The following is a 72,089-nucleotide window of genomic DNA, read 5'->3' on the forward strand; positions in this document are numbered from 1 at the left end:
TGTTTGAAGGACTAATATACAGTTTGCAGTCTGGCCCAAAATACTCAACGTAATCATTATATGGCAATTCACTGGGAACCTCACAATTGAAGGCAACTGTAGTCTTATATGTCCAATATCGAGCAACATTACAGATTGTCTATCCACCTCCCCCAAGCATCAGTATTGGCATATTGAAAGTTTTTACCACTTCTACACATTTGGCATGACCTTTGACGATCAGACTGAAGCAACCAAGTCTATTACCAAATAATGAGTCTGCACCACACTGTGACACCACAGCACTAGGTTGATATACCTCCATCACTTTCAGGATAATAGGTTTACAAAACTTCCCTGACTCATCATCCATACCATCTCTCATTGGAAAGTTGACAGCAGAATACAGACTATTCTGTACCAATATCCCTCATGTCTCCTCTTCCAGCTAAGTATTCCCTATATTTTGGAATAACAGTCATTACACGATCTGTTGCATAAAAATCTTCTTGAGCACCATCACTGTGATGAATATCAGTAATAATACATAAGACTCTCTGATGATACTTCAGTAACTCAAGGATGGCAAGTACAATATCATTAACACAACAGAATCCTAACTTTTCTGATTTCTTAGTATGATGGAATCCTCCAGCCCAGGTAACAGCCATGTTGGTTTGTTGTTGGTTTAACTTCACAGCCCCAAGCACCAACTGAGGGCTGACAAAACTTAGTCCATTGAACTCTGGACAATTATCTCCAACACTAAATTTCTGCATCTGCTTACTATAGCCAGACATGTTATCTGGTCTTATTGAATATAAACATTTGATGTATTCATCACTGTGGTATTTTGCCATTTCTTCACCAGTGGTTTTATGGGGACTGTGTATTTCCAATTTTTTATGTAGGGCATAACTTAGCAGCAAGTTACAGAGCCATGAGGATTCTGAGGTTTCATGGGCTGATCCAGTCCATAATAATAATTTCGAGTATCACCATCATAGTAGTTGACTTTCTTCTTGCCACCTCCCTAACACTAGGCCATGGATTCCCGGACCACATCCAGCTCCCAGTTCTGGCTCTTCCTGCTCCTGCTGCTGGGTCTCAACCCAACTTGCAGTTGGCAGTGCCACAGAAAAGGGCTGGCTGGTGGTTGGAGAGAAAAGAGTGATGGAAGGATGGAGAGCACCTAGTATATACAGTAAAATATTGACAGTGATTATCTCTGTAGGGTGTTTATTTATCTTGCTTTTTTCATTTTCTACTTTTTATGTTAAACACCTACTATCATTGTAATTAGAAGCAAAACATATCAACCATTATTTTTGAAAATACAAATCAAATCAAATCAAATGATTAGATAACAAGGAAAAAAAATGTGTACTGACCAATCCTAAATTATTTTTATGAACTTATGGAAAACAGTAACTGGGAGCCAACCAGCTCCTGCACAGAGGCAAGGGTATATGGGGCTCTAAATTTCAGAGGGGAAGAAAGATTAAATGGCCAAGGTCTTTTTGATGGTCCCTGGCTCTAGGAATCAGAAAATTAATAATGATTAATAGTTTACAAAAAAGAAAAGAACTTGTACATTTTGTTTTAGAAGTCTGTATTACAAAGGGGAGATCAACAAAAGTTGGCAAAAGCAAATTCCTTTGTCATCTGGTAATACATGATACCTGATTTGGATTGCCCTTCTTTGGTTTCTTTAAAAACCTGCATTGTGGGGCGCCTGGGTGGCTCAGTGGGTTAAGCCGCTGCCTTCAGCTCAGGTCATGATCTCAGGGTCCTGGGATCAAGTCCCGCGTCGGGCTCTCTGCTCGGCGGGGAGCCTGCTTCCCTCTCTCTCTCTCTCTCTCTCTGCCTGCCTGTCCATCTACTTGTGATTTCTCTCTGTCAAATAAATAAATAAAATATTTAAAAAAAAAATAAAATAAAAACCTGCATTGTACTCAATTACCAAACAACAAAATAGTTCCTGGAGGACCTATCTGATCTTACTGGTGTACATACTTAAATGGTTTCATCCAGATTTGGAGAGTTATAACAATTTGATTTGATTGACTTTCCTATCACTAGTAGATTACTGAGTTATACCATAAATTCAGCGAAGCTAAAAACTGTCCAGAATGTGCATGTGTATGACTTCTGTGGATTTATTTGTATTTGCCATGGAAAAAAGGCACAAAGTATTCTATTTACCTGAAGCTGCTATTTTTATCCAAAAAGTGTCCTGGATCAAACTTCTCTGGATTGGGAAACTCCTTGCCATTGAAAAAAACTAAAGACAGTAATGCAATACAGTAGTGCCCTGGAACCAAGAAATGGAGAGTGGAATGTTACTCTATCACACTTATCCTTGGTTTATAAAAAAAAACAAAAACAAAAACAACAAAAAAAAACCACCACCACCACCTAACACTCTTAATTATAGTGGATTGAATAGGACTGAGCACTCTTAAACTAGCCTCATGAGTGGTTTTCTAGAGTTATGGCTGTTTTACACACACTCTCATATATTACCTTTTACTGAATAATAAGATGGTTGTCAGTGGGAAGAACAATATTATGGTCAATGTGTAATAATCAATTCTTGAAAAGCTAGGGTTTGTAACCCATTTTGTCTAGACAACAAACTTTACTGGAATTGCTGCCTCAAATTAGGAGCTTACATGTCATAATATTTTTCTTTCTGAATCCAGATATGAATGGAAGAAAATGAGATATGAAATTACTGACTCAAACCCCACTTCCCTCACTTGTAAAATGGGGTGAGGCAACCAAAACAACAGGCTTTCTTCTTTTTTCACAAAAAGTTTTGAGGATTAAATTACAAAATAGTAACAATAACCACAATTTACATTGGGCCCTTCACATTTACCTGACACTGCACTTAGTTTTTTAGAGATCTCATTTAATCTTCACTTCAACCATGTCTAGTAGGCTCTCTTTGTTCATATGGTATCAACAAGGAAACTGACATTTAGAAAGAAGAAATAATTTGAGGTTAGACTTTTAGCAAGTGGCATGGTTAGAACTTGAACCAGGTTCTGATTATAAAAGCATTCCTACTACTTAAGCAAAAGCTTCCTTTTTCCATATTTACTTTATTTTGCATTTCCCCTAAACATTATTTTACAATGATTAGAGTAGGTAATACATGCACATGGTATAAAATATAAGAAAATGTACAAAAGTGTGAAAAGTGAAAATGAATCCACTTCTTCTCCTATATTCTTTTGGTTTCCTTCTTTATGAAATCACTGTTACGCACTTATGATATATCCTTTGGGAGATAGATTACAGATTAAAAAAAAAAAAGACACATATATACATCCCCCACTATTTTCACTTAAATAGCAGCATCCTAAGGTATTCTGTCACTTGCTTAGTATTCTACTTTGTTGAAATAAGGCAATTTTTAAAAAAGATTTTATTTATTTATTTGACACACACACACACACACACACACACACACACACACAGATATCACAAGTAGGCAGAAAGGCAGGCAGAGAGAGAGAAGGGGATACAGGCTCCCTGCCGAGCAGAGAGCCCAATGTGGGGCTCGATCCCAGGACCGTGGGATCATGACCCAAGCCGAAGGCAGAGGCTTTAATCCACTGAGCCACCCAAGCACCCAAAATAAGGGAATTTTAAAAACTCTTTTAAAGTGAACACTCAAGAGATCTTCCCATCTTTAAATATCACAAATATTGCTATGATGAATACTCTTATTTTGGGGGAGGTTCATGAAGGATAAATTCTCAGTAATGAAATGCTTTTTAAATTTTGTTTTGAATTTTGGTGAATACTGCCACATTGCCTTCCACAGAGGTTATTTTACAGTTTATAGATTAACATTCTCTGAATATATACTTGAGCCACCAAGAATAAATTTTCATGTAAGATGTGAGCTACGGATATATATTATTTCCAACTCCCCCGAATTTTCAGAACTCTATTGAATAATCCAGATTTTCCCTCTAGGTTACAAGGAAAAAGGCTCCTTTATCATGTACTAAGCTTCCATACGGAATTATTTTTTATACTTTAATTGACCTACTAAAGCTATAGTACTCAGGTTCAATAACTGTGATTTTAAGATTTTATTTGAGAGACAGAGTGAGCAGAGGGAGGAGCAGAGGGAGAGGGACAAGCAGATGGATGTGGGGCTTGGTCCCACGACTCTGAGATCATGACCTGAGCAGAAATCAGGAGTCGGACACTTAACCAACTGAGCCACCCAGGTGCCCCAGTAACTGTGACTTCATATTTTAACATTAGGTAGGGTTATTGTGACTATTCTTTTAAAACTTTCCCTATCAAGTTTGGGATGTTAGTTTAGTTCCAAAAACTACCTGGTTGATATTTTTACTGAAATTTCATAAACATGTAGATTGATTTTGGGATAACTGCTCTCTCTTCCTTCCCACAGAATAAGTCAATTTATTAAAAATCTTACATCCTATCTTTAACAGTTTAAAGTTTTTTCTATAGATCTTGAAATTTCTTGCTTATTCCCAAGTATTTTATCCTGGCTTTTAATTAATAAAAACTGGACTTCATTATATTTTTTAAGTTTTATTTTATATAGGGTAGCAATTGTTTGTCTTAAAATAATAAATTTGTGGGGCACCTGGGTGGCTCAGTTGTTTAAGTGTCTGACTCTTGATTTTGGCTCAGGTCATGATCTCATGGTCATGAGATCGAGCCCCGTGTTGGTTGGGCTCCTTGCTCAGCTTGGAGTCTACTTGAGATTCTCTCCTTCTCCTTTGGCCCCTTGCACTCATCCTGTCTCTAAAATAAATAATTAAATATTTAATAAATTTGTACTTAACTACTGAATTCTATTTTTGCAATCATTTTTAGAAAATTTTCTTGTACTTTACAGGTACAATTGTATCGTCTACAAATATGCCTCCTTTGGGGTGCCTGGGTGGCTCAGTGGGTTAAATGCCTTCGGCTCAGGTCATGATCCCAGGGTCCTGGGATCGAGCCCCGCATCGGGCTCTCTGCTTAGCAGGGAGCCTGCTTCCCCTCTCTCTCTGCCTGCCTCTCTGCCTACTTGTGATCTCTGTCAAATAAATAAATAAAATCTTAAAAAAAATGCCTCTTTTAAAATTTTATTTCATCCCCTTTTTCTAATTCTAGTAATGGTAGATAGACTTGTTTTATTCCTGATACAATGGTGATCCTTTTAGTCTTTCATCAATTAGCCTGATTTGAGAAATGTTTTCTCTGGCTAGGGAGGTATTCATCCATTCCCATTTTATTAAGGGTTTAAAAAGTTAAAAAATGGATGTTAATTATCAAAGCCATTTTCTATACAAACAAGACATCATGTGATTGCTCCTAAATTCTACCAACATGATGCTTTTTTATTTGTATTTTGGAGAGAGAGAGAGAGAGAGAGAGCTCGAGCATGTGAGAGCAAGGGCAGGGAGTGGCAGCGGGAGAGGGAGAACAAGAATCTTAAGCAGGCTCCATGCCCAGCGCAGAGCCCAACAGTGGGCTCTATTTCACAACCCTGAGATCATGACCAGAACCAAAATAAAGACTCAAACACTTAAGTGTAGGGATGGCTCAGGCACCCCTACATGGTTAATTTTACTAGATTTCCTAGTGTTAGACTATTCCTGTGTTACTGATTATCTTCATTTGGTAGTAATGTAGTATTTTTTTTTAATTTTTTATTTTTTATAAACATATATTTTTATCCCCAGGGGTACAGGTCTGTGAATCACCAGGTTTACACACTTCACAGCACTCACCAAAGCACATACCCTCCCCAATGTCCATAATCCCAAGCACTTCTCCCAACCCCCCTCCCCCCAGCAACCCTCAGTTTGTTTTGTGAGATTAAGAGTCACTTATGGTTTGTCTCCCTCCCAATCCCATCTTGTTTCATTTATTCTTCTCCTACCCACTTAAGCCCCCATGTTGCATCACCACTTCCATGACATGAACAGACATTTCTGCAAAGAAGACATCGATGGCCAACAGACACATGAAAAAGTGCTCCATATCACTCGGCATCACGGAAATACAAATCAAAACCACAATGAGATATCACCTCACACCGGTAATGTAGTATTTTTAATGTGATGCTAGACTGTTAGTAGACTTTTGCACTGATATTTTTAAGATTGGTAGCTATTTCTCTTTTGTGGTATTTTGGTCAGGCTTGGCACCTTTTCCTCCCCTTCTATTCTTTAGAACTGTTTAAATGTAAAACCCAACCCCTTAATCACTACAAAAAACTGACTACATCTTCAGTGAGCATGTTGATGTTTTGGTAAGTGCAAAGTGCTCTACGAATATTAACTGTTAGAAGCTCCAATATCCCAAATGTTGTGCTATGTGATGTCCTCGAGGAGAATTTGGGTTAAAGAAGGTTGACGCTTGGACTGATTACCTTAGAGCTACAATCACATTTTCTATCTCTTCTTCCTTTTAAAAATCCATCATGATAAAGATATCATGAGATCCTCATTACTGGAAATCACTGCCCCCTTTATACAGCCTCTATGAGAGTGGGACAGGGCCTTGGACGGGGTCTAGATCAGCCTCCCGCAGTTTAGGAAGACAAAAATGCACCCCAACAATCACCATGCAGAAATCATTATGCAAACTGCATAAAAATATGTTGCTGAACCCACTGAAGAGCCCTGTGAAGATGTAACCAAGTTCAGAGATGTTAGGTAACTTCCCATGGTTACAAATTAAGTCCTCACACAGATAGATACTCTACCCTAATTTCTAGGTCTTTCTTTTTTCCCCCACTATTCACTTTCCTGCATTTCACATTCATCCTTTTTTTCTTTTGTGCAACAAAACTGACACTGACCAACTGATGAGCAACAGATACCAGCCCAAGAAAGAGCAGAATCACAGTCCCTGCCCCTAGAGAGCTGAACATTTGTGAAGAAAGACATCAAACAGGTAAAGTGACGTGTGTGAAATGTTCTAAGGCAGAAATGTGAAGTGCTGACCTGAGCCAACAGTTTAGCGTGATCTGTCTGAAGAAGTGAAGACTTATCAGGAGTTAGCAAAGGAAAGTCGGAGTTACAAGGGGAAAAAATTAGCCAGGTTGATAGAACACTTTATTTAAAGGGACACAGAGAAGGTACATTCAAGGACTCAGGCTAGAGAGGTCTGTGGGGGCCAGATCACAAACAGCCTTCTATTGCACACATTTGGGACCTATCACCAAGCAACCAGAGATCACAACTTCTAATTCACAAAATTGCTCTTCCATAGCAACAGGCAGAAATCACTTAGTTCTAAATCACTTCATTTTAATACCCACCCAGACCTACTGGATAATTGGTTTGAATGAGTTAAATTTCCCTGGTCTGCAGCAGCAAACATAGAATACTATGGGGTTGGAGTCCACAGGAACCCAAGTAAAGGGCTCCTGTCGTTGAAATTCCCAAATACTAAGCCCCGCTGCCCAACATCACTGTGAAATTATTTCCCAGAAAGGAAAGGTTGAGAGGTGGGTAGACGAGGTCCAGCCCTGGCTCTTGGACTAACATTTAAATTGGTGACAGTAGTTACATCATACCACTGCCAGTTATAATTTGTACTGTTTGTCCTTCCTCTGCCTTAGTCTAACTGCCCCACTTCCTCCCTCCCTTCTTAGACAGCCTCCGAAGGGCACCATGCTCCAGCCTCCCTCTTTCCTCTTCTGCTGCTGACCACATCCCACCAAGAATCAGAACATTCCTAGTTAAATTCTGTGTCAGGAAGAGTGGAAACCCTGCTTTCAAAATTCCTATAGCTGGGAAGCAGTATTCTGAGAAGAGTGTAAGAAACACCTCTATAGTTGAGTGAAACTAGTAAATAAACTGGCTACCTAGTCAAAATGGGCAAGACAGCCTTAGGATTATGTTTGAGACAAGAGAAAATAATGGGAGACATAAGGAAAAAATACAAATCACTGATAGTAAAATAATTTTATTTGGTTTCTTTTTTTTTTTTTAAAAAAGGTAGCAATTCACATATAAATTTAGACTTCAAGATTACAGTGTATATTTGCCAAAAGGAACATCCCTGCAGGAGGGATAGACTTAGAGCCTGAGCGAGCACTGGGAAACACACTCCACGGAGAGTTTAAGTGGAAGTAGTTTCTTTATGACTTTGTAACACTAGTTCCCTGTTCCTCAACTCTGCCACCGGGGGCTTGTAAGAAAATCCCCATCCATCACTTTGGGGCAACAGCTTTCAGCTCATGGGAATAGGAAACATCTCTAGGAATGAAAGCACAAAGGTCAATGACCCAAATTTCCCACAACAATCATTATCTATCCGCAGCAACAATACATGACAGGTGAAGAGTTTATTCTTACAGTTCAAAGGTTCTTTAAAGGAGGGCTAGAGAACACAAGATCCATTCATAAAGAGAGTGCATATAATAAGCAAAAATAAAAAAGGATTCTCTCCATTATTACAAATGCCTCTCTAGTATAAGGCCCAGGGAAAAGACCCACTCAAATTCGGGATTCCTTCCCCATAGAAAGTGTTTGGCACAACCCGCAAGCTGTCATGAGACTGACAGGACTGACAGCGGAAAGATTTCTGGAAAGTGGTCCCATGACTTCTGTCTGGCTTAACCACAGTATACATGAAAGATGTCTTAATAAGCTGCACAAACTCAGGCCTAACTATGGGGCACACTGTTTCAGGAAAACTAATCCGAAGGGAATAAAGGCCCAGATGAGATAGGTCTCCCATAGCCACAGGCTTACTCATAACTCAGTCTGTCATCCTCTCATGGGAGATTAAATCCCCTGGCTGCCCAGGAAGTCAGTGGATTCCTGACTTCCTAGGGAGGGTGAAAGCTGGAGAACTTTGATTTCAGCATCTCAGAGGCGGGGGCAGGGGGGAAATAAACAAGACAAAGATGACCAAAGATGCTAAGTTACTCTGTTCCACACTATGTAGGCTCCAGAAGAACAATATTGAGGAGAAGCAGTGTGCTAGTAACCATGACAGCCCTAGGACATGGCCTTCAGGCAGAGGTACTGGGGCAAATAAATGTACCCCAAATCCAGTTTTAAAAATGAAAACTTCCTGCAGTTATGATACAATACTGTGCAGTGAACAGCTGGGAATTATATGCTGCCCTTAGTTCTGGTTAAAGCCCTGCCCTGCTCTTGGCCAGCCAGAGCTAAGAGGTGACATATAAGGAGTTTTCTGTGGCTAAAAACCAGGCACCTTAGTTATGAATGGCCTGGGGCAGTAATGCAGTCATCATCCAATGGAGGGGAATGCAGGGCCCCAGAGCTTTGGTTCAAAGCAAAGGTTTCATCTCACCCAGAACGTCAAGCCAAGCTCTTTCTATCTCTGAAGCTACTAATGCAATAACTGGTGATTAGGAATCCCTGGTTGGGTGGCAAGGTACATATATCCCAGCAGGCCAACTCAACTACAGGAAAATAAAAAGGTGCAAATAGTATCAAGTAAATGGTTGCTCAAGTGGAAGATTATTTCCTGGAGAACTTCAGCGGACTAGATGCTAATCACATGGATGAACGCTGGGACTGAACCCCACAGAGAGAGCCTGGGCCCCATGTGTGATCGGTCTTCTTCACACTTACCGCATCCGGGCCATCTTCTCTGGCCTCCTATGTCTTGAATGGCTGAGCACACGTTTGCCCGGGGACCAATGTAAACATTATTCAATAGATCTCAGCTTAGAAAAACACAGCTTGTTATATACTTAATGTCTAACATTCCAGTGCAGGCAGTATCTTAGCATCAGACTTTCCCTCATTCATGAATATCAGTTCAGAAAGGAACATACACAGGATACTTGATAAAACTGTGGCTGAAAAGACATCTGGGTGCCAGACAACTGGCTCTATCCTGCAATCGGCTGATAAACCAGGGCTACCACAGGAGAGGCAGAACAGACGGAGCACAGGTTCTCTGTGAATCAGAAGTGTTGTATAACCATTGTTCCCACTTAACCCCTTGGGCCACATTCTGATATGGGAGTACATTTCCACCCCTTGCATCAACCTGTGCTCTCCTTGTTTTGGATGGGGCTCTCTCCAGAGGGTTCAAGAGCCTCCTTAGAGAGGAGAGAACTTTTTCTTCCAGTCCTAACATCTGAATATTTCGAAGCACAAGAGGAGTCCATGAAGATGCTAGGGATGTTGCTGCCAAAGTAGATCTTACTGTTAGAAGCAATGGCCTGGTACCTTTTGAGCTCCAGATACTCCGGGGTCAATTTGTGCTGTGTGGGGGCAAACAAGAGCAAAGGAATCAGGACACTTTGGTCCAACAGTCATCTCTCTCTTTCCTTACATGCATTTTCCCCACAGCTCTCCTGCATCACTACTCAACTCTGACTCATCGCCCATGACCTTCTCTCAACTTTAACGTGTGGCTCTCACATTCACAGCCATATTTTAGACTTAAAGTTCCTTAAACAAGTTCCTGTCCTATTACAGGAAGAAGCTGTTCGTTTTTAATAATAATAAAAAAAAAAGGATGGAGGAAGTGGGTTTTGGGAACAATGATAACTACTAATATTTCTATAGTGACTTAAAGCCTATAAAATGTTTTTGTATCTACTTTCTTATTCCATCTAGCTGAGTTCAACCTGGAATCAGCCTGCAATCTCTGCAGGTTCTCTTAAGCAGTAAACAGGTCAACAGATGAGAGTGGCAGAGCTTCAAAGGGGCTGGGCTCAGAACCTTATAATCAACCATCCATGATTCTGCTTTTCTTGACCACATTCTAAAAGTGGAAAAAGACCTCAAGAAATTACCTAGTCTGGCCTCATGCCTCTACTTAGAAGCTGGTTGTTAAAACTGACTATAATGAACATGTTTGTCAATCAAACAGATCTTTCTCCCTATCACAGTTTTTAGTTCTTTAAATTTAAATCATGGTGCCATGATACATCCAACCAAAATCTCTCCGGGCTTAATCAAAACTTATTCCTAATATTCCCTGGAATATACTTTCCCCAAAGCCTCTGGGAAACTTTCCTAGTAATCTTTTCCACATCTCAAATCCCCTGCCTGTCCTATAGACCCTTCATAGACCCCCAACACCTTCCACTCCTTGGATCTACACTCTGTCTGCTGAAATACTCATCAAATCAGCACATAACCAAATTACTTTCTAATGCCTTACTACTATAGGTCATTATCTGATAGCATTTTTCAAAATGGCATAAAACTGCTGTCCTTTTCAGCATAAGGCTAATTTCACTGACAAAGTCTCAATACTTGTGTGCCTAGCCAGGTTCTCCTGTGACAGATCTGAATTGCTAGTTTTATATACAAGTTTCTCACCTTGTCTCCATCTTGACCAAATTCCATCCTGTTTCTATAAAGTTGTGTCTCCTCCGATATGTTAAATTTACTTCTAAATTTATACCAGATTTCAAAGTATTGACAACTTCCATTCTATAAATCTACCATGTCTTATCATTTCATCTGAAACCACAGTATGTTGTTCCTTTCTAAACTGAAAGAATTTAAGACCTGTCTATACTTTCAATCTTGACTCTAATCCTTTAAACCACGCCAAACACAATGGACCTCCTTCTCAACTCTTTCAATATTCTGATCTATTTTGCAATTAAAAACTTTATAAACCTTGGTCATATTCTTCCCTTCATAGAATACCACAGGGCTTCTAGCTGCCTCTTCCTAATTCCTGCCAAGTAGGTCTACGTTCTCTAAACCTAGATTAACCCAAGTACTTTTACAAAAACTGTTCACCTGTATCACGCTCCTTTCTCAAATTATCACACATCAAGTTCCTCACAACTAGATTATTTTTAAACCCAGTAAACAAGCAGTACTCAGGGGCATTTGAAAGCATATGTTGCAGGGAGTACTACTGATGCTTAGCAGGCAAGGGTCAGGGATACAAAATAGCCCGTAATACATAAGACAGTCTTAAACAATGAAAAAGTATCCCATCTCAAAATGCCAGGAAGAAACACTACACTCAATAAGCTTAGCATTTATACAAAAAAGCTACCTTACCTGGAAAGCAACTCTAAATGGACTTTACTCTTCTCCTGTTACTCCTGTCATTCCATGAGAAGACCCTCACCTTTCCTGGTTACTGATACGACACTATGGATGGATGTTTTATGGTATTTGACCTGTGTTTACATATCTGCCTTTGTCCTAGCTCTCCACTTTTACTAGGAACTATACAAAGTTCTCTCCCCAATGAGTGTGCAATATGTCTTGATAAATGATTGGCTGTTTTTAGAGAGTGTGATGGTAACTACCCTTCCTTGACACTGGACAGATCACCTCTATCACAATACAGCCTCCCCCTCCCAAACCCCAGCCCCAAGGAAAAGCAAAATCCCAAACACTCTATTATTAGGAGTGGCAGAGAGCAAGTTACCTTATTTGAGGTGGCATATTTGTGTGCAGCATAATACTCAGCATCTGCCTTCGCCTTCTCTCGGGCCAGGAATGCAGCATCTAGCAAGCAAAATAGAGTTAGGGTGTTTAAAACAAAGAAAAGTTGTAATCCATTTCCTCAGCTGGGTTAGAGGTCAGATTTTATGTTAAGGAGGGGTTTCTTTCTCTACTGCCTAATATTTGGATCACTTTATTTTTTTAAAGATTTTATTCTTTTAAGTAATTTCTACACCCAGTATGGGGCTCAAAATTACAACCCCAAAAACAAGTCACATGCTCCACTGACTAGCCAGCCAGATACTCCTTGATCACATAAAGGCATTTATCAACAAGTTTTCAAATCCCAGTCCCCAGACACACTCTTCTCAAAGCGGAATACTCTTGTCAACGTCAAAGAACTCTCAGCTCATCAGAGTCTACTTCATTTTGTTCCTTCTTTCCATTTTTTCCTCAAAAAGCCTCATATCCTACCCAGGCTCTAGGCTTCAAGTAAAATAATGAAGTCCAGATATGAAAGCTCTGCTCTATTTATTGCACCATCTGTACCCCCTCCAAATTTGATCCAGAATTAGTTAATGCAGAATGACAGGAAGTAGTAGTATATAAGAAAAGAGGTTGAATGTCTGGTCTTCAAGACGGCTCAGAACATCAACATCTCACTATAGGATATCAAGGAGTTTGAGAGCCTCTGTGAAAACTGGGGCTTATTTTTTCCTTAATTTTTTGGTTATTTTTGTTGTTGTTGTTGCCAGGTAGAAAAGAAACTGGTAGTAGTGGGGTTTCTTATCTTACATGTTCCTTACAACTGGTTATAAGTAATTCTCATACTTTGCCTGAGAACAAAGTGGTAGCTAATAAGCCACAACTTAAGGACAGAAAATGAAAGGATGAGTTATCTATAGTCACAAACCAAACCAAGAGCTGAACACGTATTGGTAATTTTTTATAAAAATCTGTCTGGGGTATGAGGGCAGACACATCCTCCAGACCAGATTATTCTGTCTCTGGCCCTCCCACCTACCACAATTAAGAGCCCGATCTCTGAGGCAGAGAAGTAGTTTGGGACAGTCAGAGCCTCTTTTCTCCCTGATGTACCTTCAATTTCAGAAATGCGCTTTTCAGTTTCTTTTTCCATCACCTTCTGCTGAAACCGAATTTTTGCCACCTGTGCAATCTTCTCTGCTTCTGTAATTATATACAAAAGAAGACACACTCAAAAATATTTCTCTAGTTCCAGAAATACTTAGAATAAGCAGCACATTGTCATAACATTTATACAATTTTTATGGGCTGTTTCATTAAGTTTTATCCCCCCAGACTATAAACTACTCAACAGAAAAAAAGGAATTTATTTCCTATTTCACTGTTCTGTTGACAGAGCTAGTTTTGTGGGAAAGGGGAGTACAAAAGGTTTCATTCCTTCATGGTATACACAGCAACAGTCCACAAGCTAATAGGAAAAATGATACTTCATGAAAGTACTCAGAACAAAAAAGAGCAACAAAAATGCAATGCAACACAGAACAATCTTATAAAATGGCAGGAGAAAGAAAGAACAAGGAAAGTAAGTTAAACCAAGAAAGGCCTTCTGGAAGAATTCCTAAAGAAAATAATGGACATGACCTAGGAGATCATGGCAGAAGGCATAAAGACAAGAAGAATGAATGAAATCACAATGAAAAGGTGATTATGGAGGCAGCCGACAAGGGAAGACAACAAATAATTAGAATGGGCCCAGCACGCTTCCGCTGCGCAACTCTGCTACAAATAATTAGAATAGAAAGAAGGCTAGATAACTCCCATCTTCAGCAATGGGCTAAAGAATTTTAATATACTCAGGATCAATTGATTGATGGTTAAGTCACAATCAGGGAAATGACAAAATGAAAATAATATCAGAGAAGTATAATTCTGACTTATGCTGAACATGAAAGAGAAAGCAGGCTAATTTTTCTGACTCTGTGAAAATAAGTGTTGGGGATGAACAAGTTAGCTGCAGCAGGAAAAAACCAAACACCCTCAAGTAAACTAGAGGCCTAACCAAAGGATCCAGGACCAGGGAGGAAAGATTCTAAATACACTTTCAATTCAATCACTGCAATTCTTGAAGAATAATTCTCAATTCTCCTTTTCAGCCAGAGGGTTAGTATTTTAACACATCTTATCTCTGGCCCTTGGGGGAAGTGCATAGCAGGAAAAAAATTTCCAAGTGGCTTCCTATTTCCAGAAGATCCAGTGTCCTTTAGCAACAACTCCAGCACATACTTCCCTATCTCCTCATTAGCTTAAAATCAACCTATATCACACCACCCTCCAAACAGACCACAATGTTCAACTGGACTAGAAACATACTTATAAGCCGAAACTCAAAATAAAACTTGAATTAACAGGTAAGGCATCTGGAGCCTACAGCTAGGACCCAGAGAATGGTGTCTCAACATAGAGAAACTGTTGCGGTTATCCCATCTAACACTGCTCTCTCACATGCAGAGATAAACCAGTAAAGAGCATGAGCAGACTTAACAGTTCTAGAAAAATGGTGGAGTAGGCTTAGAAAACCCTTTAGGTAACAACACTTTTAAGTCCTAGACAAAATATAACAATTTTGTTTTTTTAAAATGCATGGTTAAGATCACAAGAAAGGAGGAGAGATCCTCAAGAAACATAAACAAAGGGAGAGCTGAGAGCCAGTAGAGTGGTGGCCTTGGTGGTGGTTATTAGACAAGTGAGGGAGAGGGACTATTGGACTATTGCTCATGCAGGGTCAGGAGATGAGGCCTTGAGATGTTAGAAATGGAGCTCCTTTATAAAATCGAGACCACAAGAGGGCTTCAACTCCAGAGAGGCTATCTATAACTATAACTCTATCCACCAGCCCAGTGATAAGTACACTTTCTCTAGACACATCACAGTGAAATCGAAACACCCAAAGGCATAGAGAAAAATGGTAAAAGTAAAAAGAAGAGGAACCCAAACAAAAATGAAATACTACTGCCACAGTGACAAAGAAAAGTAAGTTTCATTAGGCTTAGAACTACAGGCTAGATTACCATTTAAGAAGGAAACAAAACCATTTCAGACCAAAGAAGAATGATTAAGTAACTACTCCTTAGCCTTCACTGAAAAAAACAAATAACAACAACAAACTAGCAGAAAAAAGAATGAATTGTCAAAAACAATGGAGAGGGAAAAGTTAAGTAACACCTATAAATCAAAATAGATATTTACTGTTAAGAATAGATGATAATGATAATAGTTAATGGGGGAATAAAAAGAACATAAAACCAGAATATGAGCCAACAATACGTAAAACTGGAAACAGTGGTAAGAATTAAGGCATTCTAGTTTTATTTAAGAGGACAGAAAGGATGATTAGCTTTAGACTCTGTCAAATCAGTTATGCTTATTAACATTTTACAGGTATGACCAGTTATACATTCTAGAAACAGAATACAAATCTACTAATCAAGTAAAAGGAAGAAAAGAATAAAGAAAATCCAATCAATTCAATACCTATCAGAAAAGAGAGAAAAAAGCAGCAGAGGAAAAAATATGCGTGGTAAATAGCACAAAATTAAATGATACAAAACAAATCCAAATATAGCAGTAACTACAATAAATATAAAAAGACTAAACTCACCAGTTAAAAGACAGAGTCTCACATTGGATAAGATAACAAAATCCAGCTATATGCTGTTTACAAGAGACACACCTAAAACATAATGACACAGAAAAGTTGAAAGTAAAAGGATGGGAAAAGATACATCAAGAAAATATCTAACCAAGAGAAATCTGGCATAGCTTTAATATTAGACAAAATAGATCTTAAGCCAAAAAGTGTGTCTGGAATAATGAGGGTTATTACATAATAGGACCAATTCTCCATGGAGATGTAACAATCCTGAATCTCTTAATGATATAGCCCTAAAATATATAAAGAAAAAAAATTATAAGTCAACAAATCCACAGTCATAGTGGGAGACTTTAATTTTAACACACCTCCCTCAGTAACTGACAGTTCAAGAAGGCAAAAATTAGAATACAGAAGATGTAAACAACACAATTCATAAGCCTGACCCTAATGGATAGATATAGAGAACACTGTATCCAACAAATAAAGAAAACACATTCAATGTTCTCAAGCACACACAGAACATTTACCAAAAAAGTACCATGTATTGACAGGCCACAAAGCAAATTTCAAAAAATATTTCAGAATCCAAATAACGGATCATATTTTCTGACTATCATGCAATATTAGAAATTGCATAATATTGACTATCATGCAATATTAGAAATCAATGGTAAAGTGGTAGCCTCCTGAAAACCCATCCAATAAAAAACTGAAAAAATACTTTTAATACTTCATAAATGAAAGGAGAAATCATAATGGAAATGTTTTTATAAAAACTAAAACTGAACACCAATAAACTACATTTCAAAACCTGTGAGATGTACCTAAGGCAGAACTTAGAAGAAAATTTATCATACATGTTTCCATCAGAAAAGACTGAAAACTAAAGAATTTAAGTAACTCAAGAAGTCAGAAAAGAACCAATGAGAAAAGTCCAAAAAGAAAGGAGAGAATAATAAAGTAAGCATAAATAATTTAATAAAAAAGTAAGTGATAATAGCATCAATGAAATAAAAATGCAGCTCTGTGAAAAGAAGAATGAATTATAACAGAACTCTGGCAAATCTGATCCAGGAAAAGAGAAGGCACAAAATAATACTAGGAATGAAAAGGGGGCATTCATATTTGGTAGAGGGTTTTAAAAATCAGTAGAAAATTCTGCAAGGGGCGCCTGGGTGGCTCAGTGGGTTAAGCCGCTGCCTTCGGCTCAGGTCATGATCTCAGGGTCCTGGGATCGAGTCCCGCATCGGCCTCTCTGCTCAGCAGGGAGCCTGCTTCCCTCTCTCTCTCTGCCTGCCTCTCTATCTACCTGTGATCTCTCTCTGTCGAATAAATAAATAAAATCTTTAAAAAAAAATAAAAGAAAATTCTGCAAATTTATGCTCCCAAATCTGAAGTTTCAGATGACAATTTGCTAGAAAAATATATTGACCAAACTTAAACAAATACCTGAAACTGACCTATAGTTAGTACAGAAATTAAACTGGCAGGCTAAATGCTACAACAAAAAACAAACAAGCATACAAAAAAAAGCACAAACCCCAAGAGACCAAGATGGTTTTTACAAGTGAGTTCCACCAAACCTACAAAGAGATAACATATTTTATATAAAATGTTCCGTAACACAGAAAAAGAAGAAATGCTCTCTAACTCATTTTGAGGCTAGTGTAGCCATGAAAAAACTGACAGTAAGCTGAAATTTATGAAATACAAGTAAAAATGAAAATGAATAAAAGTAAAAAATTTAAAGATATTATCAGCAAGACATAAAGAGAAGTGTATTGGGTGACTCTCCTATATCATGATCAAGTGGGTCTGTCCCAGGAAGGCAAAATAATTCAGTAACAGAGAATATATTAATATAATTCACCACACTAACAGCTTCAAAAAGAAAAGTTATATGGTCCTCTCAACAGATACAGAAAAATTTCTCAAAGATTTAATAGCCATTCATGATAAAAACTCTCAGCAAGCAAGAAACAGGAAGAAACTTCATTAACCCAATAAAAATTATTTAGAGCAAACATCACTGGGAATATTTAAAGTTAGGAACAAGACAAGACTACTTGTCGCCATCCTTCTTTTCAACACTGCACTGTAAATCATAGCTTAAACCAGTAAGTTAAGAAGAATACAAAGATGTGGGACTACAAAGAAAAAATCAGAACTGTCCTGAAGATAATCTGACTGCTCACATGGGAAACTGAAGAGATTTTCAGCAAGACTGCTAAACAAATAAAAAAAATTAACAGCGTACCTCCACAAAAGCAAAAACCTGTTAGAAAATGTACCTTCAAAAAAGAGCCTATTAAAAAAAATTAACAGCGTACCTCCACAAAAGCAAAAACCTGTTAGAAAATGTACCTTCAAAAAAGAGCCTATTTCGTACACCTGGGTAGCTCAGTCAGTTGAGCATTTCAGTCTTGGTTTTGACTCAGCTTGGCTCAGGTCATGATCTCGTGATCTCCTGATCTCAGGGTCCTGGGGTTGAACTCTGTTTGGAGATCTGCCTGTCCCTCTTCCTCCCTCTCTGCCCCTTGCTCTGCATTTGCATGTACACTTTCTCACTTTATCCTCCTCTGGAATAAATGAGTAAAATCTAAAAAAAAAAAAACCAACAACCTATTTCTAATAGTAAAAAACTTGAAAAATAAACAAGAATAAAACTCTAAGAAAGAAAGCACCAGAAATTTAAGAAGAAAATTATAACACCTTTTTGAAAGACCTTTCTCATAAATGGAGATATATAAACAGATTTATAAGATTCAGTATCATAAATATTGTAATCCTCTCATATTGACATGTACAGGTAATGTAATTCTAATCAAAATCTCAGCACAGCATTTTACAGAACTTGAGGTGGTTCTAAAATTTATATGGAGGAATAAAAAGCCTCTGATTGTCCCAGACAATTTTAGGAATAGTTAGGAATCGTTAAAAGGAATAATTAAGGAGAAACTTGCTCTCCCAGATAGCAAGACTTAACATAAAAAGTGACAGTAAGTGAAACAAGGTAATTCTGGAGAAGGACAGAGCAAGAAATTAAAACAAAACAGACCCTAGCAACAGAACAAATTATATACAGTATCTTGTTATAAGACAGATATGGCATTAGAAATAAATAGAGGAAATAATGAACTTTTCAATTGTCTAAAATAATTAGCTTGCTACATGGAAAATATAAACTGAATTCCAATTTCAAACTAAACCCTAATATAATTTATAAAATTATACTATAAATTTATAAATTCCAGATGGATTCAATATCTAAATACAAAATGCAAAACTGTATAACTTTTAGAATAAAACTATTACTTTGGGCATGGGAAAAGCACAAATCAGAATGGAAAAGTCTGATGAATATGAGTACATGAAATTTAAATATATAAGAATGTCAAAGACATCATAAAGTTCAAAGACAGGCCACAAAGTGAGAGAAGATATTTGCAATGCATAGATCTGGGGAAGGATTAATATCCAGAAGATATAAGGAACTACAAATCAGCTCAAAAAAACTAAACAGACAATGGGCTAACAGTTTAACAGACAGCTCACATACAAAAAAAGAGAAACCTGAATGACCAATAAACAATATTCAACTTTCCTAGTAATCGGAGAAATACAAACTGAGATTATATGAAATGTTTTCCACCATCACACTGACATAAATTTTAAAAGGTTTAATGACTCTAAGAATTGAGGAGGATATGCAGAAATGGGAATTCAATAAGGCAAACAAAGGAATAAATGGGGAATTCAAACCCTGCTGAAAAGAAGGTAAAATGGTAGAATCACTTCACAGAGCAATCTGGCAAGACTGAATGTTATAAATTTGAAGATGTATGTACTCTGTGACCCAGCAATTCTACTTTGAGACATGTATTCCAGAGCAATGCTTCTCAAACTACCTATGGGAAAGCAACCTCCCCCCTTATTTGTATTTCAGTCTGTTGGGAAGCAGTATTTTATTAATTAGAATAAAAATTAATTATTAGGAAAACTATTAAAAACAAAAACACAGGCTCCAGTTTTTTATTATTAGACTCAACAGACATAAAATGTGCAATACTGTAAGAACTTCTAAGCACTCATTCTCAATTCTGAAGTCACCTCATTATGGATCAGAAACAAAAAGCTGGTGAAACAGGGCACTGACCGACACTACATGCATGTTGAGTAGCACTCCCACAGAAAACTCTGAATGTGTGCACAAAAAGATATGGCTACTGCAGCACTGTTCATAAGGAAAAACTACTAACTACCTAACTCTTCAACAGTAATGCTAGAATGAACTGAGGTTCACTCTCAGAATGAATGCACAGCAGTTAAAAATTAACTACATCTACACATATCAATATGAATAAAACTCAAACAATGTTGGTAAAATAAAGGCAAGTTGTGAAATAAAAGAGTTTGATATTTTTATGGTTTAAGACAATTCTATGAGTTGTTTATTGTTATATACTTACAGTTACAGATATTGTTATATATTTATAGTATAAAAATATGGACAGAAAGAGCTGTATAAAAAATTTTAAAATAAAACCTAATTAGAGAAGGGAAGTCAAGAAATAGGACCAGGTAAGGGTACATAGGAGGTTTCAAAATGATAAATTTATTCTTAAAAAAAAAATGATCTGAAAGGATGTGGCAAATATTAAGCCTTCATTTTACTAGTCTCTGTGCATTCCTGCATACTTGAAATCGTTAAAGAAATGCTTCTTAAACTTCCAGCATCCCAAAGAACAAACAACTGAGAGTCTAAGAGGGCAGTCCAATATATAGTATCCTGGAGGTAGAGAAGTTTCACTGTGATTCAAAATAAGCTGTAAGCAATCCTGCCCTTCTGTTGAATAGGACAACATCTACCCATCCACATAAAACTCAGTGCTTGTCAAGAGCAAGGATACATATTATAATCCTGAGCTTTGGCCAAAAAACTTTCCTATTCTTAAACTATAGGAACAAAACTCTACTCCACAGAGGCTAGTGTTGCCCAAAAACCCTACCCACTTTTTTTGTCCTCAAAAAAGCAATAGCAGCCAAAGACATGGTAGAGAGCCAAAGCACTTCATTAAGTACTGACACCATCTAGTTTTAAAAGCTGCAGGACATCTGAATATACAAAAAGGAGTTTCTAGAAGTCTCCACTATGTATGATGCAATCTTATTTGATCCTATCAATATCCAGTGTCAGAATGACAAAGAACAGGACAAACTCATAAAACATGGACTTAAGACATTCATTTCAGAAAGAAATCCAAGTACCTATAACAGCCTTTTTCCTCTCTGTCTCAGCTTCTTTCTCCACAACCTTTTGTTTCTGTGCAGCTATAAGAAGCTTTGTCTTTTCAGCCTCCCTGTGAATCAAAATATTATTAAAATTAGAAATGATGTGCAGTCACAGCCAATAAATCTGACTCTATAGTGGGTCAAAGAACCATTTGCAACACGAACTTTCTGATCCATTAAGGTGCTTAGAGAGGTGTTACCCCATTTTACTTATAATAAATCTGAAGCTGAAAGGTTAAATGATTTGCCCAAAGTCACCCAGATATGGGAATCAATTTATACATTTGAATTTTAGTCTGACCTCTTCCTCTAATTGTATCATGGAAAGGCCTGTGATCTGCAAGTACCCAGAGTATATAAATGCTTCCTCTGTTGTTAGGCCTCCAGCTAGCCCATACAATACTTCTGGGCCAATGTGCAAAATGCAACACCCTCTGGGCAGATGCAGTCCCTCAGGTCCATAGGCTGATAAATAGAATGGAGCTAGATTTCAGCAGCTCCTTAGGCTTACGCAGCTACCCTATTTATAATTAGGTATTAGTTATTAAGTGGTGAACTGGGGCTCAATGAAGAAGAATTTTTTAAGAATCTGAGCTTTCTAATAATGGAAATGGCTGGCCCATCATTAAGCATGTACAAGTGGTGACCCAGGTGACCACAGAGCAGAAAAAGTATAGAAAAAGATTAATATTATGTGGGCGGTTAGACCTCAAGGCGGCTTTTAAATGTGGGATTGTAATAGTCTATAAAATTAGGAAAGATCCAGATTTATCTGAAAAGTAACTCCAACAGTTCCCCCCCAAAATTTCCCCCCAAAGAGCTCTCCTTTCCCCCTGCCAAACTGGTAAACACATAAAATGGCATTCTCGATACTAGGAGTTATCTGAGGGCAGAGAACATATAGTCTTCATGTTTCCATCACTAGAAGCTATCATACTGAAAACCTAAGACATCCTGAGCCTTCAATCAAAAAAATTTTTTAGGGCGCCTAGGTGGCTAAGTGTCTGCCTTTGGCTCAGGTAGTGATCCCAGGGTCCTCAGATCGAGTCCCACCTGGGATCAAGTTGAGTCCTGCATAGAGATCTTTGCTCAGGGGGTCTGCTGTCTGCTTCTCCCTCTCTCTCTGCCCTTCCCCCTGCCCATGCTTGCTCTGTCTCGCATGCTCTCTTTCTCTGTCAAATAAATAAATTTTAAAAGATCAAAAAAAAAAAAAAATTTTTTTTTTTTTTATACCAATGGATCGGATCCATGATCTATCCAGCCTGGCAGTCAGTGCTTTATAGCTTTAAAAGAGGGAGTTCCTTTTCTACTAATGAAAAGGGAAAATAAAATTCTACATAACAGAAGATAGAGACTTGGGAACAGTAAGGACTCAGCAGTAAATCACCTAGGAAGAAGAATTATTTCTTGAACCCTCTACACTTAAAGAGTTGTATTCCTGACTTTTGCAAAGTTACTATTCCAGCATTTCATATTTTTCCTCTTAAAATACTAGCCAAATTTCCTAAAGACTTTTGTTTCTTCTTTTCAGTACCTATCATACAAAAATAATACTGCCATTTCAACCACAGTAGGTATTTCCCTAACACGAATATTCAGAACACTAAGAAATTAATTTCATATCAAGCAAATAACTTCTTATTCCCACTCAGCCCTGGACCCAAAAAAGAGAAGACTATCAGTAGTCAATTTAGGCACAGCTTCCCAGAAGCAAATTGTAAAGATCTAGGTGTATGTTTAGAGACACAATCACATGTAATGGAAAACCAAACTTTGTAATGATAAGGTGTCTATTCTTACTATTGTAACACAGTGACACAACACGGGCACTCTCTTCAACCTTAGCAGTTAGGACTCTTTCCTAAATTCAAATTTAATTCAAGATATTCATGTCCAAATTATAACTCCTTAGGCTTTCAACAACAGTTCTAGAGCAAACTGCATCCTTAGCCACTAATGCTGCTTCTGAAATATGTTCATATATAAAGAAAAAACTAAGAATACTCTAGTGAATTAAGACACAAGAATAGATAATATTATCAGAATTAAAGTATGGGAAATAGATATACACCCCACCCCAGAGTGTAACATCTCATATAAGTTTTCTCTACACTGGTATATTAATATTAGGCAGTCCTAAATAAATGTTTTGGGATCCCAAGCATATTACTCACATTAACTCAAAATTTCTTCTTATGGCTTCTGGGATTTTGGGTTTTGTAACACGCACAGCCTAAAAAATAAAAGTGAAAAGCCACAGTATATTTGAAAAATATATCTTCAAACTGCATCTTCTACAGATGAAATGAAACTCCTCAAATGAAACTAATAAAACAATCAAGACATAGCTGCCTACTAACATGTGTGGAGATTCCACTAGAAAATCTATTCTTCATGCCATCACACCAAGAATCATAGATAACACGGCTTCCTGTTTCTTTAAAAGATGCCTGCCTATGGGGGTCAGGGGAGATATCACTCTATCCACTACAGAAACAAACTCCTTTAGGGAAAAGGTTCTCCCTTAAAAGACCTCTACAAAGCTCTTCAGCTGGATACTTTCGTTTCCTTTTCAAGTCTGCAAACCAAAGAAACAGAAGGAAGGCAAAATTACAAGATTTAAATTGTGAAGGAGGAAACAGTAAAAACAAAAATAAAACCAAACAAAGTTCAGGTCAGTATATGCAACTTAATACAGTGAACAACAAATGTATTTACTATTTCCTAAACCTGCAATCACTCAGTACCAACTATACATAAAGAGTCCAAAGTTGAAGGAAAACAAATACCAGTTAGCAGCTTATGCTCTTTCTTCCTACAATCTCACTTAGAACAAAGTCTACTTGTCTCTGTAGATACCCTTTACTAGACACTGTGTTTCCCTAACCATCCTGCACTTTGGCATTAATTAAGATTATTTACTTGGGAAGTGCAGCCTTTTGAAGGCTGAGGTTTCAACATCAGGCAACTCTCTAAGTTTCTGATTAACTAGTTAAACATACTCACCCCTGCCCCATACTGCAAACACACACAAAATACTGCTGATCTGAAGAAAGTTTTAATTTCTCTTTGAACATTGGCTAAACCTTTAAGCAACAAAGCCTTTAAGCACATAACTTTCTTTTGATTTAAATTCAATTAACATAAAGAATATTATTAGTTTCAGAGGCAGAGTTCAGCAATTCATTAGTCTGATATAATACACAGTGCTCGTGACATCACGCAATTACCCCAGCCTCCAGCCCCCTTCTCTTCAGCAACCCTCAGTTTGTTTAAGAATGGTTAAGAATCTCTTATGGTTTGTCTCCCTCTCTGGTTTCGTCTTGTTTTTCCCTCCCTGCTCATGTTCTTTCTCAAGCACATAACCTTCTTTTAAAAAGGCTTTTGAAAGAAGACTTTCAAGCAACACAGACTTTCCTACATGAAAGAGAAGAGTAAAATCTGTGAAGAATTTGAGAACTATCATAACCAAATACAAGAAGTAGTGAAATGGAATAAGCAGCTAGGGATTGTAGTGAAAAACTCATTATATGCTGAAATTGAAGCATGTGAAGACATAAGGACAACTCATGGAGATAGCTAGAAGACAAATAAAAATTTATAACCAGCATCTGTGAGATTCCAGATTTGACTATGTGACTATCAGAAATGCAGATGATTTCTAATATGTATTAATATGATTCAGAAGGAAGCACTCTCATTTTGCATTTAATTAAGAGAATAGCTATACATCCTTCTAGTCTTATTTTTTATTTATTTTTAAAAGATTTTATTTATTTGACAGAGAAAGACACAGCGAGAAAGGGAACACAAGCAGGGGGAGTGGGAGAGGGAGAAGCAGGCTCCCCACTGAACAAGGAGCCTGATGCAGGGCTGGATCCCAGGACCCTGGGATCATGACCTGAGCCAACAGCAGATGCTTAACGACTGAGCCACCCAGGGACCCCTCTAGTCTTATTTTTTTTAAAGCATAAAACATGACTGTTTTCTGAAGACATCTTGCTGTATGAGGCTAAAGAACACACTACATGCTTGCTAATCTTGGGAATCTCGGAATTCCCAAGTATGTGTAAAATAAACACCTACTGTAACAGATAATGTAAGTTACATTATAACAGATTCAAAAAATAAAATGACAAGGTGCCTGGGTGGCTAAAGGGATGCCTTCAGCTCAGGTCATGATCTCAGAGTCCTGGGACTGAGCCCCACATCAGGCTCCCTTCTCAGCAGGGAGCTTGCTTCTCCCTCTGCCTCTGCCCCCTGGTCATGCTCTTTCAAATAAATAAAATCTTCAAAATAAATAAATAAATAAATGACAACATATCCAAAAACAATGGCCAAAATACACACACAGGAGTGGAAAATGAATGTACTTCAAAGTGACTGCTGCTTATAAACATATATTTTAAATGGAAACCCAACATATAGTCACTCTCTTTAATAACATAGGGAAAAAACATCAAAGATGTATACTTTCACCACTCAAATTTGACACAGTAGTTGTTCAAGAAAAATGGAGTATAAATACAAAGAGCAAAATTAAAATACTGATTATTACAGTTAATACTTGTTTATTCAACAAGTATTAACTGGGTGCCTCTGTGCCAAGCGCTGTTTGTTCTAGGCACTAAGGATACAGCAGTGAACATGGCAAGAATGCTCTCATGGAATTGAAAATTTTAAAGGGAGAAAACACAACAGATAACAAAAAGCAAATAATGAATAAGAAACTTTCAGATAGTTATGAATTAGGTGAAGAATTTAAAGAAGGTGATTTGGATACTGGGAAATGGTTGTAGAGGGGAAAAAAAAATCAAGATTTTTTACTTTGGTATAATTATATAAATAAAAAATCTAAGGAAATTCATAAAGTTGCAAAAAGCAAGATAAATAAGCTCTAAAAGATCTATTGTATAACACTGCACCTACAGTCAATATTAATGCATTGTGCACCTAAAAATTTAAGAGGATAGATTTCATGTTAAATGTTTATACCACGTATACAACAACAAAAAATCCAAGGAAATTAACCCAAAAAATTTATTAGAAACAGCAAACTCAGCAAACCAGTAGTTACACAATTAAAATTTACCAAGAATCATTTGCAATCCTCAATGATTGTACAAAAAAAGACTACATTTAATAGCATTAAAACTTAGTAAATCCATGAGTATTAATTTAATTTGAGATATGAATTTCTCACCTGGTCAAAAATTCTAAAGAAACAAATATGATATGATTAAGTAAAGCCATAAACTATGTTCCCAATTTTAAACTTGGAACCTGACAGAGCTTGAAAATATCAATAATGAAAACTAAGCTGGAAGAATAAGCTCGCAGAAATATGAAAGGCCACTATTTTTAGAAAGATAATACCTCTTACCAGATTTTAAAAATGAATAAAAAGTTGATTATCATGAACATATAGTAATGTGTTAAAGAAGGAAGGCGACAAACAGACTGGAAATTCTAAAAATGCATTCCAGTTCCTAATAAACTTTTATGGCAAAACTAAAGCAAGCAAAACAATGGAGATCTTGATCTACCAGTTTAAAAAACATGAAGTGATACTTTTTTCATTTGGTAATTCTTTCTATAAAAACAACATAAAATTATAACTAAATTAAAAGATCCTCCTCATTGCTATGCAGAAAATGATGTGGATAAAGGTAAACGTCAAACAGGGACAACGTTGCAGGAGACAACTGTTGGAAATCCAGGCAAGAGATGGTAGCTTGGCTTAGGAAGATAGAAGTAAAGATAGAAGAACACAGTTTTACATGGATTTTGGTGGTAAAATCAGCAGGGTATGGGGTCTGATTAGATGTTAAGGGTGAGAGGGTTGTTAGAGATGCCTCCCATATATCTAGATTTGTCAGAGGGAAGGAGGGGTCATTTACTAACAAGAAGGAAAAAATAAGAGAGAAGATTTGATGGGAAAAGACTAAGGGCTCGAAAACTAATGAAGGAATAGGAAACAGATGAACAAAGTCCAAAAAAACTATACTATATAATGGGATTTAGCATACACTAGAAATGGCATTTCAAATAAGGGAGATGGGGACATAAATTATTCTATAATTCTTGTTACTACCAAGTTGGGGAAATGGGGAATTAGAGCCCTATCTCACAACTGACATCAAAATGGATTTCAGATGAATGAAAGATTCAAATCTAAAAAACACAACTATAAAGGGGTGCCTTGGTGGCACAGTCAGTTTAACATCCAACTCTTGGTTTTGGCTCAGGTCATGATCTCAGGGTCATGAGATCAAGCCCCAGGCTGGGCTCCACTCTCAGCATGCTCTGCTTAAGTTTCTTTCTCTCCTTCCCCCCACCATCCACCGCTGTGCCCATGTGCTCTTTCTTACTCTCTCTTTAAAATAAATAAAACAGAGAAAAAATGTTGTAATTTGAAAGTAGCTTAAAAAAAAAAAAGAAAGTAGCTTAAAACATGCCAACACTACAAAACACCACAATACTAAATACTAAATACTAAAATTTCTACAGAAGTTTAAAACTTCATTATTGCCAGGAGGAAAAAGATAGTAAGTAGTAAAGAAAAAACTAGGAGAAAATAATTCCCATCCATCTTAGAGTTGTAGTAATTAACATATTAAAAATAAGTTATATATTTATTTAAAAACAGTTTACTTAAATGAGAAAAAGATAAATTATTAAAAAATGAACAAACACAAGAAACAATTCACAAATGAAATACAAATGGCCATTAAATATCCTAGGGCATTCAACTTCAATAATTAATACAAAATACCAAATTAATTTCTCTCCAAGGATTAAGAAAGTCAGCATGCATCTGTAATTATCTGGGTACAATCATAAAATCAAATGTGTAGAAAACTATACCTCACCAACACTGCCAATGAGAGAATAAGATGTTAAATTTTTCTGAAAGGCCACATTTGTCAATATTTACCAAAAAGCCTCCAAACAGGGCATACATACACTTTGATTCCTCAATCCTACTTTTAAGAATGTATTTTAAGGAAAGGATTTAAAAAGATGTATATACAAGCTTGTCATTGCAACATGTGTCTAACAGTGAAAACTGGAAGCCACAGATTAAATAAAAAACATTAAAAGTGATAATGTAGTGAATCTATATTTTTGACTTGAAAAGATGCTTATATATACTGTTAGTGAAAAAAGCAGCTATGGTACAATCCCACTTTAATTTAACATTATTTATACCTATAAACAAACACATGCTCCTCTAGATTAAGAAGAGCCTGGAAAGATACAACAAACTCTTATCTGCATGGTACAATTACGGGTGAATATCATCTTCTTATTCATCTTTTTCCCAATATCTAATTTTTAAAAAAACATACAGAACACACGTGTGCATAAAAATATTCAGAATATACAAAATACTACTATAAATCAGTAAAAAAAGGCAAAACAACACAACAGAAAAGTGAGGAAAGAATATGAATAGGCAGTTGACAAAGTACAAAATGGCCAAAGAATAAAACCAAACCACCAAAAAAACCCCCTTGATGCTCAACCCCATTAATAACCAAAGAAATGTAAATCAAAGAGAGATATAACATCATTCCATATGGCAAAAATCAGCATGTCTCAGGGTCAACTGCTGGTGAGGTTTATGGAGAAACCAGTACTCACATATATTGCTGAAAAAACTACAGATTTGTGCAGGGTTTTGAAAGATAATTTGTACATACAAGGAGATGTGCCAAAAAATTCCTACCCTATTGTTAACAGCAAAAAATTGGAAACAACAGAGAAATGATTATGTAATATAAGGCAAAGAATTCCAGGCAGCTGTTAAGAATGAGCTACATTTCCCAAGTAACAACATGAGCAGTATCTAAAAATCTGTGACATTCACACTTGTTATCCTTAACATAGAAAAGCAACTCCCACCACAACTGAATGGACAACCAGGTGGATTTTATAAAGTTTGCAGTGGACTTTTCAAATGATCCCTAACTTTGGCAGCTTCCCCTCAGGCACCAGTCAGAGATGATGGCACGGCATGAGTAAGGACAGGGAAAACCCTCACCATCTCCAGTCTTGTTATGAGATCACACGAAGTCACTTACAGTGAATGCACATTCTCAACAGTGCAACACTTGAGACTCATGACACCAAAGTTTTTCTCTTTAGCTGCAGTAACCATTACCACAACTGATCTCCTAGAAACTCTAAGAAAGGGTACTACAGAAGCCATATTACCACTTCTCAGGTAATCCAGACCTATAGCCATAGATACCTTTTAAATGTTACTATGACCACTGTAAGATCTGCATTTCACATTGACACCCAATATAAACATCTACACCACACTTAGAGAAAACAAGTTTTACAGAACAATACTTAAATTTATTACATGTCATGTGTTCTGATTTCTTTTCTTACTCAATTTTATTTTATTTAAAATGCTGTCATGATCTACTAAAACTGATTTTAGAATTACTCATGGATTTCAACCCAACCTGTAAAAACACTGACCCAAAAAAGCCAGCCCACAACCCCTCCCCATTCTATCTCCCAATGCCGCTGCCACCACCACCACCATCACCACCACCAAACTTATCTGCCACCTTCCTTTTATTCAGGCCATTCTACCCATCTGAAACACCTGCCTTACTCCTTCCCCACCATATAAATCCTGCTAATTCTTCCAGACCCACCTAAAATCCCAACTCCATTATAGTTGTTTCCAGGCAGACTCTCTTGAAATGTTCTTGAATTCTAAAGACTTACAGCAATAATCATGCCACCAGTTCATCTGTCAATTAATCATATGTGACATCTGTTTTGCTAGAATTATTGTTCAAATCTTATACTTGAAATCCTTGTTCATAATCTTACTGAGTCTAAAACCTTACTCCTACAATGATTAATAACCATAACTGTATCTTAATAATGCCTCACAATTAGCAGTGAGTGGATTTCATTTCCTTGCAAAAGCCGCAGCTTATCAACAGAAAATGCCAGCCAGGACAAGCTACAGAGTATTTTATTTTGGCATAGACCTAAAGTCAAATTGAGAAAGCTATTCTACAAAATCCCATAGCATTTCAATTAAATAACTGCTGAGTAAATAATGTCCAATGAAAGAACAATTCAATTCAAAGTTCTCAAAATTCCTACAGAATTTCCCTAGGAAAAGGGCTTACCTGTATGGTGAGGCCTGGGGCCATGATGTTTAAATCTTTCTGGAGAGCTTGCTTCAGGTTTTCATCTATTTGATCTGTTTTTGAGGCCAAGAACAACATCTCTTATGATACTCAAAAAAATTTTTTTTCATTATATTAATACTGAAAGAAACCCAATCATTATTAGACTTAAAGTTTCTATGGTACTGCTCTATAGAGCTTAAACCACTTCACGTATATATGTGTACATATATGTGTATATATAATACATATATATGTGTATATATATAAAAAGCTAATTATATATTATAAATATAGAAGTTATTATATGTACACTAAAAATGCATATTTAGTTTTCCCTCTGTATGGGAGAAAGTGTGAAGAACTGTCAAACAAAGACTATATAAGGAAAAAAGATGAAAAGTAGGTTGTTCATCCAATAAATGAAGATTCTAGGTCTCTAATATTTTTAATTCAGTGTGATTACTGAATATGTGTCCTGATTCTCATAAAAACCAAATCCCCATTTTCAGTCTTTTTTTTAATGTTTATTCATTTTCTAAGATTTTATGTATTTGAGATAGAGCTAGAGAGAGCACAAGTAGGATGGAGAAGCAGACTCCCCACTCAGCATAGAGACCGATGCAGGGCTTGATCCCAGGGCCCAGAGATCATGATCTAAGCTGAAGGCAGATGCCTAACCGACTGAGCCACCTAGACGCCCCTAAAATTTATTTATTTGAAGGTGAGTGAGTGAGTGCACACACACGCGTGCACACGAGCAAATCAGTGGGGAGAGGGAGAAAGAATCCGCAAGTAGATCCCCCCCAGTTTTGGAGCCCTATCCAGAGCTTGATCCCAGGACCCAGAGATCATGAACTGAATCGAAATTAAGAGTTGGCCGCTTAACCAACTGAGACACCTGTGTGCCCCTCAGTCAGTCTTTAGCCCAAATCTCCAAATAACTAAATTTCATCTCCATGGATCTCTGCGAGTATTTTGGATTTAAGAGGTGGGTGGAGGGTACGACTGGGTGGCTAAGTCAGTTGAGCATCTGACTCTTGATTTCTGCTCAGGTCATGATCTCGGGAGTTGTGAGATCGGTCCTATGGCAGGTACTGGGCTGAGCATGGAGCCTACTTGGGATTCTTTTCCTTTCTCTCTCTCTGCCCCTCCCACCTCTCGCTCATGTACACACACACTTACTCTCTCTTTAAAAAAAATTAAAATTAAAAAAAAAGGAAGGGGGCAGGCTCATAGAAAGGTTTTTGAAGTACACAAGAATGGACGATAAAGCTATCACTTCACTTGGCCTTGTAACTCATGAATTTTCTATCCACCTCAATGTATTTTCACCATTATTAAAATGACTCGTGATGTGAGAAATGAGGACAGTTTTCTCATACACCTAGTAGTTGTCAGTCATCAATGAGGACTCAATTGGTAGATCTCCAAAAGGATCAGCTAACCCTATGCCTGCCTGTAAGAACTCACTAAGAGTTCCTGGGGGGAGAAGTAAGCAACCAAGAGCAACAACTCTATCACAGGTCATAGCTTTCACTACCACAAATGAAAAGTAATTTGTGCAGAAAAGAGTTAACATAGCAGGCCTGAAGCGCTGATCCTCAGAAAGGCCTGTTTGCAAGTTGGCCGTTAGCTGACACCCAGAATATGGATCTGGAAAGAATTCCCACTACTCCCAGAACTTGTAATGACTCACTCTGCCTAACCTGTTATACAATGTGGTTTATGCAACATGTGCCTTTCTTCTGGGATTATGGAATTTTGGTAATTGCTAAAGGCAGAGGATGCCTATATGTTAGCCCCCAATAAAAATTCTGGGCAGCAGGGCTTGTGGGTGGCTCAGTGGGTTAAGTGTCCGACTCTTGATCTTGGCTCAGTTCATGATCTCAAGGTTATAAGTTCAAGCCCCGTATCAAGCTGTGCACAGGGTGTGCTCAAGATTCTCGCTCTACTGCTCCCTCTGCCCCTCCCGCCTAAAAAAAATTCTGGGCAATCTCTAATGAGGTTCCCTAGCAGACAACATTTCACATGTGTTGTCTGTCACACTTTAATACTGAAGTAAGTGTATCCTGTATGCCTCCAATGGGAGAAGATTCTTGGAAACTTGTGTCTGGCTTCTTCCAGGTTTTACTTTGTATCCTTTTGTATCCTAGCTATAAGTAGAACATTTATTGAGTCCTGTCAGTCTTCATAGTCAGTCATCAAACATGGAGATGGGTCTTGGGAAACTGACTTCCTGTCAGTCATCAAACATGGAGATGGGTCTTGGGAAACTCCCAAGAAAAGACTTCTAAATTTCCCCAAATATTCTATTAAAATAGCAACGAGGCTAATTTTCATTAAGTTATCATGGTAAAAACAGAATATAGCCTGCAAATAATCTTTTTCCAATCTCTATTAAGTTACATATAATAGATTTCAGAAAATTATCATTTAAAAAAAAATTTTTTTTTATTGATGTGACACAGAGAGAGAGAGATCACAAGTAGGCAGAGAGGCAGGCAGAGAGAGGGGAGGGAAGCAGGCTCCCTGCTGAGCAGAGAGCCCCATATGGGGCTCGATCTCAGGACCCTGAGATCATGACCTGAGCCGAAGGCAGAGGCTTAACCCACTGAGCCACCCAGGCGCCTGAAAATTATCATTCTTAAAATATCTTTTAAGTATTCACTTAATCATAAAAAATTTTAAACTAGGGATGCCTGGGTGGCTCAGTGGGTTAAAGCCTCTGCCTTCGGCTCAGATCATGGTCCCAGGGTCCTGGGATCGAGCCCCACATCGGGCTTTCTGCTCAGCAGGGAGCCTGCTTCCTTCTCTCCCTCTGCCTGCCTCTCTGCCTCCTTGTGATTTCTGTCTGTCAAACAAATAAATAAATCTTTAAAAAAAAAAAAGAAAGAAATTTTAAACTTAGAAATATTTTAAAGACAAATGTTTTATTATAAATTTGGAAGAAATGCTTGTAGGATAATGTTTACTAATATTATAGAGTCCATAGAGTCGACTAAGATTTCCAATTGGTTATTCACATATTTAATTTATAATGAATAAGATACTCACCAAACAATTCAATGTAAACTTCTTGAAGAGTGTGGGCACTACAAAACTGGTTCAGTTCGTGGTGGATTTTATTGAAGATTAAGGTCTTGTCATAATCTGCAGTGTAGTTCCTCACAATATCAAACACTGAAAGGAAAGGTAAAATCCATTTTTATTCATGTATCCTCTAATTCAGCCAAGGTAAAAGTTACAATATACATGAGGAAAAGTGAGAAAAAAAAATAGTGGAAAAATGAAACCACTCACAAACCTTGATGCGTTCCTTGTGCTCAATTTTCCAAATATTACTGCATTTGCAATTCTAATGGGCAAATTCTGAGTTCCATACTAAGGAGAGTATACATTATCTTGGAGATAATAAGGAACCGTCAAATGTTCAAGCAAGAGTATGACAAAAACACATTTGTACTGTGGCAGCAGTGTGAAGATGAACTGTGAGGTAGGGAAAGTGTAAGGCAATTACCGCAAAGCAAAAGTTTAGCAAGGATGTAAAGAGGCCTGAATTAATTGAAGAACACTGGAAATAAAAGAAGGAAGCAGCTGCTAAAGAGCATTTTTGAAAAGGTAGTTTTTAAAGACTATAAAAAAGGATGCCTGGGTGGCTCAGTCATAAGGTCTTGTCATAATCTGCAGTGTAGTTCCTCACAATATCCTTCAACATTAATTGAAGAACACTGGAAATAAAAGAAGGAAGCAGCTGCTAAAGAGCATTTTTGAAAAAGTAGTTTTTAAAGACTATAAAAAAGGATGCCTGGGTGGCTCAGTCAGTTAAGCATCTGTCTTCCACTCAGGTCAAGATCCCAGGGTCCTGGGATGGAGTCCTTCCTCGGGGGCTCCTTGCTCAGCAGGAAGTCTGCTTCTCTCTCTGCCTGCCACTCCCCCTGCTTGTGTGCTCTTTCTCTGACAAATAAATAAAATTTGAAAATACATAAAGGCTGTAAAGACACCAATCTAGAAGGAAAAGAAGTGAACCTTTACTGGCCCAGGCTTTTTATCAGGAAATTTACATACATTAATCACTTAATTTTCACAAAAATATTTTCTAATTTTGCAAACTAGGAAACAGAAACCAAAAATTTCAGAAATGTTCCTAAGGGCCCATACTAGACCACACCGGAATCTGTGCTCTACCTACTAAAACATGTTGTTTTCTTCCTTCAGACCCAAGGACTTGTTCTACTGGCTTTCCCATGGAAGATTTCAGATGAAACTGGATTCTAGATCACAAATGATGGTCAGGCCATCAATAAATACTTGCTGACTAACTCACCTGGCCTGGTCATTTCCAAGTGAATTGGTGATCCAACAGTTTCCTTGTCTGTGGCTACAGAACCAGCAATATCTTCCTTTTGTCTATTTTCCCAATCATAATCCATTCCACTGATTTATAACCAGGGAAAGTAGATGAGAAAAAGACAAAATAATCATAGGAAAATATAATCCAAATCCACATGGCAGTAATACAACTTGCTCTCTACTCTGAAATCCTTTTGCTTTTTGTGCCTGTATCAGTGCCATGAAATTCAGCATGAACTTACATTCCCATATACAAATATATATATGTGTGTGTGTGTATATATATATACACACAAACATACATGTATATATTTTAACAATAAATACATACACTTTTTTTTTAGGTTGGCATCATGTCTTCAGACATAAAATTTAAAACCCCTTAGGGAAAAGGGTCTAATTTCACCTTTTTAAATTGGTTTTGCCAAACACAGCATCTCATACATATTAAGCATGCCAATTTTAATAGTAAGGATAGAATGGCGGCTCTTTTCAAATGAAAGTAGGATCTCAAACAGATCCACATACACCCATGTTCATAGTAGCATTATTCGTAATAGCTAAAATGTGGAAGCAACCAAAGCTTCCATCAATGGATAAATGACCAAACAAAATGTGGTATATTTATACAATGGAATATTACTCAGTCATAGAAAAAAAGGAAATTCTAACACATGCTACAACATGGATGAATCTTGAGGACATTATGCTAAGTGAAAAAGTCAGTCACAAAAAGATAAAATACCATAGTATTTTGTAATACAAATACCATAGTATTTACAAATGTATGGTATTTGGTATTTACAAATACCATAGTATTTGTAAGTATTTTCCACTTACACAAGGTAAAGAGGAGACAAAATCACAGAGACAGAAAATAGAATGGCAGTTGCTAGGGGCTGGGGAGAGAGGGAACTGCAGAGTTAATGTTTAATGGGGATAGTTTCATTCTTGCTAGATAAAAAAAGATACGGAGATGGATGGTAGTAATGGTTGTACAACAATGTCAATTTTTTTTTAAAGATTTTAAGTAAACTCTACACCCAATACAGGGCTCAAATTTACAAACTCTAGATCAAGAGTCACATGTTCTACCAACTGAGTCAGTAAGGCACCCTGTGAATGTACCTAATACCGCTGAACTGTATACTTAAAAATACTTACGGTGGCAAGTTTTAAGTTATGTGTATTTTACCACAATTTTAAAAAGGGGGAAAATTAAACATTTTAAAAAAGCAACTCTTTCTTCAGAACTTCTAGATAAATCTTTAAAAATTATTTTTTATTAACATATAATGTATTATTAGCCCCACGGGTACAAGTCTGTGAATCGTGAGGTTCTAGATAACTTTTTTATTTGAATGGAAACCATGCCATCTCTCTGGATTTTGATCTTTTAGCAAAGAAATGTTTTCCCCACACAGATTTTTCAGATCACTTTCCAAGTTATAGCAAATCTCAACCAGAAAAGAGTTTTCTATGATCATAAATCCGTCTCGCCAAGGAACTGATGAGTTATAGGTTTTTAGCATGAAAGGAACTGCTCTCTCATGAAATGCTACTTCCTACAAACTCTGGAAATCATCAATGATTGTCTCGCTCTTAGAAAAACTATGATGAGAGAAGAGTAACAAATACAGTTGCAGAAAGTCAACTCTGTTCAGGACTTGTGACCTATTTCTGTCACTATTCCCCAGAAGTATAAAAGATTCCAGTGATCATTTTTTATATATATCAGAAATGAATAAAGTCATAAAACTTTAAAATTACTTTTTTATTCCTTAAGGAATTTCTTCAGTTATAAATACTCTAACCATAAAAACAACAGAATAAGGGCTCCTGGGTAGCTCAGTCAGTTAAGCATCCAACTTTTTTTTTTAACTTAAATTTTAGTTAGTGAACATACAATGCAATATTGGTTTCTGGAGTACAATTCAGTGGTTCATCATTTACATAAACACCCAGTGCTCATCAAAAATGCCCTCCTTAATACCCATTCCCCTCAGTCTGTTCTTTATTTTTAGGAGCCTCTTATGGCTTGTTTTCCTCTCTCCTTTCTTTCTTTTCCCCCTTCCCATATGCTCATCTGTTTTCTTTCTTAAATTCCACATCTCAGTGAGATCATATGGTATTTCTCTTCCTCTGACTTACTGTACTTAGCATAATATGCTCTAGCTCCATCCATGTTACTGCATTTTTTGATGGCTGAGTAATATTCCTGTGTGTGTGTGTGTGTGTGTGTGTGTGACACACACACACATATACACCATCTCTTTATCCATTCATCAGTTGATGGATACTTTGGCTCTCTCCATAGTTTGGCTACTTTTTAAAAAGATTTTATTTATTTATATGCCACAGAGAAAGAGTATATAAGCAGGGGGAGAAGCAGACTCCCTGATGAGCAAGGAGCCTGATGTGGGATTCCATCCCAGGACTCTGGGATCATGACCTGAGCAGAAGGCAGATGCTTAACCAACTGAGCTACCCAGGTGTCCCCACAGTTTGGCTATTGTTGATAGTGCTGCTATAAACATCAGGATACATGTACCTCTCTGAATCTGTATTCTTCTATCTTTTGAGTAAACTTTCGAGTATTGCAATTGCTGGATCATAAGGTAGTTCTATTTTTAACTTTTTTTTTAATTTTTAAATTTAATTTTATTTATTTGACAGAGAGAGAGAGATCACAAGTAGGCAGAGAGGCAGGGAGAGAGGGGGAAGCAGGTTACCCCTGAGCAGAGAACCTGATGTGGGGCTTAATTCCAGGACCCTGGGATCATGAGCCAAAGGCAGAGGCTTAACCCACTGAGCCACCCAGGTGCCCCCATTTTTAACTTTTCAAAGAAACTCCACACTGTTCTTCAGAATGGCTGTACTGTTTGCATTCCCACCAACAGTGTGAGAGGGCTCCCTTTCTCGACATCCCTGCCAATACCTGTTGTTTCTTGTGTTAATTTTAGCTATTCTGACAGGTGTGAGGTGATATCTCATCATGCTTTTGATTTGTATTTCCCCAATGATGAATGATGTTAAGTATCTTTTTATCTGTCTTTAGCCATCTGGATGTCTTCTTGGAAAAATAGCTATTCATATCTTCTGCCCATTTATTAAAGTGGATTATTTGTTTTTTTGGTTTTTTTTAAAGATTTTATTTATTTATTTGACAGAGAGAGGTCACAAGCAGGCAGAGAGGCAGGCAGAGAGAGAGGAGGAAGCAGGCTCCCTGCTGAGCAGAGAGCCCGATGTGGGACTCGATCCCAGGACCCTGAGATCATGACCTGAGCCGAAGGCAGCGGCTTAACCCACTGAGCCACCCAGGCGCTCCTGGATTATTTGTTTTTTTGGTTGTTGAGTTTGATAAGTTCTTTTTTGTTTTTGGGGTGTTTTTTTTTTTAAAGATTTTATTTATTTATTTGACAGATATCACAAGTAGGCAGAGACAGGGAGAGAGAGAGGGGAAGCAGGCTCCCCGCTGAGCACAGAGACCAATGAGGGGCTCGATTCCAGGACCCTGAGACCATCACCTGAGCTGAAGGCAGAGGCTTTAACCCACCTGGCCACCTAGGTGCCCTGGGTTTGATAAGTTTTTACAAATTTTAGAGACTAACCCCTGAGCAGAGAACGGATATTTTATTTGCAAACATCTTCTCCCATTCCATAGGTTGCCTTTTAGTTCTGTTGATTTATTTCCTTCACCGTCCATAAGCTTTTTTTTTCTCTTTTCATTTCATTTTTACTTCTGGTTCCCTAAAACACTCTAATTATAAATATAAAAACCAAAGAATAGGGGCACCTGGGTAGCTCAGTCAGTTAAGCATCCAGTTCTTTATCTCAGCTCAGGTCTTTATCTCAGAGTCATGAGTTCAAGCCCCATGTGGAGCTCCAGACTGGACATGGAGCCTACTTAAAAACAAAAAACAAAACCAAAACAGAAATATATGGGTAACATACCTGCACAAGGGGCCAACATATTAACCACTTCTATTCGGTCAATATAGATCATGACCCCACCACTAAAAACAAAGAAATGGAAAAAGTGTGAGCGAAATAAAATTACAATCCCAGATTCCCACATCATCAAACATATCCCACATGACATAAATTTAGAGGAAAATCTAAGGACATAACTCACTTATCACTCAGATGTCCCTACACACAGGGCTCACCTCTGTAAGTGCTGTAATCAAAACAGCTCACATGAAGACTAAACCTATAACCTAGGGCTACTTAGCACTTTGCCTTTATTAACTAAAGCAGTGCCCTTCTCAAACTTTTCTGTCAAAGAACGAAGTAAAACGGTTCCCCAAGAGGTATGAAAAACAGCCATGGTCTGACATTTTTCTTGGTTTCCTGACTTACCTGAGTAATTCATGAAGAGTTTTAATCTACTTTTTAATCTTTATTTACTCTAATATGAAAAAAAGAATTTCCTCCTAAACCCTCAAGTAAAACTGACACTTTGGAAAGACAGGTCTTGTTAATTAATACTTTCTATACTTCCTGGCCTATCAGCACAGACCTAAGGCACATGTGAATCTCAATTTAAGATACATGAAGTTAGAGATTTTGAAACTAAACAACTAAGTCTTCCTAACAAGTTATGGTGACATTTTTCCTGATATAAAAGGCTAATAACCTGCTCACAGAAAAAAATTTGAGAAAATAAGGGAAGCATGAAGATCAAATTTACCCCAAATCCCGTAAGTTGCCAATTCTGAGTCCTCTCTAAAGGGATTCCATAGAAGAGAGTTACAGAAATACCTAGGGAGAACTTAGTATCAAATATGTAAACTTAAAACAGAGGGAGATTCTCCCTTTTTAAAACCATTCTGTCCTTTCAGAGATGTCCAAGCCTCTTTTACAGAACTGTAAATACTGATATCTTAGTGATTTAAAATAGAACATTTAAAAAAATACCTTGAATTTTACATTCTCCCTTTGCCACAATTCAACATACTGATTATATTCTGGAAATAACTTGAACTTTGCTTGCCATTCTGCCCCTAAAACTCTTCATAGCAGAGACTTTCAAAGTGCAGCAGGAGCATCACCTAGAAACTTCTGCTAGAGATGCAAATTCTTTTTGCCTTCTTTCTTTTTTTTTTTTTTTCTTTGTAGATTTTAGGATTTTACTTATTTATTTGAGAAAAAGAGAGAGAGAGAGCAATGAGGGAGAGTGAAAGGGAGAAGCAGACTCCCCACTGAGCAGGGAGACCTACGTGTGACACAATCCAGGACCCTGATATCATGACCTAAGCCAAAGGAAGACGTTTAATTGACTGAGCCATCCAGATGCCCTAGGAATGCAAATTCTTGAGCTTAATTCCAGACCTACTGAACCAGAAACTCGAATTAGATGGCACTTAGGAGATGTCTGGGTGGCTCAGTAGATTAAGTGTCTGACTTTTGGTTTCGTCTCAGGTCATGATCTCAGGGGTGTGGGACAGAACCTTGCATTGGTGTCTGCGCTCAGCATGGAGTCTGCTTGAGATTCTCTCTCCCTTTCTCTCTACTCCTCCCCTTGCTCACTCACTATCTCTGAAATAAGTAAATAAATAAAATCTTTTTTTAAAAAAAAATCTTTGTTAGGTGGCATTTAGTACTATAGATGACAAGAAGGTGAGATGGTTTCATTCAAACTGTTTGTTATTGAGTACCTATTCTTAGTCAAGTGCTGGGTTAGGCACTTTACGAATACTAATCTTAATCCTCACAGTAACTCTTCAAGACAGGTCTCATTACCTGATTTTTACAAACAAGGAAACTAAGCTTAACAAAGTCAATAAACACATGTATGGGGACAAAGAATATATGGGAACTTTGTCCTTTTGCTTAGCACGAACCTGTAAGTACTCTAAAAACTAAAGTCTTAAAAAAACAAAGTCAACAAAGCACATGTGGCACATAAAGTTAGGTCTGCCAGCTCTGAAACTACTTTTCTTAAGACCCATGTAGCTTCCAAAATGGAAAGCTCAGAGACAGAGCTTTACTCAAAGAATGCTCAGAAAGGAAATCTCCCTTGGTTACTATCATGTCTATCTGAAAGATGTTTAAGTAACCAGAGTTTATGAACAGAAACTCTACCCTGAACTAAAGGCAGGTTGGTAAGCAAGGAGAAAGCTTACCTTGTTCCACAAGGCACGTTTTTAACTTCATCAGTTTGTAGTGTTGTCTGGGAAAAAAAATACTTAATGAATACTCAGGACACATATCATCAAAGAACTACCAGTCCCAGAGGAAAACCTCCAGAGAACTGCTAAGAGGTAAGTACAGAAGAGCTCCATTACAATTTCAGTCCCCAAAGATTAGCTATCAGAGTAGTTTCTTTTTGTATCCTAGTAGATGTGAAAAACAAGACAAAATATTTTATAACTGATGTTCCAATCAAAATGCACCTGCACAACCTAGAGGAGAGAGGTTGACTGGGGGTGGGAGCTGAGGCAAAGGAAAAAAAGTACACTTGGAAATTTTCAATGTTCAATCTGAAAGTTTCAATGTTCAGTCTTTCAGAGTTCCTTATTTTCACAGAGCTGGCCTGAGACTGGAAATTACATGGCTTACCCACAAGGATACTACCATTAGGACTTATGCTCTGAGCTATTTTGGGGTCTGGCTTTTAGTTCCTTTCTGGTTTACCTTTTCGTCTCTCATTCTGATTGTATCAGGATGGATTCCACTGCATATTCTGGACACACTGAAACTTTATTAGAATACAGCAAAATCTTACTTTATGGAATATAAACAAAAAAGGAAACATGGTCCTTGTTTCTAAAAAGCTCACAATCCAACATAGGAAATAAAAACCCACATAAAACAATCTATAATGAGTATAAAATAACAAGAGTATGAGCTAAATTGTTAGGTTAAGTGATAAAGAGTAAAATAATAGTTTGGAAAGCTCTCTGCAGTGAAGTGTTTATAAGCCAGGTCTACTGGGGGAGAAATGAGAAAGATGAGGCAGAGACACATCTTAGGTTCAATGATCCTTCACGCCAGGAGCTCCTTCAGGCCTACACATATAGACTGTACATTATGAAGAATGCATAGGAAGACTTTGTGACTGTCACTTGTTTTTTTTTTCTTTTTTCAAGTATTTTATTTGAAAGAGACAGACAGAGAGAGAACACGAGCGGAGGCAGGGAGAGGGGGACAAGCAGAATTCTCCAGGGAGGCTGGTATGGGGCTCAATCCCAGGACCCTGAGATAATGACCTGAGCCAAAGACAGATGCTTAACCAACTGAGCCACAACTGCTTTTTGCTTTTTCTGCACTTTGGCAACAAGTGTTGGCAAATGAGACTTTCTCCTGGTCCCTGCCCATTGGGGACCAACTGGTTTTCCTTCCGGTCTAAACCATCCATCTTTCCCATGCCTGAGGAAGAGAGGCAGGTCAGGCAGAGGACAGAACTGGAGACAGTTCATCTAGGAAATGGCTTCATGAGGCCACACATGTAGAACATCTGGACTGTTATTCTGCAGCTTTTATTTTTGGTGTGTTTATTACACAACTGTTTGAAATGTTTAATAAAGCTTTATAAACTTAAAAAAAAAAAGGATCTATCCTAGTAAATATACAAAGTTGATGTCAAACTGCATGTACAGATGACAGGAAGTGAGCTGGCTTGCCTGGAGAAAAACAGACAATACAGAGGAGGGCAAATTCTGATAAAAGAATGTGGTATTAGACAGGGGGGCCAGGATGTTTGCTGGGGGTGCTTGGGCTCTCCCTAGTCCATCTTACACTGTGTCACAAAATGGACCCTTCAAAAAAATTTTTTCCCTTAATTCCTGCACATCCATGTGATATGGTTCTCATTATCCATCTTATCTGGAGGCAAGAAAAAAAGTTGGGACGCTAAAGTATTAATTTATTTAGATTAATTTAGTAAAAGGCCATGGAAATTGAAGGCTGTCAGTTCAGGGAAAGTAAAAGGAAGGATGCAGTTAAGTAGTTACCATAACATTCCATGAGGGAAAAGAAAAGAAGATAACTCTAGGGTTGAGAGATTAGGGGGATGGTAAACATTAATGACAGGTTCTAGACAGAGGAAGGGGAGTTGATGAAGAGATGAGTTCAATTTATTTCCTTCAAAATATTAATCAAATTCAATTTCCATATACCGTATCAGTATATTTAATATACATTCCTATTCAACCTAGAGGATGTCACTTAGCCAAGAACTAGCAAGAACTAGCGAAGAGTTCAAATGTTAAATCCTCTACTTAATATCCTATCTTCAAGTAATTTTAGAGTTCTTTTCTATCATCCCCAAAATTATCTTCCCAATATAAATATTTATTTTATTTTATTTTATTTTTTTAAAGATTTTATTTATTTATTTGAGAGAGAGACAGTGAGAGAGAGCATGAGCAAGGAGAAAGTCAGAGGGAGAAGCAGCCTCCCCATGGAGCTGAGAGCCCGATGCGGGACTCGATCCCGGGACTCCGGGATCATGACCTGAGCCGAAGGCAGTCGTCCAACCAACTGAGCCACCCAAGGGTCCCTAAATATTTATTTTAAAAGTAAGCCTTTGGTTATATAGGCTTTAAAGGGTGAAAGTTTTCATATTTCTCTAAGCATAGGTTTTTTTTAAAAATATCATATGCAGGATCTCACAATTTCCAAGATGCTACTTATATATTCCTTTCAACTGCCAAGTTTAAGCCATTTGTTTGCACAGATTGTGTAATCATGTGTTCCAAAAATTCCTAAAAATAAATTTATGTCTCATTCTTATAAGAACAATTTCTTAAGAGTTTTATTAATGTATTTCTTTCCTAGAATGTCATTGTTTTGTATAAAGAAAGAACATTCCTATTTAGCCACATTAGCTCTAGCCTTTAATATTTTGTAGATATAAAGTATATTAGTTTACACTAAAATCTTTTTACTAGTTTCATGTCTTATAAGTATGACAATTTGTTACTATTTTTAATATATATATACATATTTATACACACACACACACAGGATATGTCTATCACATGCTGTTAAGTTCTAAATCTGTTTTAATGTTTACTGTCTATATCTCTTTTATATACCTCTCCATTAGTATGACTCAATAAGCTCCAAGAAGGCAGAAACATATCTTCCTGGCTTTGAACAAGATTTTTAAAAAGCTCTTCATCTCTAAGGGTTTGAGCATGCCATTCATAACATCATTACCAACTGTTTGGACTATTGGTGAGGTCATGTAATTAAAACCTCTTCTTTCATGGAGGAATAACTTAGGTTTACAATGATTAAACGTTCTGCAAAGTCATGTAATCAGTCAGTGGCAGAGCCAGAGCCAGAACCCAAGTCTCCAGGTTTTTGGCCTCACATTCACTACACCTCATTGCTTCCTAAGAAATCAACTCAATTTAACAACTTTCACCACAAGCAGAAAGCTCAGAAATATAAATGTGTTACAACCCCTGCCTTCAAGAAGTTGGGAGACTTTGCGGAAAGAAAATACACAAAGAAACCTAGAGAATATAAACAACATTATTAAAGAAAACATGACAAGAGCCAAAATTTAACATACAGACTTTAGGAGCTATAGATTAGAAGAGGGATTTGCAATGAGACTTTAAAAGGCTGGCAAGATTGCGGTAGGAGAGCAGTAATGAAGGGAGAGATAGCGAGACAAGACGTGACAACATGAACCAAGGCAAGAGTGAAAAAATAAACGTGGGAAAACAATACGGAAATCAGTCTGACTAGGGAAATGTCTAACTACATTTCACTTTGACAGACACAATTCTTGCCCAAAGCCAACTAAAAGAGAACTGGAAGGAAATCTGGAGGATTTAAGTATTCATAAGGAAACTCTCACTAGCACGGAGCCTAGATTTAAATTACAAGAGATTAAATACACTGGATTTTCCCAAGTCCTGGAAAAACCAGCAGCAGATAGTACACAAACTTCTGAATCCAAAGATTTATGACCACACTGAGCTTGCAAAAGCAGTCAGGATCTAATCCTGTTTTGTCATCTTGTTGTATCAAAAGGTATTTACTAAGTGTCTCTCAAGGCCAAGGTACTGTTTTCAATGAACAGACGCTTATTTCGATTACTCTGGGATGCTGTCAAAATAGAATATTCACTAAGGTTCCACATAAAGTTGTACTTAATGTCCCAGACAAAAATGTGAGGCAGAAAAGCTGTGTATAAAAATTTAGATCTTCCATATTAACAGTAGTCCAGGAACCGGCTTCTGTGGAAACCAAACATCATTTTAAATGAAGTAATCAACGGTTTGTATTTCTAGTTGTGTTTCAAAGTCCTGCTTTTATTTTGACAGCAGGAACAAAACCCCCACTGTATAACACTACATAGATGGGGAAAGCCCTTAGTCCTTCCAAGTTGCCTGGCTTCTAATATACTTCAAGAGAGTGAGGTAGTTCAAAATTGTAACTTGTACTGTGACAGTTGTACTCTGAACTTTGTAACTCCTGTATTTAAGCAAATACCACTGTTTGCGTAAGCAATAAAGAAACCCAACCCTACCCACAAATGTGGTTAACTGTTCCTGTCACACCTGTCTATCCAGTGTGGGGGCTTCCCTAGGAATCACTCACCTGCACAGATCTGAACGTAGTAATGAAAGGCAACATGATATGATAGCCTGGTCCACTGGGGCTAGTTAGTAAAGCTCCTCCCCTGCAAAAAGATGTTTCAATTTGACAAGATTATAAAGACAGAAATCCTCTTTTTAAATCTAAAGTGCTATAATAAACATTCACTCTTACTCATGCTACTGACGTACTAAGGTCTTACTAATATGAGTTATTATGAACAACTACCAGTCCCTAAAGTATTTTCAAAGGTGGAAAAAAGATTAAACTGCCAATGTTACACCTTGTTTCATAAGCTCCAACAACGATACCTCTGGGTCTCCAGCACTGCCCTCACGTACAAAGGATTCTCCTTGGTCTTTAAGCTTCTGAGAACTAATTGTGAAAAAGAAAATTCTAATTCTGGCTCTCAGCTGCTGTAATTTAATTGTACACAACACAAACCAAATAAAAACTGAATACATTTAGCTACCAGGTTCAATAAAGAAGATAACACAAAGTTTCAAAGAATGAGAAAATTTCTGACAAATTTCTGACGTTCAAGACTCTTACTCTACCTGCCTATATTAAAATAGTGGAGGACTAAAGTCTCTATTAAAAATAACAAAAACTTAGCATGGAAAGATGAAGGGTTAGGGGATAAGACTAGGGGATAAATCTGGAGGATTTAAGTATTCATAATGAAACTCTCACTAGCACGGAGCCTAGATTTAAATTACAAGAGATTAAATACACTGGATTTTCCCAAGTCCTGGAAAAATCAGCAGCAGATAGTACACAAACTTCTGAAACAGTAGTATATATACTAAACAGCTGTATATAACTGTGGACTTGTTCACCAGATTCTGGAATGTGAGAAATATGAAAGTACATCTTAAAAATTCCACAAAGGAGGAATTTCGGGGGCAAGTATAAAAAAGAAGTCCTATTTTACACAGTGAATAATAAATTTATAGGACTTACTTTCTTATCTTGAAAAACATAAATAAGTCTCAAAGAATTCATAACAAATAACTAAGAAAAGATGAACTGAGGTCCATCCCTAATTCTTTTGAGAGCTTTACCTTGAAATGTTCTGTCCTCGGTTTTACTGTCAGAAAGACAACGCTGAACTAGGTGGAAATACAGACTAATCTGTCATTTGTTATGCTAGATCTCCATCTGCTAAGACCTATCACTAAAATTGTATTTGAAACTAGCACTTCACAGGGAAGACCCTTTCTAAGATTCAGGATGGATGTGAAAGTAGAAATATCAGTTTTGGAGGATAACAAAAACAAGTAGGAAGTTGAAGCTCTTTCAAATACATTATAAACGGAATTTCTCCAAAATGTCCTCTGTCTACATCAAAAGGAACTGTTTGGAACTATGCTGAAGGAAAAACTATTCCATCTCACCTAGAGAGCAACAAATCCCATATTATTCCTTCCCTCAACTTGAAAAGAAAGGGTAAGGTGGGAGAAGGGTGGCCCATCAATGCTGTATTTGTCTCTCAAGGTCCAGGAATATAACAATTGCAATGGTCATCGTGGCCTCCTAAGCCAAAACCGGTCACTACTTCCACTATTAGAGGGGGAAAAAAAAAAAGTCTAAGGAACAACCACAAACAGGACCAGAGTTTCTAAATGACATCTCTAACTACAAACTAAAAGCCTGTACAGCGGTATGGAATGGAACAATGATTTATCCTCTTCAGTTACAGTGGAGTGACTACTGCCCTTTCTTCCTTCTTCGTTTTTCCCACAAGTAATTGAGTTTGCAGTCTACTAGGAAGACTTCTCTGGAGGACGTCTTAACGTCTGCACAAAATGCACAGAGCACCAGAATCAATACCTACAGAGTGCTCGGCCCCCACATTCCTCCAGGGCTAGAACGAAAACGACTTCCTAAGACTGGAAGAGTTCCCCGATGCAGCAAGAGAGTACAACTTCGTAGACTCAGTCTAAGGGGAGTCTCCTTTCAATACCTACTTTAGACCTGAGCTGACTGCACACGCCGCTCACCTGTAGTACACAGCCAGGTGTCCTTCCTCAATCTTGTGGATGGAGGCGTAGAGAAGGACAACCACCAGACTCACCACTGCGGCCACCAGAACTCGGGCTTGAGTCATATTCATCCTTGTTCCTCCTAAATGAGGGCGGAAAGGATCCCCAAGCCCCTGAGTGACAGGCCCACCCCCTCCAGTTTCCACCCTCCCTCGGGAGAGCTGCCGTCCTTCCGCAGGCCGAGCCGGAGAGTCCTGTGGCCCTTGTCTCGCACTCTCCCCTCCTCAAACAGCCTACTTCCCCCTTAGCGAACCCCTCAGCCACAAGCGGGCCGTGGGCCGCCCCGACCAGGTGAGCGTCCTGACATCCCCCTCTCTTAACGGGCGCTCCCCCACCTTCCCACCCACCCAAACCCGGCGGAGGGAACTAACTGGGAAGGGGCCAGCCGCAGACTCCACAGGGAGGCCGACCCTAAGGCCGCGCCTCAAGGATCAGTGACGCATCGCCCCCGCCCGCACGTGCAGCCACCTCCCGGGCCGCTCCAACCGCCGCCAGCAGCCGGCCCCGCCCACTCGCCCGGCACTGCGGCTGCGCAGCCACGCACGCCGACGCAAGGCTCACCGCGCCACTAGAAGACGGGGAGCGCGCGGGACAAAATTCTTCCGGCCGCCCGCCTTCGGAGGTACGCGCGCTTATGTCTGCGCAGTGCTGTTTTCCTGCTCTGGGAGAGAAGGGAGATCGACCGCCTGGAGTAGGCCGGCATGTAGAGAAAAGGAGATGGCGCCTGGGACGAGGGACTGGTCAGTTTGTTCCTGTGCAGAAACCCACTTCTGCACTCTCAGCGTGGTAGCTGTTTGTTTATACTGTGCTTCAGGCACGGATCCTGTGCGAATTCAGGAGCAATAGATCTATTGCAAGAAAAGTATTGTGGAAGTTCAGAAGAGAAAAATGCTCAATTTGACCACGTCGCTCAGTTGTCGGGTATTTTTCTGAGCACCGATTAACGTGCCATAATGTTGATCCAGTGAGGGCTTCATAAAGGTCATCCCAAATAGGAACAGAAAGTGTGTGTGTGGGGGGGGGGGTGTTGGGACGGAGGGCCTCCAGGTAGGCTCAAAAAACATTGCAACTTCCTTGAAGCCCATGTATTGGAAAGGAACCGAATAGGCTACGCCAGGCCCAGACTCTAAAAGGCTTGCATGCATGTTTTCTGTAGAGAGAGGGAGCTGGATGACTAGAGAACAGACTTTTTAACCTGAGTCTTCAGTTAAGTTACAGATTTTGTGCATACATTACCAAGACATAAATGGACAAAGTTAAAGAGCAGAGATGGGAATGAGATAGATAAATACAAGGGAAATAAAGGCAGTGTATTTAGAGTAGGTTGGGCAGTAATCCTGTAAACCTTGAAAGGCTGGTGGAACCACAGCTGGACAAGGGAGGGCATGGCAGGACTCTGTAACCTTGAGCAGGGAAGTATGGGAAAACAGTACCTTCGCGCTGGTGAGTCTGCAAAATAGCTTAGAGTGGAAACAGGTTGGAAGCAGAGAAGCCAAGTAGTTAGGAAATGCAGGCCCAAGGTTTCTAAGGTAGTATCTGTGGAAATGGGAAGTCCTAAATAGGATTTCAGCAAGCCCTCCCAGACCACTCTGCCCTCTCCCTTCAATAAGTGCACTTACCTGTATTGTTCATAGGACTTTTATTACCTACAATTATCTGAGACCTTGTCTGTTCCAGATAAATGATATTAGCAAAACTTAGCTATCTTACTTCCAGAAAGTTAAGACGAACAAAAAACAACTTATTCCAGCTCAATTTCTGGATGGATTTTCTTCATTTTTCAAATGCTGCTGGAATTACAGAATGAAATGTATATTCACAATTGCCATTCAACTCTGAAGAGGTGTGGCCCAATAAAAAGCAAGAGTACAGAAACAAGTCTTAGGTGATCTCTCACTATAACCTGTTCTGACTCAATAGTACCTGCCCATATCACCCCAGCCACACCCTACAGCAGATCTTTCATCAGTTATTACAGTGATATTTAGAAAATATGCAGTCATCTAAACAGTAAATTCTTTAAACAATTATTTCAATGTTTGGATGGTTTATAATGTTCAGACTCCCAGATAAGCATTCATGTACTGCCTTTGTTAACTGTTTCTAATCTTGCCATCTAGCTCACTGTCTTCCAAGCAACAGGTACCCAATATGTGTTTTGTTGATTAAAACCTTCTAGAACTAGAGAAGCAAGAGACAGACTGCCTAAGCAGGAGGCCTGCTTCTCCCACTCCCCTGCTAGTGTTCCCTCTCTCGCTGTCTCTGTCAAATAAATAAAATCTTTAAAAATGAAATAGTTGACAGTCAGAGTTTCCATATTTAGAGAAACAACAGTACCAGATAACTAGAAAGTTAGGAGGAGACAGCCCCAAGATTTCAAACTGGATTTCCATGATGGAAAATGACACTACTAGCAAAATGGGGGTGGGGTGACTAAGACCTCAGTTTGTAGAGCAAGATATGAGCATGGTTTTTAGACATGGAAAGTGGAGTGCTCGCTTCGGCAGCACATATACTAGACATGGAAAGTGGTGATAGGACATCTCAAGAGAAAAGGCTATATTAAAATAAGCTGCCCAATGCTGTTTTTACTGTTAAGTCCTATTTAATTCCTAAGGAATTAAGTTATACTGTTAAGTCCTATTTAAATCCCAAGGCCCATTAAGTTATACTGTGCTCCAGTTCGGTTTCACAGAACCGTTTCCTAAACCATATTCAAACATTCTATCATAATATGATTATAATGAATAGAGATTCATTCCAAAAGTAATTTTAAAAATCATTTAATACACAAAGTGGAAAAAAGTATCTAGAATATAAAAGCATTTCACATTTTTTAAAAAAACACGTAATACCTTCTAAATTATTTAACAGATGGCAGATCCACAGTCCTTTATCTGAAACCCTTAGGGCAAGATGTTTCAGAATTATGAAATTTTCAGATTTTACAAAGGTAATTCAGTGCATATACCGTACTACATAAACACCCAGCACGGTCTGTAGCAGCCCCACCCCCCCCCCCCCCCAGTAATCAAATATGTTAATATTTCCATAGCAAAATGAATATTCACACTAAATGGGAGAAGTAGATTGTCAATTCAGGTTAGATTTGGAAGCAAATGAGTTTGTTACCAAGCTTTTGAAAGACCTTGCTTTCAGAGCTTTTTAGATTTTTGGAACTACAGATAAGGGAGTGCAGATCTTTATAAATTTGTACAAGACTTGAAAAATTCATTAAACGACCCATTTTTACAAGTGAAAAAATAACAGTCTTTAAACACATTATAAATTAATAGGCATCTTCTTGATATTATTAAATGTACATCTTAAATACATATACACATAGCACATTTAATGAGATTTGTGAGAATCAACTGGTATTAAAGTCCTTCTCTAGGAAAGGGATACTGTCAAATGTGCAGTTGGGTTAAGCCAACTCCTTACGTTGCCAGGAAGAGCATTTCTGAATGCAACACAAGGAGGTACAGTATAATCTTGAGAGGAGACTCTTTCACAGAAACGGGCAAACAACTTTTACTTAGAACACATACATTAGTTAAAGTTTTGTTTTCCACATAGATATTACTTTTGGTCTTATGGCCAAAAGTTAAATGATAAAAGTTGTTTTTAGTCAGTTAGCTGTTGTATCACGTTTAAAGACAAATGGATTGCCATGATGTGCTTAAGTAGCTACCATTTAAACAAGGTCACTGACATAAAATTCTATCTGTTCAGACCTTGGAACTTCCTAAAGTCAAAGTATTGTGCTTGTAAAACCATGCATATTTTCTGTTCACAGCCATTTCTTCAATGCTGGTGTCTGAAGAATGATTTCATGGGAGAAAAGCAAATTTCCAACACGTGCACCAACAGCTTCCATATGTTTGGGGGCAGTGAATAAGTAGCAAGTCATTCTGTTAACCAACTCCAATCAAGATTCTAAAATCAGGCATGAAAAAGTTACAGTTAGATGTTGACTATAAGCAGTAGGTTTAGGGGTGTTACTTTTTGCAAGTTTTCTATGTGTTTGGACATTTTATAATCAAAAGTTGAAAAATCGAAAGTATAAGTTACAATTAGAAAGTTTAGTTTTACCTTCTTTCCTGGTGATTAATAAAATATTTCAAAGAGTTTTCATAAATATTTGAAGTAAATAATTTGTGAAAGGAAATTCAAACAGTTGACCTTGAGACTAACTGTAGTAAAGTTAATTCAGTAAACATTTTATTGTGGTTTCTCCAAGTTTTAACAAATCAGTAATTGACAGTAACCAAATCTTAATACTTCTATTAATTACAACTGTATTAACATTCATTTTGCATACAGTAGTTACTAGATTTGAATTACAGTACAAATCCTGTCCCATCTTATTGGAAAAAATTGATTACTGAACCAAAAAAGTACAAACCATTCAATTTCAGTGGTCACACTGCAAAAAAAGTTCACCCTTCATTTAATTTGACCAAATACGCTACTGTTGAAGACTATCGATGACATAATCCCAGTATATCCGTGAGTAAGAAACGATAGGAATTTGAGGTCGAGGATATAACTCAAATGTTCTTTGTCTTTCTTGAGTTCTTCTCTTCCCCATATGCATCCCAAATGCCAGATGAGACTAGCATGGAAAGTTAAAAACCTTTGTACCCAACAAACCTAAAACACCCATACCATATACAACTTACCATTATTCTACTGCCCTGTTCCTCATTTGCTTCATGAATAATAGTGCTTAAATGGCCAAGACAGTTCAAATTTTCTTCTATCATTTGTGCTATAGTCTCCCTGTATGATGAAAAAACAAAACCTTTTCAAATGCAGCAAAGGGACAAATGAATTTACTCTTATCATCTGGTCTTCAGGGTCAGAATGATCACTGCCCTTCCCACAGCGCTGCAAGCCAGCACCCCCGTGCAGCTCATTCCTAGGGTCTTCAAGTTTCCTCTTCCCTCCCACCCAGAGGCAGAGTCCTACTTGTTACGCCAAACTATTGCCTCTACCCAGCTCAAATGATAAGAAGTCCACTGGAAGTACAAACTCACTTTCCTCTGAAATGTAAGTGGCATGTACATACATTTCCCCCTCTGAAAATGCTTGCTGGGAGGTGGGGGAAATAACTGTAGCACAGAGACATGAAAGATCTCTTTGTTTCTGGACTATTTCTCTTTCCTTCTAAGTTGTAACAACATCAGTATGTTTACTTCAGAGACAGAAATGCAGGGGTGAAGATAAAAAAGTACAATCTGGTCTGCAAAGATGAGGGAAGGTAAAAACTCTGGTTGGAAACTATAGATGATAGCCATGAAAAAGAAAACAAGCAAGCTGATTCCTAAGGACAGCAGAAGAAAATAGCATCACAGGGGAGCTGCCCAGAACCAACAAGTATCCCTGGAAGTTTATATTTGAAGGAAATCCTGATTCTGGTTTCCACCTTCCCCACTTCCCTCTGCCTTATGGCCTCTATCCTTTACCTTTTTCCAATCCTCTGTTTCTACCTCACTAGGCCATGGATGGTAGCCACTATAAGCTCAGAACTAAATTCTAATTTAGCTCACATTCAAAAGATGGAAAAATTGAGGTCAACAGATTCTAATCCTTGGTGGTTAAGTACATTATCATCGAAATCAATTTTTTACTTCATAATGTATTCCTACTGGAAAACATATTTAAAATTTCTATATGACATGCTTTTGCTAACAACCACAACCTCAAATTAGAAATGACCTGTATAGAGATGACATTTGCAACCATTAGCATCCCCTAACAAACCTAAATGCCTTTAATAAAAGCAAAAAGGTCAGTAATGTATTGAATTGTATTTGTTTCAACTCCAATTAGTGGAATATTTCCTAAAGCCAATTGAATTACAGCCTGTGCTGTATCTGTGGCTGTATTACATTGGGCCAAATCTCAAATGATCCCAAGATATACCTTACAACTTGCTTTCTTTAAAAATAAATAAATAAATAAATAAATAAAAACCCTGATATCAGCTTTCCTTCCTGCCATGTGTGTTTCTCTCATAAAAGTAGAGTATAGAATGTGCAGCCACATGACCTCCTGAGCAATGATGTACATGGCTGATGCTGCACATGCAAAATTATGGGCAGAGCTTCTAGGTAATGCTGGTGCTGCTGGAGAGGTCTCCATGAGTTGTGAAAAAAGTGACAATACACAAACTAGCACAGAGCCACTGGCTCTGGATACAGCGCATCTTATGCTGAGAAAAATAACAGAAATGGATAGTCATTCAGCTTTTAGCAGGAGAGTAGGAATTAATAAAGGAAAATATAAAGCTTCAAACTTGAGTTCTTTGCAAAACTGAATTAAGGCATTGAAAAAAGTCTGCTTTTAGAGATACTAAGTTATAAAATGAGTAGAATAAACTCAATAATTCATTAGAGGGGTGATGGTAAAGGACACTAAAATGATAAATGCAAAAGAGCATAATTTCTGAGATAAATGGTTATGGAAGAAATAGTTGAGAAAGAACTCAGAACTAGGATTAGGTGATTTAGCTAAATAAAAAACATTTGTTGATATTTACTTCCCAAGCACTTCACATACAACATCTAATTGAATTTTCACAGCCGTTCCCATTTAACAGGTGAGGAAATGTGAACATTAAAAGAATCAAGTTAATTTGCACAAGGTTATTATGAAGGGACAGTCAGGATTCAACCCTGGTCTATAAGGCACCAAAGACTATGTCTTAACCACTACGCTCTACTCTACCTCATTCCTACCACTACTCTTGAAAACAACTATCTATTGTTGCAAAGTGAACCCACCCATCTTGAGGAGTTACCACACATGACAGAGGATGTTCACGTTCTGTTGAAGCTGGGGGAAGCCATGCTGATGCCTGAGGGGTTACTGCACCTTCTAGACTAGATACTACAAGGGACCGGGCAGAACTCTGTGTCTAAAGGGGAAAAAAGTAAATAAAAAGATTACAGGCAAGCATCACCATTGATTCATACAATTCCTACAATATTCCTAAGATTTACACTTCTACTACTTCTCATATACACAACCAGAGTATTTCTATACAAAACTATCCCCATCTTTATGTAAGGATTTCTGTACAACTGTCCTCTCCTGGACCCCTTTCATGACTAAAACAAAATGTATCTGCCCTTCACATTCCACTGAACAAGGAGTTAGTTTCATTAACTCGTCAAGCACCTCTACCCCCAAATTGGGATGGGATACCACAGTGGTCTAGGGCTGGAAGGAGTGGATAAACACGAGACTAGAGAGGAGAGAAATAATGAAGGATGATCAGGAAGTCCTGCATCTGAATTGCTAGTGAAACACCAAGCAAAGAACATGAGCATCAAACTAACACAGAATGCACACATCTTTAAAAGGACCTAGGTCATGCGAATCCCTTTTCCAGGGAATACCAGCAAATCAATGTCACATTAAATAATTCATTACAAGTTGGGGCGAATGGGTGGCTCAGTCAGTTAAGCATCTGCCTTCAGCTCAGGTCGTGATCCCGGTCCTAGGATTAAGTGCTTTGTGGGGCTCCCTGCTCAGTGGGGAGCCTGCTTCTCCCTCTCCCTCTGCCACTCCCCCTGCTCATGCTCTCTTTCTCTGTCAAATAAATAAAATCTCCTAATTGAAAAAAATAGTAATTCATTAAAAGTCACTTACACAAGCAATTTTAAGGAGATGCCATATTTCTTTCTGTCTCTTTCCCTGCATAAACATGACAGTATTGTCAGCTTCTTTGATGTTACTAAGGGCCATTTCCACCTTAGGCAGTAGATCAATAATCTTCTGTTTACAGCCCAATAACTTGCTGGAGAGATGAAATCAGCGTCAGTTAATTATACACCCCCCAAGACTGTACACCATACTCCCACACCCAGCTGGAAAAATGAACCACAATCAGCACCAGATTTAGTGACTGATGTCCGCAGTGATGTACACAAATGAGACACAACTGGGGTCAAACCACCCAAAGAACTGCCAGGTATCTTCCTAGGTCTAGTATATTTACCAAAAAGGAATATTACTCTTTGAAAGGAAAATGATAAAAGTACCCTGGCTTTTCCATAGGAAATAAAAGAACTTTTCTACCTCAGGTGACCAAACAGCTCCTTGAGAACCCGGTCTTGACTCTGAACAGTATGCACAATGATCTTCACCATTTCCGTGCTGTCACTGTAGTATTGATCTACAAAAGATCTCAGTGAGTGGGTATAACTTGTCTTCTGAATAAATACATTAGCCTCTAAATAAAAAAATTCCTAAAAACCTGGAAGTAGTTTTAATTAAGCATCTCCATTTAAATTTAAAACTGGATTAAAAATTTAAGATTATATATGAACAATTATATATCTAAAAACAAATCATGTTTGTCTGTGTATAATGCATATTTAAATTTATCACTGTTATCTTCACAGAACTTAGTTGCCTGTTTTGAGAAGAATATGTTTACCCATCTTTAACCCATATTAACCCAAATCCCAGATACATATGCAGCTTTCTGGCTGAAAGATCAATTTCCCTTGGATGACTTACATCATTTATTTAAAAACAGCAGAACAGGAGTGACTGGGTGGCTCAGTCAATAAAGCATCTGCCTTCAGCTCATGCCATGATTCCAAGTCCTGGGATCAAGCCCCACACTGGGCTTCCTACTCAGCTAGGAACCTGCTTCTCCCTCTCTCTCTCTGGCACTCCTTCTACTTGTGCATGATCTCTTTCTCTCTCTCTCTGTTTCTCTGTCAAATAAATAAAATCTTTAAAAAAAAATAGGACAATTCATCAAACTTTCACTGGTTCAAAAGAAGGAGGACCTTCCCCCATCTAGGTTGCTTGGGATTTTATGTTTATCCATCTTTTTGCAGCCCATGAAAACTTTGAAAAAAAAAAAAAAAAAACCTGACAATGTAAGGCAAATCTGATGCACTAATAAAAGGACCTGCAGATGCTGAAAGTTCAGTCTGAGGACAGTATGATAATGTAAACTGGAAGATGACAAATGTCCTCAAAGAGGATGGCTGTGTGGAAACAGTGAGTGAGTTCTACAGTTTATAGGAGACGAAACTCAATTAAAAAACAAAACAAAACAAAACAACAACAACCAAAAAAACCAGGGTGCCTGGGTGGCTCAGTCGGTGATTTCGCTTAGGTCATGATCTCAGGGTCATGACACTGAGCCCTATGTCAGGCTCCACACTCTCTCTCTCCCTTTCCCTTTGTCCAGGCTGTGCTATCTCCCTCTCTCTCAAACAAACAAAAACAAAAAAGCATTGTTATATTTCAGAAAGTGGTATTCAAGTTTTTAAAACTGGAAGACTGCTCATAGATCATGTTGGTTATTTCCTTGGACAATAATTAATCTCAATGCAAAAATATTATTTGCTATTACATACTTAACACTTCTCACTGAACCCTCATAGGAGTCCTGTGAGATGGCTACTATTATTACCCACATTTTACTATGAAAGGGGAATCCCAAAAGGTTTTTAGAACGTTCAGGATCCTTTGTTATCACTGCAAAGACCTCTCCCTCATAGCCCAAATTTATTTCCTACACATGTCCCACTTTGTCTCTCCCTTACTAACACTGAATTACAGAGGTTCCAAACAGGCTCCTCTCCCAACAGCACTCCTTCCTAAATCCCACAGACCAGAAAAGCTTCCCCATATAGTTAGCTTGTTTAGATGGTCAGAGACCTCAGAACATTCACCTTCTCCAGCATACAAAAATGAAGAAAGTTGTTTTTCACCATTTTTAGCTTAACAAGAGTCTCAAGTCAACTCTAAGCTAGAAAAGACATCAGAAACCATGTATCAAATATGATTACATAAGCTCCAACCATAGATGAAACTTCTTATTACAACTAATTTGTCACTCAAGATAATGATCAGTTCAAAGAAGCTACCCAGATAGCAAATTTATTTCTAGGCTCTATGACATGCTAGTATGCTGACAGGGCTACTGCAAAGTTTTTATAAAAATAATCCAGGGGTGCCTGGCTGGCTCAGTCGGTGGAATGTGCGACTGACCTCGGTTTTATGAATTTGAGCTCCACACTGGGTGTAGAGATTACTTAAAATCCTTAAAATCCAACAATAGTAACAACAACAACAAGTCAAACAAATGCTATCACTGACTACAGGAAGTTAATATGACGGACCCAATGGATGGAATTTTCTATCTATCTGCAATACCCAATTCACTGGCCAGAAGACTAGGAGTATTACTGATTGAAGGGAAAAAAGAATTAGACTTGCTCTATTAAAATCTTAAGTTTCAATTATTTTATTCTAACCATAACTTCTATTACTTATATCACTTTCTGTCAATACCTTGAACTTTTTTGTCTTCTATGAGCAAAATCCTAAGCCTGGATCAGTCTAACCATCCGCTCCATCAGTTTCTGCAGGTAAGCCACTAACCACCACCAATAAAAAAATTACACTACCATTTCCTCTGTCATCACTACTAATTCACAGGTCTTCACTCTGCTCTGGATTCTTTTTTTTTTTTTTTTTAAAGATTTTATTTATTGGGGCACCTGGGTGGCTCAGTGGGTTAAGCCACTGCCTTCGGCTCAGGTCATGATCTCAGGGTGCTGGGATCGAGTCCCGCATCGCGCTCTCCGCTCAGCAGGGAGCCTGCTTCCTCCTCTCTCTCTCTCTGCCTGCCTCTCTGCTTACTTGTGATCTCTCTCTATCAAATAAATAAATAAAATCTTTTAAAAAAAAAGATTTTATTTATTTACTTGAGAAAGAGAATGAGAGGGAAGAGGGACTGAGAGAAAAGCAAGACTCCCCACTGAGGAGGGAGCCTGATGCAGGACTTGATCCTGGCACTCCAGGATGATGACCTGAGCTGAAGGTGGTCACTTAACCAACTGAGCCACCCAGGCACCCCTCTGCTCTGGATTCTTAATAAATGATCTGGATCAGCAACATCTTCCACTGCATACACCAGCTTTTAAAAATCTTTAGCATACTCTTTAAATCTAGGTAGTCATCACTTCCTCTGTTAATCCCGTTACCTCTTCTGTTAACAGTTAACTCCACTTCTTACTTCAGGATGGGTGGCCACAAGACAGTAAGATCCCCACCTTCCAACCCCTACACCCACAGAAGTGTCAGTATCTGTACTGCCAATCCCTGTAATATCACTGGAAGCAAGCCTAAGTGAATCAGCCTCTCAAGCTTGTTTAGGGACCTCCCTTTCCACAGGCTTTTGGGCCCAAGCACTTAAATGTGCTCAAGTCTACCTTCTGAAGACTGACCTCCCGGAATCTCTCTCTCTTGGGTCCTCACCTCTTCTTTCCTTAACAGCAAAGCTTCTGAAAAGAACAGCCTAGATAAGCAGTTCTAAAACTTACTGGTCTCAGGACCGCTGTACACTCGAAAATTCTTAAGAACCCGAAGGTGTTTTTTGGGAATTAAACTGAGAAGTTTAAAAATATTTACTTATTTACTTAAAAATAACAAAAAACTCTTTACCTGTGAAACATATTTTTATTAAAAATAACTATTTTCCAAAATCTGTTAGTGAGAAAACTAGCCTTGTATTACATTTTTTGCAAGTTTTTTAATATCACCACTGGTCTCATCAAAAATAGTTTAGGTACTGAAAAGCTGACAAATTTCAGTTGATGGATACAAGTTTTCCTAAATTTTATTTTTTTGCTTGAAATATGGAATTTTAATATTGCAACTAACGTTGTTTTTTTCCCTTAAAATGACAGTCATGCTTCATTAACTTCTGAGAAGACACCTGCCACAGTGGCTTTCCTGAGAAAAACAGTAGACTTCAGTATGGAGCAGAAGTGCTCTAGGGGCACTTCTCCTTTCATCACACAGAATACTGAAAAGACATGTACCCAAAGGTTGAGATTTAAGTAGAATTCTTACTACTTATCAAGTACATACTTAAATGAACCTTATTTTTTTTTTTAACTGTGATTGCATAATGGTGAAAAGTATGACTACTTATATAATTTGGTACTAGTGCCATGATCCATGCTAAGTGAGGTATAAGCTGTTTACCTACCAATGCTTTTCACAGCATCAGTGAAAATGTCAACATAGTGAAAAAGGCAAATGTCTTAGCGTTATGAAAGTAGTTTTGTCCTCATCGATCCTCTGGGGTGCATGAACCATGATTTGGGAATTGCTGGTCTAGACTGACTTCTCTATTTCTTCGTGTCTCATTCCTCCCTCAGCCTTCCATAATCTGAGTTCTGTTCCCAAAGGCCATATTTTGCCAAGATCAACAATGATGTCCAAACTGCTAAGTTGAATGCATGTTTACATCACATTTTTATTACCCACATCTCTGCAGCATTTCACCCCACTGATCACTTTCTTCTTGACACTCTCTCTGTCCTGTTCCTATCATATCATTCCTTCTATATATTGGTCATTTCCCAATCTTCTCGGGCAGCTCTTCTGCTTCTAGCCATTTCCTGAATGTTGGTATTCTTTGGGATTCCATCTTTGGCTTCCTTACCCAACTTACTTTTTCAAGATGGTCACTTTAGTCCTATGGTTGATCATTCTCAAATAGCTAAATATCTAGCCCCAACTTTTCTACTAATTCCATATACATATGTACATATATGTATATGAGTAGTTATGTACACATACATATATATACATATATATATATATAATACTGCTTATTAGACATCTCTACTTTAATATCCCACTAACATCAACATGTACAAAAATGAATTCATCTTCTTTTTCCATCAGGTCTGCCATCCTTTCTACACTTGCCTTTATGGTGAGTGGTCCTACTGACTATGCACCCAGCTGCCACAGCCAGAATCTTGGGAGGCATCCCTACTCCAGCTCCAGCCATCCAAATTCAATCTATCACCCAACACCATCAGTTCTACCTCCTAAGTGTCTCTCTTGCCTTTACTTTCCTCTCACCCAGTCTCCACAGTTCAGGCTCTCTGCCTTAGCTCGTGGCCCACCCTATACTGAGTTATGATTATTTCAACAGCCTCATAACCAATGCCTGTCTTCAGTCTAGCCACACTATGTGCAATGTTACCAAAGCCATACTTCTGAAATGCTCATCTGGTCATGCCATTCCCCTGCTTAAAACGTGTTCAAGTTTCTCTTTGCTATCATGATGAAATCCGAACTCTTTACCATAACAGACCAGATCCTTTATGATCCAGTCACATCTGATCCAGCCTCTCTCCTGAAAATCTACAACCCAGTCACTTCATTTCCTCAATCATGCTAAGTGTTACACATATGTGTCTTTACTCACTATACTTGTACATCCAAGAACCCAGCTCCTTTCCCTACTACTTACCCTTTAAGGCTTATCTCAGATGTCATCTCCTGCAATAACCTCCTCTGACTATCCCTGACCCCAGGAAGCACTGGGTGCCTATCTTATATATACACCTCATAAATGTCTACAGGAATAAACTGAATGAATTCCTCTCCAATAAAAACCAATGTAGAGGAGATCACATTATTTGTTAAGATGGAATTTCATATGGATGGATATTAATTTGCACGTTTGTAAATCTTAAAGTATAAAACATGTCTTTTGTTTTACTTATTTATTGGTAATTTAGGTACATATAGCAAATTAAGGCACAGGCTTAGCCTTTTATTTCTTCTATAACCCGTCAAAACAAATCGATTTGTAACAGAGGATAGTATCTCACAGATATATAATACTTTATACTTCTCAAGGCATTTTCACAAAACACCTCCCAAATACATTGCTACACACACTCACTGAATTAGGAAACCGAGGTTTCAGCCCCATTTTACAGAAGAGGAAAATTAGATACAAGAAAATTAGAGGGGTGCCTAGGTCGCTCAGTGGATTAAACCCTCTGCCTTTGGCTCAGGTCATGAGGCCAGCGTCCCGGGATCGAGCCCCACATTGGGATCTCTGCTCAGCAAGGAGCCTGCTTCCCTTCCTCTCTCTCTGCCTGTCTCTCTGCCTACTTGAGATCTCTGTCTGTCAAATAAATAAATAAATAATCTTAAAAAAAAAAGAAAAGAAAGAAAATTAGGTACTTAGTCAGTAAGCTGCCCAGTCAAGAATCTAAGCTCCAATGCTCTTGGCAACAGACCATGTTCTTTATTCCATGTTCTGTATGCAGCGCACGTTCGACAGGAATTGTTTTGCCAATGAAATAAGCAGTAACCAGATGCAGATGAAGGCATCACTTTCAAGGTATGCTGCTTTGGCCTAGAACATGGGCCTTTCCTCTAATTACTCCACACCTGAACTCATTGTACCAAATTCTTTTCAACTTCTCTAATGTTAAGCAGCACTTATTTTTTCCATCTTTCCTCACATTTTCTTGCTTCCTCTTCCCTTTCTTTGAGTTCCTTTTTTCTCTTTCATTCCTTCCTTTCACTTCCCTTTAGGAAGTTTTCTATCTCAATTTTCTTGTTACTTTGCCTTCCTAATCTCTCAAATTCTCACCAACTTAAAAGCTGTTTTACCATAAGCAGCTCAATGGCAATACCAAAACTGGAATTTATTCTGCAGCTTTTTAAAAAATCCAATCCCCTGGAATTGTTAAGTTTGTGATGGTTTCCTAAAATGCCTTTGTGTACAGTGATTAAGTGTCTTACCTGAAGGTCTGTGCTTTAACTGCTTATACAGATCAATGGCACGTTGTTCCCTACGAAAGAGAAAACATGCTTGCAAAAGTGAAGATAACTCAATGACTAATAATCAACAACTTGAAATGAACAATATTATTTGAATAGAGTATAAACCTATTTTAAAGCAAATATATATTGCCAACAAACATTTTACACAGCATTTCACTGGGTAATAAGCAAGATCTAAAAATGCAAAGTTTAGGTGCACCTGGCTGGCTCAGTCAGTAAAGCATGAGGCTCTTGATCTTGGTGTGATGAGTTCAAGTCCCACAGTGGGAGGTAGAAATTACTTAAAAGTAAAATATTTTCATAAAAATTTTAAAAACTAATAAATAATAAATAAATAATAAATTAATGAAGAGATACTTCACATCTCTCTGATCCACAATCACATATACAACATCTCTGCATCAGAAACACTTAAATGGGCAAAAATGAAGGCCTGTGATTAGGATAAAATTTTCAAATTTCTATCCAGACACTTAGGAAGTTAACCTCATTTAGGGCATTTAACGACAATAACTTGGGCTAGAACTATGGTAAGTAGGGCAACAGTTTATAACTTAGAATACTTGAAAACCTGATAACACTCACATGAAATGATGCTTTGATTAAAAAAGCAAAGGTCGGGGGCACCTGGGTGGCTCAGTGGGTTAAGCCACTGCCTTCAGCTCAGGTCATGATCCCAGGGTCCTGGGATCGAGCCCCACATCAGGCTCTCTGCTCAGCGGGGAGCCTGCTTCCTCCTCTTTCTCTGCATGCCTCTCTGCCTACTTGTGATCTCTGTCTGTCAAATAAATAAATAAATTCTTTAAAAAAAAAAAAAAAAAAGCAAAGGTCGAGGCACCTGGGTGGCTCAGTGGGTTAAAGCCTCTGCCTTCGGCTCAGGTCATGATCCCAGGGTCCTGGGATCGAGCCCCACATCAGGCTCTCTGCTCAGCAGGGAGCCTGCTTCCCCCTCCCACCTCTGCCTGCTTCTCTGCCTACTTGTGATCTCTATCAAATAAATAAAATCTTAAAAAAAAAAAAAAAAAAGCAAAGGTCATCCCTGAAGTTATTTCCAAAATTTCTGTAACTAAGAAAAACTTCCTTTTAAAATATTATGGCAATGGGGCACTTGGATGGCTCAGTTATTAAGAGTCTGCCTTCAGATCAGGTCATGATACTAGAGTCCTGGAATCAAGACCTACGCTGGCCTCCCTGCTCTGCGGAAAGCCTGCTTCTCCCTCTCCCACTTCCCCTGCTTGCATTCCCCCTCTTGCTGTCTCTCTCTGTGTCAAATCAATAAATAAAATCTTTAAAATAAATATAAATAAATAGATAAATAAATAAATAAATAAAATTATGGCAATATATTTGGAGAAAGAAAATTTATGGAAAAGAAAAATACAGGCTTACTCTGCCAGATACATGCAGAAAGTACCACCTGAGACAAAAAATTACAGACATCCATACCAGCAACACAAGACTTCCTTACTTACAGAGATTCCATTAAGTCTCCCTGACGTCTTCCATAAGGGCTCTTCTGCAGCTCCATGATTTCAGTGTGTAGAGACATGATCTGATCCTCCAGGTAACCAATGACACCCACCTAAAATATGATGAAACACAAAAGAAATTATAGGCTCACCACCACACAAAACAGAAAGAACTCAGAGAATGATTTGCTGCAACAGCAGGAGAACTCAATGATTTAACATGAAACACTGACTTTGTTCAAGCTTTTTTATCTTTCAGATTCTGAAAATCTTTCATACAAGGACAGACTTAATACCTATGCTTCTCTCTTTTCTCTTCTGACAACAGTAAATTACTAGCATTTGCTTTCTCCTCCTGAGAAGCAGAAAGACAGAGGTGTCACTAACAAGACAGAGAAAAAGTGACCACCAAAACTGCTGTTATCTCAGCTTTATGATCTTCACTGCCTCTTGTGCCCAACTGCCTTGAATAAGAATGCAGAAAGATCAAGATAATGGGTTTCCTACCCAAAGATATCAACTGCCTTTCTACTGGCAATTCAGGAGAGTAACAATTTAGTGGGACCATGGACAGATTTAACAACTGAGGAAGGAATATGCCTCCTAGAGAATGAACTATAACCAGCATGACCACATATAGAATTTATTGTCCAAACAAGCATAATTTTGAGAGTAAAAGGGAGTAATTATTGCAAGACAGGTATAAACCGGGACCATTTCAGGTAACCAGGATGTATAGCTATCCTATCTAAACCACTCAAATTGAGTCCCTTGTAGACAGCATACGGACGGGTCTTGTCCTTTTATTAAACCTCAACCCTGTGCTGTTTCATGGGAGCATTTAGGCAGTTCACGTTGAGAGTGATTACTGAAAGATATGATTTTTCTGTCATTATGTCGCCTGTGAAGTCCTTGTTTCTATAGATTGTCTCTGTAAACTTCTGTTCTATATCACTTTGGGGGTACTTCTCCTTTTACAGAGCCCCTCTTAATATTTCTTGCAGGGTTAGCTTAGTGGCCACATATTCTTTCAGTTTCTGCCAGACCTGGACACTCTGTATCTCTTCATCTGTTCTGAATGGCAGCCTTGCCAGATAAAGTATTCTTGGCTGCATGTTCTTCTCATTTAGTACCCTGAATATGTCTTGCTAGCCCCTTCTGGCTTGCTAGGTCTTTGTGGAGAGTTCTGATGTTATTCTGATGTTCTTCCCTCTGTATGTAAGGAATCTCTACCCCTTAATTGCCCCTAAGGTAGTTTCCTTGAGGGGTGCCTGGGTGGCTCAGTGGGTTAAAGCCTCTGCCTTTGGCTCAGGTCATAATCCCAGTGTCCTGGGATTGAGCCCTGCATCAGGCTCTCTGCTCAGCAGGGAGCCTGCTCCCCGCCCCCTCCGCCGCCGTCTCTGCCTGCCTCTCTGCCTATTTGTGATCTCTTTCTGTCAAATTAAAAAAAAAAAAAAATGGTTTCCTTGATTCTGAGATTTGTTGAGTTTTACTATTATATGCCAGAGCATTGGTCTGTTCTTCTTGATCTTGGGAGGTGTCCTCTCTGCCTCTAGGCCTCTAGGACACGAATGCTTGTTTCATTCCCCAGATTAGGGAAGTTCTCAGCTTCAATTTGCTCAAATATATCTACTAGTCCTCTTTCTCTCCCCATTTCCCCCTCAGGGAATCCCAATAATTCTGACATTGGAACATTTCATGGCATCGATCCAATTCTCTTTTCATGGATTTTAAGGTATTTGTTCCAGGATTCCTGTTCCTTCCTTTCTATCAGTTTGTCTTCTACATCACTAATTCTTTCTTCTACCTCATTTACCCTAGCTGTTAGAGTATCTAGCTTAGATTGCATCTCATTCATAGGATTTTTAAGTTCAGCCTGATTAGCTATCATTTCTGCCCTTGAAGACTCTATATTGCCTTTAATGGTTTCCCCCAAACTAGCTATTGTCTTCATAACTATAACCCTGAAATCTACTTCTGACACCTTGTTTATATCCATATCCATTTAGGTCAACGGGAGAAGCCACTGTCTTTGACTCTTTTCTTTGTTGAGAGTTCCTCCTCCTAGTCATTCTGTTGAGGGGTGGTTGAGGGAATATACAGAGTTGAAAATATCAACCACCTTCCAGGCAAGATGCACTCTTGGAAAATTTGGAGCAATTGGAAGCCACCACACCAAGAAAACTGGCCAAAATGAAATCCAAGAATAAGATTTATAAAGTTTAGGGGGAAAAGTGGGGAATGAGGGGAGGGAGAAAGCAGACTCTCTCTTCACAGATGACATCATATTTTATGTGGAAAACCCAAAAGAATCCACCCCTAAATTACTAGAACTCATACATCAATTCAGTAATGTGGCAGTATACAAAATCAGTGCACAGAAATCAGCTGCTTTCCTATACACTAACAAAATAATTGTAGAAAGAAAAATTAGGGAATTGATTCTATTTACAATAGCACCAAAAACCATAAGATAACTTAGAATAAAACCAACCAAAGAGGTGAAGGATCTGTACTCCACAAACTGCAGAACACTTATGAAAGAAATTGAAGAAGACACAAAACGATGGAAAAACATTCCATGCTCATGGATCGGAAGAATAAACATTGTTAAAATGTCTATGCTGCCCAGAGCAATCTATACTTTCAACACCATTTTGATCAAAATACCAATGGCATTTTTCAAAGTGCTGCAACAAACAATCCTAAAAATTGTATGGAACCAAAGAAGACCCAAATCGCCAAGGAACTGCTGAAAAAGAAAAACAAAGCTATGGGCATCACATTGCCTGATTTCAAGCTATATTACAAAGCTGTGATCCCTAAGATAACATGGTGTTGGCACAAAAACAAACACATAGATCAGTGAAACAGAATAAGAAGCCCAGATATGGACCCTCAACTCTACGGTCAGTTAATCTTCAACAAAGCAGGAAAAAATATCCAATGGAGAATAAACAGTCTCTTCAATAAACGGTGCTGGGAAAATTGGACAGCTATATAAAGAAAAATGAAATTTGACCATATGCTTACACCATACACAAAGATAAACTCTAAATGGATGAAAGACCTCAATGTGAGACACGGATCCATCAAAGTCCTAGAGGAGAATATGGGTAGTAACCTCTTTGACACTGGCCTCAGCAACTTCTTTCAAGACATGTCTCCAAAGGCAAGGGAAACAAAAGTGAAAATGAACTTTTAGGACTTCATCAAGATAAAAAGCTTCTGCACAGCAAAAGAAACTGTCAACAACACAGAGGGAACCCACGGAATGGGAGAAGATATTTGCAAATGACACTACAGACAAAAAGCTGATATCCAAGATCTATAAAGAATTTCTCAAACCCAACACCCAAAAAACAAATAATCAAGTCAAAAATAGGCAGAAGACACGAACAGATACTTCTCCAAAGAAGACATACAAATGGCTAACAGACACATGAAAAAATGTTCACCTTCATTAGCCATCAGTGAAATTCAAATCAAAACCACACTAAGATACCACTTTACAGCAGTCAGAATGGCAAAAATCGACAAGGCAAAAAACAATAAGTGTTGGAGAGGTTGTGGAGAAAGGGGAACCCTATCACACTGTGGGTGGGAATGCAAGGTAATATAGCCACTTTGGAAACCAGTGTGGAGGTTCCTCAGAAAGTTAAAAATAGAGCTACCCGATGACTAGCAATTGTACTACTGGGTGTTTACCCCAAAGATACAGATGTAATGAAAAAAGGGGCCACATGCACCCTAATGCGCATAGCAGCAATGTCCACAACAGCCAAACTGTGGAAAGAAATGAAATGCCCTTCAACAGATAAATGGATAAAGAAGATGTGGTCCATATATAAAATAGAATATTACTCAGTCATCAGAAAGGATGAATCCCCAACTTTTGCATCAATATGGATGGAACTAGAGGAAATTATACTAAGTGAAATAAGTCAAGCAGAGAAAGTCAATTACCATATAGTTTCACCTATTTGTGGAACATAAGGAACAGCATGGAGGACATTAGGAGAAGGAAGGGAAAAATGAAGTGGTGGAAATTGGAAGGGGAGATGAACCATAACAGACTATGGACTTCAATAAACAAACTGAGGATTTTAGAGGGAATGGGGGTAGGGAGATGGGTTAGCCCAGTGATGGGTATTAAGGAGGGAACATATTACATGGAGCACTGGCTGTTATATGCAAACAATGAATCATGGAATATTACATCAAAAACTAATGATGTACTGTATGGTCACTGACACAACGTAATAAAAAAATTAAAATTAAAAAAAAAATAAACCACTCAAAAATAACAGCAATAACTACCATTTATTATGTACTCCCATTTAATCTGCATAAACCTACTATAAAGTCCACATAGTAATAATATGGAAACTGAAGTTTAGTGAGGTTTCAGTTTTATCTCATTTGCCCAAAGCCCCTCTTTTTTTTTTAATCAACTATGGTACTTCTCTCTACACACACAAAACATCTACTAGATTTTTGTCTGATATTCAGTAATAACATGAAAAATATTCTATATACCAAAACCGAAGACAATTTCTAAGAGAGACCTCAGGAATTAATATGCGTATAGAATGAACTAGTGAGGGCGCCTGGATGGCTCAGTGGGTTAGGCCACCCTGCCTTTCGGGTCAGGTCATGATCTCAGGGTCCTGAGATCGAGTGCCACATGGGGGGGGGGGTCTCTGCTCAGCAGGGAGCCTGCTTCCCTCTCTCTCTGCCTGCCTCTCTGTCTACTTGTGATCTCTCTGTCAAATAAATAAATAAAATCTTAAAAAAAAAAATAAAAGATGAACTAGTGATCTTACCTCAGCATAATGGATAGCCTTTTCTTCCATTTCCTTCCATGCTTTTAACATTTTTTCTGAGGCTAAAAAAAAAGTCTTAATTGATTATCTCAGAAATAGCTATACCTTTAATTACTGATCTATCTACTTTCTTGCCATATCAACATCAGAAATGACATTATAGGTTGAACTGTCCCCCAAAAAGATATGTTGAAGTCCTAATTCAGAACCTCAGAATGTGAGTTTATTTGGAAACAGGGTCACTACAGATGCAATTAGCTAAATTAAGATGAGGTCATCTTGGAATAGGGTTGATTAGTCCAGTATGACTATATCCTTAGAAGAGAAGAGATACAGAGACCCAGACATAAGAAGGGAGAGCGCTACGTTGATAACAGAGGCAGAGATTACAGTGCGGCAACTGTAATCCAAGGAGCCAAGGACTGTTGGCAAACCACAAGAAGCTAAGAAGAAGCAAGGAAGTATTCTTCCCCATAGCTCTCAAGGGGCTCATGACCCTGCCAAAATCTTGATTTTGGATTGTCAGCCTTTGGAACTGTGTGACAGTAAATTTCTGTGGCCACCCAATTTATTACTTGTTAGGGCACCCCTAAGAAACCAATATAAATAGTTTTCTCTTAAAAATGAAAAAAATAAAAAGTAATACATGAACATGGTTTTTTAAAAAATCAAACACTATAAAAGGATATACAAAGAAAAGTCTCTCTTCCTCCTCTCCACTTTAAGGATCTTACATTAATCTTTTGTTATACAGACACACACCCTTTTCCCTCATAAGTGAAACTATCTCTACATGCTTTTCTTTCTTTGATTTTTTCCCCCCAACTTAAAATATCATTGCCATTAAAGACCTAAGTGATCTTTTAGTATCAGTACACAGGTCTATGTCATTCTTTTTTAACCCTTGTATAAGATACACAAATGACTAGTAGGAGATAATCTGGTGAAAAAATTATAGTGTTTTGTCACTCACCAGAATGCCTATTATACACAAATAGAAATAAAACATCAATCATAGAACAAGCTCTAGTGGGTAAAATGATTCACTCAATTGGACACTGCTGATCATTTATTCTGAGATACACATACCTTGCTCAAGACAAGTATATGGACAGGATTTGTTTCCCGAAGAAAGAATATGTTTTATGACAGAAAACAGAAATATTGGTGGTGGCCCCTTCAGCATCTTACATTTCCTTAATACATATGAAGGGAGAGAGCTTAGAGTTAAATACTGAAAACTAGAGGCTGTGTACTATATTAAAAAAAAAAAATGGGACTCAACAGTAGATGGTTTTGAAGAAAAAACCCTAGAATCATTTGTGTTGTTATTTACAGAAAGATAAGTAGTTTAAAGGGGTGTCTGGGTGGCTCAGTGGGTTAAAGCCTCTGCCTTCAGCTCGGGTCGTGATCCCGGGGTCTTGGGATCGAGCCCTGAGTCAGGCTCTCTGCTCAGCGGGGAGTCTGCTTCCCCCTCTCTCTCTCTTTGCCTGACTCTCTGCTTACTTGTGATCTCTGTCTGTCAAATAAATAAATAAAATCTTAAAAAAAAAAAGATAAGTAGTTTAAAATTTCTCTGGTTAAGGAGTCACCTCAATACAGACTTTGTATCTTTTTTACTTAATATTTATTTATTTATTTATTTGAGAGAGAAAGAGAACACACGGGGCGGGGGAGAGGGGATGAAGAAGAGGGAGACAGAGTCTTCAGCAGACTCCATGCTGAGCACAAAGCTCACTGTGGGGCTCAATCTTGGGACCCTGAGATCATAACCTGAGCCAAAACCAAGAGCTGGACACTAAACCAATAATGCCACCCAGGCACCCCGAGACATTTTATCTATTTTAAAAATGAGGCTTGAAAATCAAAAGTTCTTAAATTCTTTAAATTTTTCTGGAGCTAAGCAATTTTAGTCCAACCACAGTCCAATTGCGGGGAAGTAAAGTTGCTAATCTAAAAGTTAAAAGGAGCTACTATTTAGTACAAACACTATTTATGATGACTTGAGGCAACCTGTCTCTTGTTCTAACCAGAGTATAAGTGAAACAATGGGCTATGAGGCAAGAAGGCAACATAGTAGACAGCAGATAGCAACATTTCTTTCAAACATGTTACCCAAACACTTACATATCCCATAAGTCATCTGCTCACTGTATCTTTCCAAGTCAAGCTGAATGCTTTTGTGGAAAAACTCCAATTTAGCTTTTAGTTGCTGAGATGCTGAGATCAAAGTGTTCTTCATTTTTGTCAAGTTAGCATTGTATCTAAGAAGACTTAACCTAACCCATAGCAGAAAAAAAAAATCAGTATTTCAGAAACAGTGGACAAAAATTTAATAGCTTAACTTGTTGTAAATCAAAAGCCTACATTTCTATTATCAATCTGTGAGAATTAGTTAATTTAGAATCTAGTCTCTAAAAACTCCCTGTCTATGATATTCTAAGATAAAACAATCTTCTTATACTAGGACCTTTCAGGAACTACCCTCAAGCTATTGCAATTGGATGGTTTCAGACTATTAGTAAGAATTCTTAAAAAGTCTGGTCAGAATATTACAATTACACTTCAGATTAGCCCAATATTTCAGTATTGCATGGAATACTGTTTAATGAAAACAGCAAGATTAATTCTTGAGCATTAATGCACATGACACTGCACCTATAAATAACAGAATCCACTTACATTGCTGCTCTTTGTCCCTGAAAGAGCCTGCTGTAGTCTTCTTTTAGCCCAGACACATAGTGTACTGCTTCAGCCCATACTTTACGCAGCTGTATAATTGGAAGCTGTATTTTGCTGTCCCGTACTTTATATAAAAAGATGGGGGAAAAGAGAAAGGAAATTACTTTTAAAATTTTAGAGTTCATCTATCTTTCTTTCTGATTTCCTGTCCCTACAAATATCACTCCTCTAGATTCTAGAAACTGATGCTAGAAAGAATCAATTGTTACTGTTTCATTCAGTTCAACATACATTTACTGAACTGCAATACATAAGCCCCATTCCAGGTATGAGGGGAAATAAAAATAAATAATCACTACATAATCACAAAGCTTGCAATTATTCCTTTATCCTTTTTTTTCTTGCATCTAACGGGGAATCTCCCTTTTTTCTCCATTAATCGAAATTCTTTATTTCTTTCAAGTTCTAAATGAAGTCCCTTGTCCTCCACAATCTTTCCATGGTCTTTCCTGCCTCTGAATAATAAGTTTCATCTCCTGGACTACCAACCCAACTTCAGGAAAACATACAGGGTAACCAACAGTTTAGTAAAATATGCCTTCTTCTGGGGCGCCTGGGTGGATCAGTGGGCTAAAGCCTCTGACTTCGGCTTCTAACTGACTTTGGGTTCTAACACTATTCTTCAATTAAAGGAACCAGGGCTCCTTGAAGAAATGGATGATCCTAGGACTGGGACAAGAAATACACAAGAGCCCCACTTTGGGCTCTCTGCTCAGCAGGGAGCCTGCTTCCTCCTCTCTCTCTGCCTGCCTCTCAGTCCACTTGTGATCTCTATCTGTCAAATAAATAAATAAAATCTTTTTAAAATAATATGCCTTCTTCAATGCCAGATATATAAAATTATTTATTGATGGTTATCTCTTGCCCTTAGTAAAGGGAATGGTACTTTCTAAAATCATGGCAGGGGCACCTGGGTGACTCAGTCAGTTGGGTGTCTGCCTTTGGCTTAGG

General features: G+C 38.1%; 2 protein-coding genes and 1 pseudogene across 4 annotated transcripts in view; all 3 read right to left on the reverse strand.

The window, feature by feature from the left end:
• LOC132015359 (histone deacetylase 2-like) overlaps positions 1 to 461 on the reverse strand; it is an 807-nt pseudogene extending 346 nt beyond the window's left edge.
• Positions 462 to 7,928: 7,467 nt separating this feature from the next.
• Positions 7,929 to 47,951, reverse strand: ERLIN1 (ER lipid raft associated 1). The gene is made up of 12 exons (XM_059398342.1): positions 47,821 to 47,951; positions 47,408 to 47,531; positions 45,408 to 45,489; positions 40,970 to 41,016; positions 38,796 to 38,857; positions 33,546 to 33,671; positions 30,489 to 30,562; positions 23,496 to 23,554; positions 21,298 to 21,389; positions 13,491 to 13,580; positions 12,376 to 12,455; positions 7,929 to 10,228 (listed from the first exon to the last, which is right to left on the reverse strand). The coding sequence occupies exons 2-12, from the start codon at positions 47,518 to 47,520 to the stop codon at positions 10,007 to 10,009; spliced, it is 1,047 nt and encodes a 348-aa protein (XP_059254325.1). The 5' UTR covers positions 47,521 to 47,531; positions 47,821 to 47,951; the 3' UTR covers positions 7,929 to 10,006.
• Positions 47,952 to 50,216: 2,265 nt separating this feature from the next.
• The window catches only part of CHUK (component of inhibitor of nuclear factor kappa B kinase complex), a 43,196-nt gene continuing 21,323 nt past the window's right edge, over positions 50,217 to 72,089 (reverse strand). The window contains exons 12-21 of one of the 3 annotated variants that reach the window (XM_059398339.1): positions 71,079 to 71,202; positions 70,524 to 70,675; positions 68,397 to 68,458; positions 63,574 to 63,683; positions 62,060 to 62,109; positions 55,541 to 55,637; positions 55,112 to 55,259; positions 54,258 to 54,374; positions 52,135 to 52,234; positions 50,217 to 51,388 (exon numbers count right to left, since the gene is read on the reverse strand). In XM_059398339.1, the coding sequence (XP_059254322.1) occupies positions 52,166 to 52,234; positions 54,258 to 54,374; positions 55,112 to 55,259; positions 55,541 to 55,637; positions 62,060 to 62,109; positions 63,574 to 63,683; positions 68,397 to 68,458; positions 70,524 to 70,675; positions 71,079 to 71,202 (929 nt within the window). In that variant the 3' untranslated portion in view covers positions 50,217 to 51,388; positions 52,135 to 52,165. Of the gene's footprint in view, positions 51,389 to 52,134; positions 52,235 to 54,240; positions 54,375 to 55,111; positions 55,260 to 55,540; positions 55,638 to 62,059; positions 62,110 to 63,573; positions 63,684 to 68,396; positions 68,459 to 70,523; positions 70,676 to 71,078; positions 71,203 to 72,089 lie in introns of all 3 variants that reach the window. The other 2 variants (XM_059398338.1, XM_059398341.1) reach the window with 2 other exon arrangements.

This window comes from Mustela nigripes, chromosome 4 (genome assembly GCF_022355385.1).
Source record: "Mustela nigripes isolate SB6536 chromosome 4, MUSNIG.SB6536, whole genome shotgun sequence".
Classification (NCBI taxonomy): Eukaryota; Metazoa; Chordata; class Mammalia; order Carnivora; family Mustelidae; genus Mustela; species Mustela nigripes.

Coding starts and splice junctions, on each gene's coding strand:
- ERLIN1 (XM_059398342.1), bottom strand. CDS start 47,520: ATGAATATGACTCAAGCCCGAGTTCTGGTGGCCGCAGTGGTGAGTCTG. Junction 23,555..30,488: donor CCCCAGGCCTCACCATACAG/GTAAGCCCTTTT, acceptor TTTATTTTTTAG/GCTGTGCGTGTTACAAAACC. Junction 12,456..13,490: donor GCGCATTTCTGAAATTGAAG/GTACATCAGGGA, acceptor TTTGCTTGCTAG/ATGCTGCATTCCTGGCCCGA.